This window comes from Triticum urartu, chromosome 7A, assembly GCF_056163025.1.
Source record: "Triticum urartu cultivar PI428250 chromosome 7A, HENAU_Tu73, whole genome shotgun sequence".
NCBI lineage: Eukaryota > Viridiplantae > Streptophyta > Magnoliopsida > Poales > Poaceae > Triticum > Triticum urartu.
In genome coordinates, this window is record NC_141879.1 from 467050837 (window position 1) to 467122925 (window position 72089).

The 72089-nt window shown below is 45.4% G+C and overlaps 1 protein-coding gene across 1 annotated transcript; it reads right to left on the reverse strand.

The window, feature by feature from the left end:
* Window positions 1-17191: 17191 nt before the first annotated feature.
* On the reverse strand, window positions 17192-19664 carry LOC147959981 (uncharacterized). The gene is made up of 2 exons (XM_087533075.1): window positions 19080-19664; window positions 17192-17224 (listed from the first exon to the last, which is right to left on the reverse strand). The coding sequence occupies exons 1-2, from the start codon at window positions 19662-19664 to the stop codon at window positions 17192-17194; spliced, it is 618 nt and encodes a 205-aa protein (XP_087389201.1).
* Between the last annotated feature and the right edge of the window lie 52425 nt (window positions 19665-72089).

Below are 72089 nucleotides of genomic sequence, written 5' to 3' on the forward strand. Positions count from 1 at the left end.
TTAGTGAAATTAACACTTGTCTGGAATTTCAGATCAGGTAGCACTCTTCGGAGCATCAAAACTATATGCTACAGTATCTGAACATGGCAAAGTAAAGCATGGCATGGAGCTACTCAAAGAGCTTAACAAAAGTCCCATAGTGACCTTGAGCCAAAAGGGATCAGGAAATACAATTGCAAGCATGCGAACATAGCAAAAACACAATCAGTTTTCAGACTTGGTGAAAACTGACACATGCTGAAACATAACTCAAGTCGGCATGTTCACGAGCTCGATGCACTCACTACGGAGCAAGTCATGAAAATCTAAGCATACATACATCAAGAATATACAAAATGCAAGCTAGAAAAGGCAAGAACAATAGCATAGCATGCACGGATCAAGTACAACATCATCGGCAAAATTGCAAACAAGTTGACAATCTGCCCAGATTCACAAAGTAGCAAAAGTAGAGCTCGATTGACTCAAGCTAGGGTGCTCCATAATTGCAAACAAAGACATGGATGGATAGAGCACTACAAGAATAACAAAACATCCTTACTGATCATCCTCAAAAGAGGCACGAATCACTAGGAAACAACATGAACATATGGCATCATGAGATAAACAACTCAAGGACTTAGTGGAAATGCTAAGTCCCTGAAATCAGCATTATCAAGTGCCTCACTTGGCAAGCTTGTACTAGTCACCACACACATCACAAAAATACATGGGTTGCACCTCTGGAAAGATGACAAAACCCTTAACAAAACATATGTAGAACTCATTGGCATATCATGCACACAATAATCATGGCAAAAATGACAAAAAGCTAAATGGAGCAGCAGATCTGACAATAATCTCAAGTAGCCCTCTTCTAACAGCATTTCAGGCATCAAGATGAACTCAAAAGAAAATGATGCAATGGAATGAAATGATGTACTCTCTGAGATGAAAATTTTTATATGCTATATGCATGAATCAGAGCTATGGATGCAAAGTTACGAGGCTATGAACATGAGCACTTGGACTAGAAAATTCCGGGGACTTAGAAAAAAACCACCACCAGATCTAGGGTTTTGGTGGCACGCGAACCGAGGTGGCTCCGGCGAGGACTGTAGCTCCGGCGAGGTCGGCTCATCGGCGGGGAGAAGAAGGGGAGGCGAGGCCGGCCTCTCCCCGGCCGGTGCTGACGGCGGCGGGCTTCGAGGAGCGGCGGGGCGGCGACGACCGCGGTGGCCGGAGCGGGCGGAGGGGAGCTCCGGTTGCCGGCGTTGGAGAGGGAGGCGGCGATGCGGCAGCGGGGATCAGGGACGCGCGGGGCGGCGGATGGGCCTCGTGGGCCCGATCTGGGCCTCCCGGGCCGGCGGCGGCGACGAAGTAGGGCGGCGGCACGGACCAGTGAGGAGGCGACACGTGGTGGCGGCGGGGTCGATCCGGACGTGTCCGGCCCGCGGGAAATTGTCCGGCGGCGCGTGGAGACGAAGGAGACTAGGGTTTTGGACGAGGGGGATCCGGATTTCGGAGGAGGACCTATTTATAGGCATAGAGGGAGCTAGGAGAGTCCAAATAAGGTGCAGTTTTCGGACACGCGATCGTGATCGAACGATCTAGATGATGGAGAAGGCTTAGGTGGGTTTTGGGCCAAATTGGAAGGGTGTTGGGCTGCAACACACACGAGGTCTTTTCGGTCCCTCGGTTAACCGTTGGAGTATCAAACGAAGTCCAAATGATACGAAACTTGACAGGCGGTCTACCGGTAGTAAACCAAGGCCGCTTGGCAAGTCTCGGTCCAATCCGGAAATGTTTAATCCCCACACACGAAAGAAAGTTAGAAATGACCACCGGAGGAGAACGAAGCGCCGGAATGCAAAACAGACAACGGGGAAAATGCTCAAATGCATGAGACGAACACGTATGCAAATGCAATGCACATGATGACATGATATGAGATGCATGACAACAACAACAACACACGGAGACAAAAAACCCAAACCCGAGAAAATAAAATAACTTAACGCCGGAAATGGCAAGAGTTGGAGTACAAATTGGGAAAGTTACATCCGGGGTGTTACACGCCCGCGGCGCGCTCTGCTCGCGTCCTGCCACGCGCGCTCTACTCTCACGTCCCTCCGGGTGCTCTGCTCTCATCCCTCCACACGCGCTGCCGGTGTTTGGGGCCGGCGCACGATCACGCACGTTCGTGTGCTAGAGGTTGTGCCGGGCGCGGCACGACGATGGAGTTACCCGCTACAGAAACTGCCATGCGGACGCGCCGAGAATCGACGCCGCCATTTACCTTCATCTCGCGTCTCACACGACACAATAAGCACACCCATGAGGACACATACAGAGAGGACATCCAACGGTTCCAATGGCGCTCCTCGTGGCTCCAATGGCGCTCCCAACGGCCGACAATGACAACGGCGGGCAGTTCACCACGCATCACGTAGTGGACACCCATGTGAGGGGAAAGGCCCTCTCGGTGGTGTACATGAACGATCCGGTCTTGATGGAGAGCTCCATCCAAACTATGGAGCAGTTCCTTGCCGAGGACAAGTACCGAGTGGTCGGCTTCGACCTCGAGTACACCAGCGGTCGTGTCGGGCATGATCAGAAGGTTGTCATCGCCCAATAGTGCATGCGACATGATGTCCTCATCTACCACTACCACCTTGCCACAAGGCCATGCGAGTGTTTCTCCAGGTTTATCAACAGCTCCGACTACAGTTTCGCTACAGTGGACACCACCAACGATCTAAAAGCGCTCAAGGTTTCAGACTTGAAATGCCCAATTATTGTCAACATCCAAAGCCACTACAAGGTCTAGGGCAGCGACAAAAACAAACTAAACTCCCTGGTTGACCTCGCCTCGGCCATCATCAACCCCTACTACATGAAGGTAAAGAATGAGAGCAATAAGGACAGGAATGCCTGGCACGATGGTTGGCATAAGAGACTGGATGAACAACATGTCAAGTACGCGGCCATGGACGCGTACACAAGCTACGAGATGTACAGGCGGATCGTTGACATGAGGAACTGTCTTCTTCTTGACCCAAATGAGGGATCGAGCCACATAGCAGTGGCGGAAGCGTCACAAGAAGTAGATGACTAGACGATCGTTTCTCCTACTTTAGAATGCACATAATTATTTATTGAGGTGTGTGCGAACGATCTGTATAGTCACTTATGTAATTGGATGTTTATTTCAGTTATATATATACATGTTAATCTACTGTAGACAGAGCAAATCACACGGCGTATTAGCAGCAATCATCTGTGTTATTATTGGTCTTCGCACACATTTCTGATTACGGACCTGTTTGCCACGTATCACACACACCTTGATCGGCTGACCGTTTCTTTTGTGTTGCCTAATCACAAACAGTTCATCCGAGTGAACCGTATGCTCTATATCACACACGCCTTCATCAGGCTGCCCGTTTCTTTTGTTCCTCCTCATCGAAATCAGTTCATTGAGCTGAACCGTATGCCCTGCATCGCACACGCAACTAAAATCTGAACCGTGTTTGATAGCTCCGCCATTGCAAACGTTTTGCACCTTTTTTGATGGTTCTTTTACATCATCGTTTGCGATTATGGCATCACACATAGTTTCGTCGAAGGGTCTCTGATCGTCTTGTCATGTTTGGACCATCCCGCAGTAGTGATATAGCTCCTTGAACGAATGCTACTTCAAGATGATCATTTCAGAAAGTTCAATGATTGGCATGGCATGGATTAGGAATGTGGACCCCTCAAAATGCTAAGGATGCATATTGGCTCAAGCTCAAGACTCTAAATTTTCATTTTAGTAACCCAAGATCACATTGAGTCCATAGGAAAAGCCAATACTATTAAAAGGGGATGAGGTGTTGCTTAATGGCTTGCTTGCTCAAAATGCTGAGTGATATGCTCCAAAACCCCTCAACCACTTTCTCATATCATCATATGTCCCAAACCAAAAGTCAAACTCAGCCCTACCGATTTGATCTATCCGGTGCCACCGAGGTCACTTGACATAGCCACTGCCAGAAACCCTAGTCACTTAGGTCTCACCGATAGGGATCTCGATCTCACCAAAATGGGATTGCAAACTCTCTGTTTCCCTTCGTAATGTTTCGGTCCAACCGAGATGAGCGATCAGTCCCACCGAGTTCGCAATGCAAACTCTCTGTTTCCCTTTTGTAACATTTTGATCCAACCGAAATGAGCGAATCGGTCCAACCAAGTTTGCCTGACCAACTCTCTGTCTGCCTATTATAGAAATCGGTCCTACCAAGTTTATGTGATCGGTCTAACCGAGATCACGTTAAGCCCTAACCCTAATGAAATAGGTCCTACCGAGTTTACATGTCGGTCCCACCGAAAATCCTAACGTTCACATTTTGAACTAAATCGGTCTGACCGAGTTTCATGGTTTGGTCCCAACGAGTTTGGTGATTTGTGTGTAACGGCTAGATTTTGTGTGGAGGCTATTTATACCCCTCCATCCTTCCTTAATTAGCAATGAGAGCCATCAGAACGTGCCTACACTTCCAACATACATTTTTTGAGAGAGAACCACCTACTATTGTGTTGAGACCAAGATATTCCATTCCAACCATATGAATCTTGATCTCTAGCCTTCCCCAAGTTGCTTTCCACTCAAATCATATTTCCACCAAATCCAATTCTTTGAGAGAGAGTTGAGTGTTGGGGAGACTATCATTTGAAGCACAAGATCAAGGAGTTCATCATCAACACACCATCTATTACCTTTTGGAGAGTGGTGTCTCCTAGATTGGTTAGGTGTCACTTGGGAGCCTCCGACAAGATTGTGGAGTTGAACCAAGGAGTTTGCACGGGCAAGGAGATCGCCTACTTCGTGAAGATCTACCCTAGTGAGGCAAGTCCTTCATGGGCGATGGCCATGGTTGGATAGACAAGGTTGCTTCTTCGTGGACCCTTCGTGGGTGGAGCCATCCGTGGACTCTCGCAACTGTTACCCTTCATGGGTTGAAGTCTCCATCAACGTGGATGTACGGTAGCACCACTATCGGAACCACACCAAAAATCTCCGTGTCTACATTGCGTTTGCTCCCTCCAAACTCCTCCCTTTACCTTCATATGCAATGTTTTACATTCCGCTGCTATACTCTTAGACTTGCATGTGTAGGTTGATTGATTGACTTGTTCTAATTTGCTAAAATCTGCCAAAACTTAAAATTGGGAAAAGGCTAGATTTTTATTTGGTCAAGTAGTCTAATCACCCCCTTCTAGACATACTTTCGATCCTACAAGTGGTATCAGAGCTTTGGTCTCCATTTTCCTTGATTTCCATAGCTTTTGGTAATCATAGCCTTGGTCTCACAAGCGGAGAGTATGGCGTCTAGTGAGGGAAATTACCACCATAGAGGTCCTTACTTTGATGGTACTAATTTTGCTAGATGGAAGCATAACATGAAAATGCATATTCTTGGACATAACCCCACTGTTTGGGCTATTGTGTGTATTGGCTTGCAAGGTGAATTCTTTGATGGGAGAGAACTGAACCGTGAAGCTAGCGCGGAAGAGTTTAAGATGCTGCAATACAATGCTCAAGCTTGCGATATCCTCTTCAACGGATTGTGCCCCGAAGAATTCAACAAAATCAGCCGTCTTGAGAATGCAAAGGAAATTTGGGATACTTTGATTGATATGCACGATGGTACCGACTCCGTCAAGGAATCCAAATTGGATGTGCTTCAAAGTCAACTTGACAAGTTCAAAATGAAAGATGGTGAAGGTGTCGCTGAAATGTACTCTAGGCTTGCTCTCGTCACAAATAAGATTGTCGGCTTAGGAAGTGAGGAGATGACTGATAGATTCATCATCAAGAAGATCCTAAGAGCCTTGGATGGAAAATATGATACCGTGTGCACATTGATCCAAATGATGCCCAACTACAAAGATCTCAAGCCAACGGAAGTCACTGGAAGAATTGTTGCTCATGAGATGTCACTCAAGGATAAGGAAGAGCTTCACAACAAGTCAAGTGGTGCTTACGAGGCCTCATGTGATGCTCCTACATCATCAAGTGAGAAACAAACCTTCAATGAGTAATTGAGCCTAATGGTGAAGAACTTCAACAAGTTCTACAAGAGTAGAAGCAAGGAAAGAAGTTCCAAGTCAAGGTCCTACAATGACAGAAGATCTTAGAGTCATGAACGTAATTTCTACAATTGTGGAAGACCCGGACACTACTCCAATGAGTGTACGACTCTACAAGTGAAGAGAAGATTCACCAAAAAGGAGAAGTAGAAGAGAAGAATCACCACCAAGAGAGAGAAGGAGTAGAGATGATCGTTATGAACGAAGAACATCTCGGAGAAGCAAGGATTCGGAAAGAAGGACAAGTCATCAAGGATCTACACAAAACGAAGACACCAAGCTCATGTTGGTGAATGGGTATCTGGCTCCGACTCCGACAATCACTCTGAGAGAAGTTATCACTCTGACTCTGAATATACTCAAGATGAAGGTGTTGCTAGTCTAGCACTTGTGTCAACCAACTCCTACGACATATTTGACTCACCAAATGAAGGAATTGGAAGATGCTACATGGCTAAAGGCCGAAAGGTATCACACCCCGAGTATGTTGATTTCAATAGTGATGAAGATGATTTGCTAGGTGATGATGATTTACTTCTTGACAACTCTAGTGATGAAAACTATGATGAAATTGCTATTAATAATGCTAATCAAGATAGAACGAATGATGATGATAAGATGGAGATTAAGTGTCTAACTAAAGAACTAAACATTCTTAAGTTAGCTCATGAAACTACCTTGGAAAATCATCGAGAGCTTTTAAAGACTCATGAGAAGCTATGCTTTGAAAAGCTCAACCTTGAGCAAGAGCATGGGATCATAAAAGCAATCAATGATGATCTTTGTAAGAAAAGTTCTTCTTACATTGCCAAGCGTTTACTCTTGTCTACTTATATGCCACAAGTAAAATCTAGCAACAAGAGTAAGAAAGATTATTCTTCTAGTAGTAACAATAATCATGTTAAATCCAATATTGTTGCTTCTAGTAGTTCTCTTGATTCCACTAATGATTCTCTTAGCCAAGTTACACTTGAGCAAGAAAATAGCTTATTGAAGGGAATTATAGAGAAAGGTGTTTACAAGAGCCTTGCTAGGATTAAGAAATTTGAGGAAATTGTACGCAAGCAAGGAAGGCACCGAAAGAATCAAGATATTGGTTTTGAACGAAAGTTCAATGCCAATGGAGTTGAGTGGGATGAAGATCAATACCCCAAGACGAAGTTTTTTCCTCAACAAGAGAAGTATGATCCTACTTCTTTCCAAGGGACACAAGCTCAAGATGATCTTCTGCCACAAGACCACAAGCAAAAGGGTAAGGACAAGCTCAAGAGGAGATTGATGCATTTGAAGAATCTCCTAAGGCCTTGGTCAAGTGGGTTCCCAAGACTACATCAAGTTCTGCTTCATCAAGTACGACTACAACTCCAAGGATTCCCATCAAGATGATGTGGGTCCCGAAGAAGAAGAACTAGAGAGTTCTTGAGGGTGACTCTGCCAACATACTTCACTCATATTATTTTGGCGAGGACAAGTGCAAACAACTTCCGCATATTGCACTAGTTCAAGGAGTCACAAACCCTCTTGTTGGTAAGACAAGGGACAAGGTAACCTAATGCTTTCATGGACATCATATTGTGTGCATATCACTCTATGTCTATGGATATCCTTGTTTGTTCCTTGTGGGACTAACCCGTGTAGGTATTGAAAGTGCAACTCACTCCAATGGATTGCTCTAGATAATCTAGATTAACATTGAGCATCCACATCTTCAACATCTACATGAAGTCATCATCGACAAAACCCAAGGTTAGTTCATCCCTCTTAGGGGGGATATCACATCTAGGGGAGATTTACTCTAATCAATTGAGCTAAAGCAACTCTAATGGTGTGAAAACAACAATGCTTTATGTAAAAGTGGCAACCCCACATGTGCTTAAATGATGAATATGACCTATGATCAAATGTTCTCATTTGACTCCTAAGTCCATATACTCATATATAGATGACCTAGTCATCGCCAATTGCTTGATAGATGCTAGCGTGTTCGTGCATGATTTGTCACATATTTCATTTGCCATTTTATTGTGTGAGCATGTTGATTGCATATTTTACTCATTCAAGGACATCCACTTGTTGCTTTGATTGTTTGGCTCTTCTGCCAAGTGGATGGACAAGAATGCCTAAGAACCTACTCTAGCTATCTATGCTTTTATCATCTCAAACTCTATTCATGCTACATCACAAAGTTTGATCAAGTCAGATTCGAACCACTCTGTGTGAGAGCACTCGGAGTCCCCGATTTGTCATAGACTTAAACTTCCAAAACCTCTCTGTGCATTTTGGTCTGACCGATCCATCCACTTCGGTCACACCGAGTTCACTGAGTTGATCTAGGTTTTCAATCTCGGTGCAACCGATTTGAACTTTTTGGTCACACCGAGTTGCAGTAACCGATTGCGATTCTGCATCTCGGTGCCACCGAGTTGTTCCACTCGGTCACACCGGCAAGGTTAAGATATATATACCCACAGGTGAGATTTTAGGAAATTTATTAAAAACCCTCCATCCCCCGCGTGTCCTGCTCTACCGTCTCGGGTCTCTGGATCGTCTCCTCATCGCCAGCGACCTCCCGCCGCTGGTTTCCATCGCCGTCAATAGGATTCAACCGCACCGTTGCCGCCGTAGCGAAATCACCGCCAAACTAGGGTATGAGTTTGATCTTTTGTGCTAATTCGTTACTCTGATTCTTAGCACAATGCAATGCCATGTTCTTTACCACGTATGAAATCAATCTATGCATAGAAAATGTTCCTTATATTAGGTTTGATTTGAAAATTCACGATTAAGTTTCCGCCAAAGTCATCTCAGACCGACCGAGTTGTAGAAATCGGTCTCACCGATTTGGCTTAGGCCATTTCACTTGCACTTTTCGGTCTGGTCAAAAGTTGCAAATCGGTGCGATCGAGTTCGACTCTCTATGAAACCCTAGCAATCTCGGAGCCACCGAATTGTGACTCGGTCTGACCGAGTTCACTAGTTTAGACTCCAAAAGTTGCTTCGGTGTCACTGAGTTTAACAAATCAGTAGCTCCGAAATGCTTTCTGTGGAGAACTAAAACTAAGTTTTTGACTCATCTGTTTTGCAAAAACTCTGCACATTGTGATGCTCATCCACTCTACCTCATCTATATCTATTCACAGGGTCTGCTGTCAGTTTGCTTGCCAGAATGTCTGACCAGAGTGATAGCCAAAACAAATCAGAAGAGCAAGTGCACATGAGTGAGGGCACTAGTCCCTCAAGCAGCTATGATGATGGCAGCAGGAGCTCTCCCAGCAATTTGCCCAAGGCAGCCACCAGATCAAGCCTATATAGACACATAGTAATATGATTTTCAAACTTTTTGGTAACTTGTTGCCAAAGGGGGAGAAATTTATAGATCATAGGCTTCGAGACAGAGTGTTGTGTTTTGCTTCTTTGTCTCTCTTGCTATTTGGTTGATACTTTTGTGTGTGCTCGTTTGTTACTCTTTATGTATGTGTGTGAGATACTTGTATGATTATGTGTTTGATCATATTCAACTTTAATGCTTGCTTGGATGATATTATCTTTGCTATCTCATATATGATCATTCACTTTGCTTGGTGATGAGTGCATGTTTTAATTCCCATCATTTTGAGTGCTCCACCAAGATGTATGTGACATGAAAGAGTAACCCATGATCCTAATCGATTGTGCATTTGCATTCAAACGCAAATTTCAAATAATGCACAAAATTAGGGGGAGCTCTTGCTTATCAAATACTTCTCAAAGCGACGATCTACTTTAAATCTTATTATCATTTGTCGAAGCTTTGATCTATATGTTGTCATCAATTACCAAAAGGGGGATATTGAAAGTGCAACTATCTGATATGTCTCCAACGTATCTATAATTTTTTATTGCTCCATGCTATATTATCTACTGCTTTGGACATTATTGGGCTTTATTATCCAGATTTATATTATTTTTGGGACTAACCTATTAACCGGAGGCCCAGCCCAGAATTGCTGTTTTTTGCCTGTTTTAGGGTTTCGAAGAAAAGGAATACCAAACGGAGTCCAAACGGAATGAAACCTTCGGGAACGTGATTTTCTCAATGAATAAGACCCAGGAGACTTGGACCCTATGTCAAGACACAAAAGAGGAGGCCACGAGGTAGGGGGGCGCGCCTACCCCCCTAGGTGCGCCCTCCACCATCGTGGGCCCCCTGTTGCTCCACCGACATACTCCTTCCTCCTATATATACCTACATACCCCCAAACGATCAGATACAGAGCGAAAAACCTAATTCCATCGCCACAACTTTCTGTATCCACGAGATCCCATCTTGGGGCCTGTTCCGGAGCTCCGGCGGAGGGGGCATCGATCACGGAGGGCTTCTACATCAACACCAGAGCCCCTCCGATGAAGTGTGAGTAGTTTACCTCAGACCTACGGGTCCATAGTTATTAGCTAGATGGCTTCTTCTCTCTTTTTGGATCTCAATACAATGTTCTCCCCCTCTCTTGTGGAGAACTATTCGATGTAATCTTCTTTTTGCGGTGTGTTTGTTGAGACCGATGAATTGTGGGTTTATGATCAAGTCTATCTATGAATAATATTTGAATCTTCTCTGAATTCTTTTATGTATGATTGGTTATCTTTGCAAGTCTCATTGAATTATCAGTTTGGTTTGGTCTACTAGATTGATCTTTCTTGCAATGGGAGAAGTGCTTAGCTTTGGGTTCAATCTTGCAGTGTCCTTTCCCAGTGACAGGAGGGGCAGCAAGGCACATATTGTATTGTTGCCATCGAGGATAACAAGATGGGGTTTTCATCATATTGCATGAGTTTATACCTCTACATCATGTCATCTTGCTTAAGGCATTACTCTATTTTTTTACTTAATACTCTAGATGCATGCTGGATAGCGGTCGATGAGTGGAGTAATAGTAGTACATGCAGGCAGGAGTCGGTCTACTTGTCTCGGATGTGATGCCTATATACATGATCATACCTAGATATTCTCATAACTATGCTCAATTCTGTCAATTGCTCAACAGTAATTTGTTCACCCACCGTAGAATACTTATGCTCTCGAGAGAAGCCACTAGTGAAACCTATGGCCCCCGGGTCTATCTTTATCATATTAATCTCCTACTACTTAGTTATTTCCTTTGCTTTTTACTTTGCATCTTTATCACAAAAATACCAAAAATATTATCTTATCATATCTGTCAGATCTCACTCTCGTAAGTAGTTGTGTAGGCATTGACAACCCCTATTCGCGTTGGTTGCGAGGATTCATTTGTTTTCTGCAGGTACGAGGGACTCGCGCATAGCCACCTACTGGATTCATACCTTGGTTCTCAAAAACTGAGGGAAATACTTATGCTACTTTGCTGCATCATCCCTTCCTCTTCGGGGAAAACCAACGCAGTGCTCAAGAGGTAGCAAGAAGGATTTCTGGCGCCGTTGCCGGGGAGGTCTACGCAAAAGTCAACATACCAAGTACCCATCACATGCCCTTATCTCCCGCATTACATTATTTGCCATTTGCCTCTCGTTTTCCTCTCCCCCACTTCACCCTTGCCGTTTTATTCGCCCTCTCTGTCTATCCTTCCTCTCTTTCTCTATTTGCCTCTTTTTCTCGCTTGCTTTTTTGCTTGTGTGTTAGTTCGTTTGCTTGTCGCTATGGCTAGTCCTTTACCTTCTGCCTCTACGTCTGAAATTGGGGAAACTATTGTCAATAATAATATCATGAAAAATTCTGATGCTCCTTCTAAAGAACCACCCATCTTACATACAAAAAAGTTTCGTGTTGGTAGTGGTAATATTATTGGAAAAGGAGTTATTCCAGATTTCTTTACTTGTGCCGGTGCTTTACCTTCTTTGGGTAGTTCTATCCTTCATAGAACTAGTAGTCTTGCGGACGCTATTGCCACGCTTGTAGTTGAACTTGAAAGACAATTCATGCACATGCATCCTTGCACTCAAAGGATTTTCCTGGAATTTTCTAATATTGAGTATTCTTCTGTTAAGCGTGCCGCTACTATCTTTTTGGCTCATGAGTTTAGATTCATAATAAAAGAGTCCAACTAAATCGTCACACATTATAGGGTGGACGCTTGCTGTCCTCCCATAGAGGCTATCCTCTTTGATCAAGAAGAAATAATGTGTTTTCAATCTCTAGACTATGTTGCTTTCAATGAAAATCTTAGAAAAAGGGTTCCTACCAATGTTTTAGTTGGTAGAATTTCTGAAATTAATGATGATTTGGCTATTCGAAATAATGAACTTGGATATTCTCTTGAATATAGGCTCACAAAGTTCTGTCAAAAGAATGCTTATAATGATGAATTGGTTGTGCAATACGAAGGACCAAAGGAGGAACCTATACCTCCCAAGGTTGATCTTGGGGACTTTTGTCCTATTAAATTTAGCCCTTTCGATTACGTTTGCTTGCCTCAAAGAAAACTTGCTGCCGAACGTAGAGAATATGAAATGTGTTTTAATAATCTATCTTACTATTATGGCAATACCTAGATCTATCCTTGCTTGTTATGCCTAGCTAGGGGTGTTAAACGATAGCGCTTGTTGGGAGGCAACCCAATTTTATTTTTATTCCTTACTTTTTGTTCCTTTTTATTAGTAAATAATTATCTAGCCTATGTTTTGGTTGTGTTTTTTGTGTTTAATTAGTGTTTGTGCCAAGTAGAATCTTGGGAAGACTTGGGGAAAGTCTTGTTACACTTGCTGTAAAAAACAGAAACTTTAGCGCTCACGAGAACTGCTGTCATATTTATTTGGAAAGTTATATTTAGTTAATTATTTTTGCAGATGATTAATAGATAAATTCCTCACGTCCAGCAATTTATTTTAGAATTTTTGGGGTTCCATATCTTGCGCTAGCTACAGATTACTACAGACTGTTCTGTTTTTTGACAGATTCTGTTTGTCGTGTGTTGTTTGCTTATTTTGATGAATCTATGGCTAGTAAAATAGTTTATAAACCATAGAGAATTTGCAATACAGTAGGTATAACACCAATATAAATAAAGAATGAGTTCATTACAGTACCTTGAAGTGGTCTTTTGTTTTCTTTCGCTAACGGAGCTCACGAGATTTTCTACTTTAAGTTTTGTGTTGTGAAGTTTTCATGTTTTGGGTAAAGATTTGATGGATTATGGAACAAGGAGTGGCAAGAGCCTAATCTTGGATATGCCCATGGCACCCCCAAGATAATCTAAGGACACCTAAAAGCCAAAGCTTGGGGATGCCCCGGAAGGCATCCCCTCTTTCGTCTACTTCTATCGGTAACTTTATTTGGAGCTATATTTTTATTCGCCACATGATATGTGTTTTTCTTGGAGCATCTTGTATGATTTGAGTCTTTACTTTTTAGTTTACCACAATCATCCTTGCTGTACACACATTTTGATAGAGCCATACATGATTTGGAATTTGTTAGAATACTCTATGTGCTTCGCTTATATCTTTTGAGTTATGTAGTTTTGCTCTAGTACTTCACTTATATCTTTTAGAGCACGGTGGTGGATTTGTTTTATAGAAACTATTGATCTCTCATGCTTCACTTAGATTCTTTTTAGAGTCTTAAATATCATGGTAATTTGCTTAAAATCCTAAATATGCTTGGTATACAAGATTAATAATAAAACTTTCTTATGAGTGTGTTGAATACTATGAGAAGTTTGATGCTTGATAATTGTTTTGAGATATAAAGATGGTGATATTAAAGTTGTGCTAGTTGAGTAGTTGTGAATTTGAGAAATACTTGTGTTAAAGTTTGTGATTCCTGTAGCATGCACATATGGTGAACCGTTATGTGATGAAGTCAGAGCATGATTTATTTTTTGATTGTCTTCCTTATGAGTGGCGGTCGGGGATGAGCGATGGTCTTTTCCTACCAATCTATCCCCCTAGGAGCATGCGCATAATACTTTGCTTTGATAACTTGTAGATTTTTGCAATAAGTATATGAGTTCTTTATGACTAATGTTGAGTCCATGGATTATACGCACTTTTCTCACCCTTCCACCTTTGCTAGCCTCTCTAATATCGCGCACCTTTCGCTGGTATCATACACCCACCATATACCTTCCTCAAAACAGCCACCGTACCTACCTATTATGGCATTTCCATAGCCATTCCGAGATATATTGCCATGCAACTTTCCACCGTTCCGTTTATTATGACACACTCCATCATTGTCATATTTCTTAGCATGATCATGTAGTTGACATCGTATTTGTGGCAAAGCCACCATTCATAATTCTTTCATACGTGTCACTCTTGATTCATTGCATATCCCGGTACACCGCCGGAGGCATTCATATAGAGTCATATTTTGTTCTAAGTATCGAGTTGTAATTGTTGAGTTGTAAGAAAAATAAAAGTGTGATGATCATCATTATTAGAGCATTGTCCCAGTGAGGAAAGGATGATGGAGACTATGATTCCCCCACAAGTCGGGATGAGACTCCGGACGAAAAATAAAAAAAAGAAAGAAAAGAGGCCATAAAAAAAGAGAAAAGGCCCAAATAAAAAATGAAATGAGAGAAAAAGAGAGAAGGGACAATGTTACTATCCTTTTACCACACTTTTGCTTCAAAGTAGCACCATGATATTCATGATAGAGAGTCTCCTATGTTATGAATTTCATATACTAGTGGGAATTTTTCATTATAGAACTTGGCTTGTATATTCCAATCATGGGCTTCCTCAAAATGCCCTAGGTCTTCATGAGCAAGCAAGTTGGATGCACACCCACTTAGTTTCATTTTGAGATTTCATATACTTATAGCTCTAGTGCATCCGTTGCATGGCAATCCCTACCCACTCACATTGATACCTATTGATGGGCATCTCCATAGCCCGTTGATACGCCTAGTTGATGTGAGACTATCTTCTCCCTTTTTGTCTTCTCCACAACCACCATTATGTTCCACCTATAGTGATATGTCCATGGCTCATGCTCATGTATTGCATGAAGATTGAAAAAGTTTTGAGAATGTCAAAAGTATGAAACAAATGATTGGCTTGTCATCGGGGCTGTGAATGATTTAAATATTTTGTGTGGTGAAGATGGAGCATAGCCAGACTATATGATTTTGTAGGGATAACTTTCTTTGACCATGCTATTTTGAGAAGACATAATTGCTTTGTTAGTATGCTTGAAGTATTATTATTTTTATGTCAATATTAAACTTTTGTCTTGAATCTTTCGGATCTGAATATTCATACCACAATTAAGAAGAATTACATTAAAATTATGCCAAGTATCACTCCACATCAAAAATTCCGTTTTTATCATTTACCTACTCGAGGACGAGCAGGAATTAAGCTTGGGGATGCTTGATACGTCTCCAACGTTTCTATAATTTTTATTGCTCCATGTTATATTATCTATTGTTTTGGACATTATTGGGCTTTATTATCCACTTTTATATTATTTTTGGGACTAACCTATTAACTGGAGGCCCAGCCCAGAATTGCTGTTTTTTACCTGTTTTAGGGTTTAGAAGAAAAGGAATACCGAACGGAGTCCAAACGGAATGAAACCTTCGGGAATGTGATTTTCTCAACGAATAACACCCAGGAGACTTGGACCCTACGTCAAGACACAAAAGAGGAGGCCACGAGGTAGGGGGCGCGCCTAACCCCCCCAGGCACGGCCTCCACCATCGTGGGCCCCCTGTTGCTCCATCGACGTACTCCTTCCTCCTATATATACCTACGTACACCCAAACGATCAGATACAGAGCGAAAAACCTAATTCCATCGCCGCAACTTTCTGTATCCACGAGATCCCATCTTGGGGCCTGTTCCAGAGCTCCGCCGGAGGGGGCATCGATCACGAAGGGCTTCTACATCAACACCATAGCCCCTCTGATGAAGTGTGAGTTGTTTACCTCAGGCCTACGGGTCCATAGTTATTATCTAGATGGCTCCTTCTCTCTTTTTGGATCTCAATACAATGTTCTCCCCCTCTCTTGTGGAGAACTATTCGATGTAATCTTCTTTTTGCGGTGTGTTTGTTGAGACCGATGAATTGTGGGTTTCTTATCAAGTCTATCTATGAATAATATTTGAATCTTCTCTGAATTCTTTTATGTATGATTGGTTATCTTTGCAAGTATCTTCAAATTATCAGTTTGGTTTGGTCTACTAGATTGATCTTTCTTGCAATGGGAGAACTGCTTAGCTTTGGGTTCAATCTTGCAGTGTCCTTTCCCAGTGACAGTAGGGGTAGCAAGGCACATATTGTATTGTTGCCATCGAGGATAACAATATGGGGTTTTCATCATATTGCATGAGTTTATCCCTCTACATCATGTCATCTTGCTTAAGGCGTTACTCTGTTTTTAACTTAATACTCTAGATGCATGCTGGATAGCGGTCGATGAGTGGAGTAATAGTAGTACATGCAGGCAGGAGTCGGTCTACTTGTCTCGGACGTGATGCCTATATACATGATCATACCTAGATATTCTCATAACTATGCTCAATTCTGTCAATTGCTCAACAGTAATTTGTTCACCCACTGTAGAATACTTATGCTCTCGAGAAAAGCCACTAGTGAAACCTATGGCCCCCGGTCTATCTTTATCATATTAATCTCCTACTACTTAGTTATTTACTTTTCTTTTTTACTTTGCCTTTATTTTACTTTGCATCTTTATCACAAAAAGACCAAAAATATTATCTTATCATATCTATCAGATCTCACTCTCGTAAGTGGCCGTGTAGGGATTGACAACCCCGATTCGCGTTGGTTGCGAGGATTCATTTGTTTTGTGCAGGTACGACGGACTCGCGCGTAGCCTCCTACTGGATTGATACCTTGGTTCTCAAAAACTAAGGGAAATACTTACGCTACTTTGCTGCGTCATCCCTTCCTCTTCGGGAAAAACCAACGCAGTGCTCAAGAGGTAGCACTATCCCTGGGTGGTTTTGGTAATTACTAACAACATATAGCTCATTGAACTAATGCTATTTCAAGATAATCATTTCAGAAAGTTTGGTGATTGGCATGGCATGGATTAGGAATGTGAACCCCTCAAAATGCTAAGGACACATATTGGCTCAAGCTGAAGACTCAACATTTACATTTCAGTGATCCAACATCACACTGAATCCATAGGAAAAGCCAATACTATTAATAGGGGATGAGGTGTTGCTTAATGGCTTGCTTGCTCAAAATGCTTAGTGATATGCTCCAAAAGCCCTCAACCACTTTCTCATATCATCATATGTCCCAAACCAAAAGTCAAACTCGACCTTACCGATTTGATCTATCCGGCGCCACCGAGTTCACTTGACATAGCCACTGCCAGAAACCCTAGTCACTTAGGTCTCACCGATAGGGATCTCGGTCTCACCGAGATGGGATTGCAAACTCTCCGTTTCCCTTCGTAACGTTTTGGTCCAACAGAGATGAGCGATCAGTCCCACCAAGTTCGCAACGCAAACTCTCTATTTCCCTTTTGTAACATTTCGGTCCAACCGAAATGAGCGAATCGGTCCCACCGAGTTTGCCTGACCAGCTCTCTGTCTGCCTATTATAGAAATCGCTCCTTCCAAGTTTATGTGATCGGTCTCAGCGAGATCACGTTATGCCCTAACCCTAATGAAATCGGTCCTACCGAGTTTACATGTCGGTCCCACCGAAAATCCTAACATTCACATTTCGAACTAAATCGGTCTGACCGAGTTTCATGATTCGGTCCCACCGAGTTTGGTGATTTGTGTGTAACGGTTAGATTTTGTGTGGAGGCTATATATACCCCTCCACCCTTCCTTCATTAGGAAGGAGAGCCATCAGAACGTGCCTACACTTCCAACATACATTTTCTGAGAGAGAACCACCTTCCCATGTGTTGAGACCAAGATATTCCATTCCAACCATATGAATCTTGATCTCTAGCCTTCCCCAAGTTGCTTTCCACTCAAATCATCTTTCCACCAAATCCAATTATTTGAGAGAGAGTTGAGTGTTGGGGAGACTATCATTTGAAGCACAACAGCAAGGAGTTCATCATCAACACACCATCTATTACCTTTTGGAGAGTGGTGTCTCCTAGATTGGTTAGGTGTCACTTGGGAGCCTCCGACAAGATTGTGGAGTTGAACCAAGGAGTTTGTATGGGCAAGGAGATCGCCTACTTCGTGAAGATCTACCCTAGTGAGGCAAGTCCTTCATGGGCGATGGCCATGGTGGGATAGACAAGGTTGCTTCTTCGTGGACCTTTCGTGGGTGGAGCCCTCCGTGGACTCGTGCAACCATTACCCTGCGTGGGTTGAAGTCTCCATCAACATGGATGTACGATAGCACCACCTATCGGAACCACGCCAAAAATCTCCGTGTATACATTGCGTTTGCTCCCTCCAAACTCCTCCCTTTACCTTCATATGCAATGTTTTACATTTCGTTGCTATACTCTTAGACTTGCATGTGTAGGTTGATTGCTTGACTTGTTCTAATTTGCTAAAATCTGCCAAAACTTAAAATTGGGAAAAGGCTAGATTTTTAGTTGGTCAAGTAGTCTAATCACCCCCCCTCTAGACATACTTTCGATCCTACACTGGGCCACAGGCGGGGGCTCCCGAGGTTGGTGCTGGTCGGAGCTCTTCCTGAGGCAGTGCTGGCCCCGCGACTGGAGGGGCCGCCGAAGGCTTGAAGAGCCGCTCCTAGAAGATGCCGAGCTCCTGAGGCAGGCGCCTGGATGCTCTCTTGGCGATGTCATCGGCTTCCTTACTCGTGCTCGGGGCACGCGCTGCAGCTCCAGGCCCAAGAATTGTTTCTCCATCTTGCATACCTCCGCCAAGTATGCCTCCATGTGTTCATCCTTTGGCTTGTACACCTTGTTGGAGAAGTTGACGAGGAGTTGGGAGTCGCCCTTGATGGTGAGGTGCTTCACACCCAGAGCGGTCGCAGCCTTGAGGCCGGCAATCAAGCCTTCGTATTCTACGATGTTGTTGGAGACCTTTTCGACATGCTGGAAGTAGAGCTGCACAACGTAGTAGAGCTTGTCCTGAGTAGGCGAAACGAGCACGGCTCCAGCCCCCGCACCCTGCCATGCGAAGGCGCTATCGAAGTACATGACCCAGCCGTCTGATGCTTCGCTCCCCGGTGAGAGCGATCGGTCCTCGCATGGCTCTGGTCCTGGGGCGTCAGTCCATGCCACCATGAAGTCGGCGAGTGCGGCTCCCTTGATGACCCTGGTGGTGCTGAACTCCAGCTGAAATGCCTGTAGTTCGACGTTCCATTCGGCGACCTTATCTGCAGCATTGGGGCTCTGGAGCACCCTCTCTAGTGGGTAAGCCAAAACGACCTTGATGGGGTGGCCTTGGAAGTAGTGACACAGCTTGCGCGAGGCGACGAGGAGTGCGAGCAAGAGCTTCTGCGGCATGGGGTAGCCTGCTCGTGCATCCCACAGTACTGTTCTGACTAAGTACACCGGGTGCTCGACGAGGGCAGGATTGTCGGTGCAGTCCGAGACCTCCTGGGGCTTAGGCGCCTCCTGATGCTGGTGGACCTCGGGAGCTTGGTCGCCTGTTGGCGCAGCCATGGCCTCAGGAGTGCCGCCTTGATGTTGCGTCGTCTTGACCGAGCACACGGAGTTGTGTGGCAGGCCCTTGGACTAGTGCTCCTCCCTGACAGCCACCAGCGCTGCACTGGCTGAGTGAGGCGTGGCGGCCAGGTAAAGCACCATGGGCTTGAGTGCACGCAGCGCCACCATCACCAGCGGGCTGGTGACATATCTCTTGAGATCTTGGAATGCGGTGTCGGCCTTCGGAGTCCACTCGAACAACCCCTTCTTCTTCATCAACTTAAAGAACGGGAGGGCGCGCTCCCCCAGCTTGGAGATGAAGCGCCCTAGCGCGGTCACACTGCCCACCAGCTTTTGCATTTCCTTAAGGGTCTGTGGCGGACTCATCCTTTCTATCGCCTTGACCTTCTCCGGGTTTGCCTCGATTCCCCTGTGTGACACCAGAAAGCCCAACGGCTTGCTGGAGGGGACGCCAAACACGCATTTCTCTAGGTTGAGCCGCAATTCCACCTTGCAAAGGCTGGCGAATGTCTCCTCTAGGTCCTCGGTGAGGGTCCTTGCCTCTCGAGACTCCACCACTATGTCGTCGACGTAGGCCTCAGCGTTCCTCCCGAGCTGCTGGCCCAGAGTGATGTGCATCAGTTGCTGGAAGGTTGCTCTAGCGTTACGCAGCCCAAAGGGCATGCAGTAGTACACCCCACACGGGGTCAGGAAGGCCGTCTTCTCGACATCATGTACTACCATCTTGATTTGGTGCTACCTTGAGAATGCATCCAAGAAGCACAGCAGACCGCACTCGGCGATGGAGTCGACGATCTGGTCGATGCGTGGCAGATGAAAGGGGTCTTGAGGGCACGCCTTGTTGAGGTTGGTGAAGTCGACGCACATGCGCTCCTCCACCCTTTCTTGGTTACGACGACTGGGTTCACCAACCACTCCGGGTATCGCACCTCGCAGATGACACTAGCTTCTTGCAGTTTGCGGGTCTCCTGGACGATGAAGGACTACTTCTCTATGGAGTGCCGTCGCGCTTTCTGCTTCATTGGGCGTACATTGGGGCACGAGTTCAGGTGATGCTCGATCAGCCCCCTTGGGACTCCAGCCAGGTCCTTGGGCTCCCATGTGAATACCTCCTTGTTCGCACGCAAGAAATCGACTAGCGCCTTTTCTTGGTCTGGGGCGACGTTGGCACCTATGGTGAAGGTGGCTCCCAATGCCCCATCTTGGTCGACTGGCACCTGCTTCATCTCGGCCCGGTCTTGAGAGAACAACTGCTTCTTTTTTGCTGGCGCGGCCCTCGGAGCCCCTGGGGTTCCTCCCATGACTGGCCGCGCGGTAGCTACGGTCCTAAAGGCGAGCTTGAGAGCCGCCAGCGCTTCCTTGGTGTCCCCGGCCACCGTGAGGGCGCCACTGCTTCCTGGCATCTTCATGAGGTTGTAGGCAGGGTGGGTTGCCGCCATGAACTTGGCCAAGGCCGAGTACCCGAGGATGGCGTTGTAAGGGAGGCCGATGCAGGCTATGTCGAAATCGAAGAGCTCGGTGCGGTAGTTGTCATGGGTGTCGAAAGTGACTGGGAGGCGAATTTGTCCCAAAGGGCTGGTGGAGCCGTCGACGACCCCGAAGAACGGCTTGCTGGGGCGGAGCCGGCCATGCGATACATGGAGCAAGCCAAAAGCTTCCATGGAGAGCATGTTGAGTCTGGCCCCGCTGTCGATGTGAGTCTTGGTTAGCGCCATGTTATAGATGGTGGGGGTGGAGAGCATCGGGAGCGCGCCTGCGCCTATGGTGGTCACAGGATGGCCTCTTGACTCGAAGGTGAGGTCGGCATCAGGTGCCGCCCATCCCGGAGGAGCTTCCTATCAAACGCGCGCGACACCTGCTTGATGAAAGAACAGCTTGATATGGCGGTCTGAGGGCGGCGCCTGAGAACCGCCGAGGAGGGCTGCGACGGCGTGGGGCGCCAGTGCCATGAATTGCGCGATGAAGAGGCCGCGCAGCTCCTCCCAGGAGGCCACAGAAGATTCCAGCAGACTAAGAAGCCAGGCGCGCGCTACGCCAGTGAGGGCCATGGGGAACCAGTTTGCCATAACCTTTTCATCGCCGCCTTCCGCCTAGACGGCCTCCTCATACGCCTGGAGGAAGCCCGCCGGGTCCGCCGTGCCAGTGTATCGGGGCGGCAGGTCTGACGTGAACTTGGGCGGCCACCGCACTCACCGCAAAGCAGGGGTGAAGGCTCGGAGGTCCTCGGCACCTCCGCGCGCGTCGGTCGATCCAACCGGAGGGGCGGCGCCTGCCATGGAAGCCAAATGAAGAGACGGAGCGGGTAGAGAGATGGGGCAGACGGAAAGGCGGAGCTTCGACGGACCCCTACCTGGCGCGTCAAATGTTGGATTCGGGGCTTCGCAGACCCTTGAGAGGTTCGAACACTGGGGTGCGTACGAAGAACTCCCTCTTCCCAGCCTGCCGGCCCAAGGATCCCACAGCCTAGCTCGACGAACTCGAGGGACAAGGGACACATCAGTTTATCCTAGTTTGGGCCACCTTGCAGTGTAATACCCTACTCCAGCTTTGTGTTGGATTGCCTCGAGGGGCTGAGGATGAACTAGTACAATGGTTGAACAACCTCAGCATGTGAGGTGTTCTTGAGCTCGATAAGCTGGTGGATGAGAGGAAGATCTGAATGATATGTGCCCTCTATGGTGGTGGCTAAGTCCTATTTATAGTGGCCTTGGTCCTCTTCCCAAATGTAGGCAGGAAGGGATCCCACAACGGCCAAAGTCAAAGGGACACAACTTGTACAAGTTATCCTGACAAAAGTAGTCTTCGCCTGCAAAAGCTCTGGTGGTGACGCTGCAGTGGGCTCCGCGATGACCTCCGTCCTGGCGGTCTTGGTCTTGTTGCACCGATATGGAAACATTTGCTTGATTCCTCGGGACTCCTCGTCCGCGCTTGCCTCCTTGGCACCAAAGGGGAAACTGTTACACTGCGCCCACTAGCGCCCGCCTGGCCTTGGTCGTCATGGCTCACGTCACGTGAACCTCGTGAGGTGCACCTTGCATTGGTATCTCCGCTCCTCGGGAGCCAGCCTAGTGAGGCTGCCCCCTAGGAAGGCCTAGGTGTCGTCCGCCTCGCGAGGCATGGCCCCTCGCGAGGGTCTTGGGTTGTTGTTGCTGAAACTGTGCCGTACCGGGCCGCCGATTGAGCCACGCCGTGGGCCGTAGGTAGGCAAGTCTGGGTACCCTGGTACCCAGAATGCCGACAGCTATGCTGATCATGGAGTCCGAGAAGACCGTCGTTGGAAGGCCGCCATCTCAGCCTTTTATCCTATATTTTATTATAATTGTATGCATATATAGGTTGTGAGTGTTCTGGGCCTTGCTGCATGTGGCATTTTAAATTATCCTTAATATGTAAGACAATTATTAAGAATTATTAACCGTTGCCATTGTAAATTTGCCTCAATGGCGAGCAGAGCGCGCGCAGGGACGCCAGAGCGGAGCGCGCCACGGCCGCCTCAATGGCGCAGACGCGAGCAGAGCGCGCCGCGGCTGCCTCAATGACGAGCAACCATGTGGTCAACCTTCTACATGCCATCAATAAATTTTGACCTTGTTTCTCGTCACATTGTAGATTGCAATGTAATAAGTAATTCCAAATATGTTCACACCTATCAAACTAATATGTGTTCACACTTAGCACCGGGCTATAAAAACTACCCACTTGAAAATAACTTCACAATTCCTCTCCTCATCACCCACAAAGCTGGTCTTTCCTATCAAGTCGTTCCGCCATGACCGGTAGCAGGAGTTTCGGGTGGACATATAACCAGGCAGCAAAGACCAAGGCCGCGGAAACACTAGAAAGGTCCCGCCGTGAAGCTGTAGCTACAGCAGAGATGTCCCGGCGCACCGCGGAGCCCTCAAACGAGATCTCAGGGGCATGCGAGGGCTCTCACAAGTGCACTCGCAGTGTCGGCCATCGCCACAAGCTGGCGTTCCTGAAGTCCTGAGCCGGCGACGATGACATTCTCACTGGTGTCATTAAGCAGCATGAGCCGGTTGACGGCTTGATGAAGCTGCTGAAGATTAGTGATGCCTAAGTTGACAAGGCAACCGACCTCGTCGAGCAACTCATGGGTGAAAATGCAAAGCTCCTCAAGGCGCTTGCCGAGAAGGTGGAAGAGGCCGCCGGCTCGAAGATGCTTCATGAGCAGAGTAGTGCCTCGGGGATGACGCTGACAGCGGTCGTCGAGGAACTGATGGGTGACTTGAGGAAGATCCAGATCGAGCACGAGGAGGAGGTGGAGTAATCTGTGGCTGGTTTCAAGCAAAGACCTGAGGAATTGAAGGGGCTAGAGGATATCGTCGCCCGGTGATCCATCGACGAGTAGAGACAGTAGCGACCCAGATCGTTGTCTGTGATTTCCTTCTTCTCTTGCCCCCATGTCTTCCGAGCTTTTCCACATGTGGCATTTTAAATTATCCGGAATATGTAAGACAATTATTATCTGCGCCATTGTAAATTTTTCGTCGTATTGTCTGTTGCCATTTTATTGTGGTCATATTATCCGTTTCCCTATGTGGCAATTTAAATTAGGCCGGTATACGAGTTGAAAACATGAACAAAGCAAATATTGCCATGGGATCAGAAGCAAACACCCTCCGTCCAGGTGCTTTAATTAACCCATTAATGGAGAAGTTGTGAGCAAGGCGGGTGTCAGTGTCAAAACCAGCGGATCTCGGGTAGGGGGTCCCGAACTGTGCGTCTAGGCCGGATGGTAACAGGAGGCAAGGAACACGATGTTTTACCCAGGTTCGGGCCCTCTTGATGGAGGTAAAACCCTACGTCCTGCTTGATTAATATTGATGATATGGGTAGTACAAGAGTAGATCTACCACGAGATCAAGGAGGCTAAACCCTAGAAGCTAGCCTATGGTATGAATGTTGTATGATGAAGTTGTGCTACGGACTAAAACCCTCCGGTTTATATAGACACCGGAGAGGGTTAGGGTTACACAAAGTCGGTTACAATGGTAGGAGATCTTGAATATCTGCATCGCCAAGCTTGCCTTCCACGCCAAGGAAAGTCCCATCCGGACACGGGACGAAGTCTTCAATCTTGTATCTTCATAGTCCTGGAGTCCGGCTGAAAGTATAGTCCGGCTACCCGGACACCCCCTAATCCAGGACTCCCTCAGCGGGAGGCGGCTGGTGCATGGAGGTCAAAGAGCTCGCTTCCCGGTGAGCATGGGAGGGCTTGCTGCTCGCACGTGTCCCGTCGATTCTGCGAGGTGGACAGGAAGCATGCGTCTCGTCGAGCCTGTGCAGTGGACTACTCGCACGCGTCCCGTCGAGCCTGCACGTCGGACTTCTCGCTCTCGTCCCGTCTAATCAAAAAGATGCACGCATGCCACCGAGTATGGTTAAATTTTGACACGATTCATATAATACAACCGTTTGCGATATTAACGTGTCATCTATTTGTTTCAAAAAGGACTTTGTTGGCAATTAATGTGTGCGCCTCGTCTCAAACTGGATGATTGTTTTACCACGGCATATATGTGCCATGTCATGAAACCATGCCAAGTTTCATGTTTTTTGGATGAGTTTTTGATTTGCTGGGATTTAAAAACCGATATTATCAATGTTTTAGGACGACGAGAAGTTTGTAATTCATTCCCATTCCTTAAATCAGACCTAAACATGCACCCAATGACACATGTATGATTTCCCACCCATTTTCCTTCACTAGAGCATGTGTTTGTGGTTCAAATTTGAATTATGCACTACATTAAATGCCTAGAAAGCTTAATTGATATATACAATGGCCAAATGAACCCTGAACAGTTTCAAATTTCAGCACAACACTCCTGTTATTCTATGTTGTCTGTAGAAAACATAGTTCAAGGCGAGAAGAGGCAGTTATTATCGTTTCGCCCACAAGAGGGGCATGTTTCCCTACCGGAACCACGAGGGTTGCGATAGGCTCCGGTTTGTAAGAGGCTTGTAATATAGCTTCAACCAAATTAGACAATTATATGTACCATGTAGTGACACCATGCCAAGTTTCATGATTTCCTGGCGAGTTTTGGATTTACAAAGATTTAAAAACCGAGATTCGCAATGTTTGTGGCCAAGCCAGGATGGCGAGATGGTTGAATTCATTCCCATTCGTTCCATGGGACCTAAACATGCACCCCAAGGACACATGTACGCTTTTTCTAGCCATATTGGTGCACTGGAGCATGTATTTGTAGTTTGGATTTGAATTATGGACATTAAATGCCTAGAAAACTTAATTAATGAATAAAAAGGTCAAACAAACCATGAATAATTTCAAAGTTCAGCGCGAATTTCACGTTGTTCCGTGTTGCGTGTAGAAGAAAATACGAGGCTAGAAGAGGGAGCGATTATCGTTTGGCCCACAAGGGGATACATTTCCCTATCGAAACCACTAGGGTTCTTGCGATAGGCTCCGGTTTGTAAGAGGTTTGTAATAAAGCTTGACCCAAATTGGCAATGTTTTTACCATGACATATATGTGCCATGACATGACACCATGCCAACTTTGATGACTTTCTGGTGAGTTTAGGATTTATGGGGATTCAAAAACTGAGATTTGAAATGTTTGAGGACGAGCCAGGACGCCGGTACGGTTGTAATTCGTTCCCATTCCTGGCATGGGACCTAAACATGCACCCAAGTACACATGTATAATTTTTCTAGCCATTTTGGTGAACTAGAGAATGTATTTGTAGTCCAGATTTGAATTATGGACATTAAATGCCTAGGAAACTCAATTAGTGTATAAAAAGGCCAAAGGAACCCTGAATAAGTTTAAATTTCAGCACAGATATCCTGTTGTTCCATGTTGCCCGTAGAAGAAAATACAAGGTGAAAAGAGGCAGTGATTACGTTTCTCCCACAAGGGGAACACGTTTCCCTATCGGAACCACGAGGCTTCTTTGAGAGAAGCTCCGGTTTGTAAGAGGTTTATAATAAAGCTTGGCCCAAATTAGACAATGTTTTTACCACGACATATATGTGCCATGACGTGACACCGTGCCACCTTTGATGACTTTCTAGTGAGTTTAGGATTTACGGGGATTTAAAAACCGACTTTCCAAATGTTTGAGGACGAGCCAGGACGCCGGTATGGTTGTAATTCGTTCCCATTCCTAGCATGGGACCTAAACATGCACCCAAGGACACATGTATAAATTTTCTAGCCATTTTGGTGAACTGAAGAAGGTATTTGAAGTTCAGATTTGAATTATGGACATTAAATGCCTAGGAAACTCAATTAGTGTATAAAAAGGCCAAACGAACCATGATTAAGTTTAAATTTCAGCACGGATATCTCGTCGTTCCAAGTTGCCCATAGAAGAAAATACAAGGCGAAAATAGGCAGTGATTACATTTCGCCCACAAGGGGGACATGTTTCCCTACCGGAACAATGAGGCTTCTTTGATAGAAGCTCCGGTTTGTAAGAGGCTTGTAATAAAACTTGCACCAAAATGGACAAAAAATTCCTCGACATATATGTGCCATGTCATGACACCATGCCAGGTTTCACGATTTTTGGGTGAGTTTTGTATTTACGGGGATTTAAAAACTGAGATTCTTCTCACGAAATGTTTTCCGATAGCACACAGTTCATTCACGAAAGTCATGTACCTAGCAAACCGCGTGATCTAAGTCGTGCGTTCTGATTGGCCAAAGCCCAAACCCCATGGATCATACGTGTGCATGGTTGGGTGCTCCCAGATCGAACGGCAACCCTCAACCCTTCCAACAGCACATGCAGTACATGGGTAAGCACTGTGCGCATGCGTCGTGCTAGCTCATGCTTCCTTCTCTACTACGTTTTCTAAACAGGCTACTATTTCCCACCACTCCTCTCATCGGTTTCCCGCCTCTTCTCCCATCGTTTTCCCGCTACCAGTGTCAGTGCTCATTGAAGGCTAGCAGCGACACACCGGCCATGTAAATATCGCACACAGTTTCTAAAAGCACAAATGTGTGTGATAGGAGGGACTAGGTCCCATAGGGTGACCAGCGTGAAACGCCTTAATGGCAAGGAGGAAATTCCTATCAGAAGGGGCGGCTTCCCATCTGCTAGCCTAGTCGAATAGAACGCAGAAGTTAAGCGTGCTTGGGCTGGAGTAGTCCAAGGATGGGTGACCCGGTGGGAAGTTGCATATCTCAAACTTCATTTAAATGCCATGACACAGTCCTTATAGAGATATAATATATCTCTATAGTGACCTATCATGGCAATTATATAAACCTTGGGATCCTTGTTTTGCTAATTTGTAGACTATGTTTTTTGGGTTATTTTTTGCTCTAAAAAATAAAAGATTGATTGACTTGATGTGGGGATTATATAAACCTTTTCCAGGTCGCATGATAGTTTCCTATTAATACTAGTAAGGTACACGTGCATTGCCCGCATGAGATTTGGTAGCCAAATTATGAATTAATACCACACAATAGCATGTAAGCTTTGAGTCATATATGCATGATGTATATGTTCGTTTAATTTTCATAGTTCATCTCATTCAAAATCAATTAGTTTTGTAAAAAACTATTTTAAGATTCATGGAATTGTGGATTGTAAAGCATAAAGTAAAAACAAATAGTGACAATTCATTTAAAGAAAGTTTGGGCAATTAAGATATGGAAGATTCTAGAACAAAGGAGAAGTGCTTGTGTTTTGAGGTTTGTGCATTATGCTTAAGTTCAACCATGGAGTCTTCTAGATTGTATATATGGCAGAATCTGGTGGAATGTAGATGATATCCAACGGCCAGTAGTGCTCAGATTTGCCATCTCTGTACCGTTAGATTGGCCTCATCCAATGACCAACTTTCAAAGTTATTCGCACACTATATAGGGGTATAGATGTGTGCCATGCTAGACCAAATAAAGTTTGAGCGCATGCATGGGATAACCCCCCCCCCCCCCCCCCCCGCCACCTCGAAGTTGAGAAACCGACATCATATGTATTGAACCAAGCTTAGAGTCGCGTACGGTGTTTGGTTTGTAATGTTATTGGTGGCCCATCGAAGTTGTGCATTCGGGATTTAAACACATCACATACCACCGTACCCATACATATTTTCAGGACGCATGCAGTGTATACGGTGTCTTCTGATCGACCACGTCTCCCTTGTGCGGTTTTTTGTGACGGCACACATATCTGTGGGCTCCCTGAGTGTATATATATCATCCCTTTGACCGATAACGAGGGTATGTGTTGGCCATGAATGGATTCCTCCTAGTTTGTGTTAGGGCCAGTCACCATAACATGTCGCTCAACCAAAGTTCGAGCTCATGCGTTGTCAGGATTCCCTCCCACATGCTCGGATTGCTGGGTTCAACCTACATTGTACCCTGTGTATCTCGTCCTTAACTACCTTGCCTTCATGGTTGTTATCTGTACCGAGAGGTAGGCACCACATCTAAATTGTACATTATTATATATTGAAAACACACATTACCCCTTCCCAACGTACATCATTTTTGGCCGCATGCAAGAGGTGCTGGTTTTGTGGTCCCTCTAGTGCGATTTTTATGATGGTTCAATCTATTGGCCCAAGTGGTTTATTGACAACAACAGTTGTCGTTTGACCAGATGATAGATTCATTGGTTCGTCTTATGGTAGTTCATGGCGACATGCATGTATGAGCGAAGTATCACTACGTGCATCCGCCCCGCTGACACGAAGTGGGAGGTGGTGGGCCAAGCATCCTAGCTAGAGCTATGAAATTATGTCATTATAGATATGTCCAAGGCTGCTTTCGGGTTTGTGAGGCAGCTGCCACCAAAGTTATGCATTGTGTATTTAAAGTTTTAAACATCACACCCAATATCCCTACATATATTTGGCCACTTCCAGGTGGTTCTTGAGTTCTGGCCCCACTCATCGATCTTCAACGACGCGCCCAACCGTGGGCCCACGCGGTCAAAGTTGTGCATTGGAATTTTGAACATCACAGACCACCCTTTTCACTCATATATATTTGGGCCACATGCTTGTGTGGATGTCTTCTGACCCTCTCTAACATTTTTTGGCTACAAAGACTCTGATGACGCTCAATGGACACGGGTATAATATCTTAACCGTGTGCGATGCAAGTGCGCTCTGAATCACGTCAAGTGCGAGTGAAGGTGGAGGTACTGGCTCAACCGTGTGCGATGCAAGTGCGTTATAAAATCACCACGACTGCGCAAGCGCGAGCAAAGGGTGGAGGTACTGGCTTAACCGTGTGCGATGCATGTGCATTGTAAAATCACCACCTCCGCAAGCTAAAGGTGGGTAAGTTTATTTGGGAATTAGGACGAACCGTGTGCCATAGCCCAGCTAGCAAGAAATATAAAAACAAACTACCAGCCTTGAGCATTGCAAAAATCGGCGGTTCCGCCACTTTTCCTTGTTATCATACACACATATTCTTATTGGACCATGCGCGATCTTGGGCACTCCGACCCCGCATCAATTCATTGACCCAAATTTTAGTAGCCGTCATACTTCAACCATCGCCCACACTCCTCTAGCACCGACCTTATAGTAAAATTGCAGTAGCAGAGGCATTTGAACCGTCGCCCTCCCTCGTCCACCACCATCTCCACCCACCATTACTAAAATTTTCAGTAGCCGCAGCGTATCCTCAAACACACCCCCTCCACAGTCCCCCACCCTGCCCCCTCCCCCCTTGAACCCTAGTTCGCGGCCGCCGCTGGCACCGCCAACCCCTGCCGGTCTACCCATTCCTCCATGATTAGATAATAAAGTTCAGGTTACCCATCGATTCCCATACCGTCGCCCCACTCCCCTAAGTTTTTAGATGAGGCCTGCAGTGTCCCTCCCTGCTAGATCCACATCCCCTGCTCTAGAATGTCGCGGCCTAAGCTCGACCACGTATCCCGGGGAGCCAGATGAGTGTTCGGATCATGGCCTCTCCGTCAGACATTGACGAGGTGGCCGCCGATCACCCTGACCTGTCGATCCCGGAGCAACACATCGCTGCGGGAGCCGGCGAAGACGTTGACTATGTTTGCCACACCGAAGGCTTCATGTCAGCGAGCTAGCATATTACTGTATCTCGGGAAATCTGGTTACGACATCAAGCTCGTCGACAGTGACGGCTTCACGCGGGACATGTCACACGTTAAGTGGTCCATCCCCAACCCCTCTGGTTCAACCGCCATCAATCTCTTCGATGGACCTTCCGCTGATCTCCTCTGCCAAGCAGTCAAGGATTTACGATCCTTGTATGCCATCGAGCCCACTTTGTCATTTCTGAAGGACACGTTCTACGGCGGCGACTTGGGATCCTCAATTGCCAAGTCAGATCTCATCGACCACGACCACGACAACGAGGAGGCCACCCACGAAGGTTCTTCCAAGGTGAAACAACCCATCTGTGACATCAGAGAGCGCACCATGGGTCTGTGCTCTTCCAACTGGAAGGATCCCGTCCATGAAATGTGAGGCAACATCCTATCAGCAAATCTTACCTTTTCTAGCTTGCCAACCCTTACCCTTTGTTGTAGTAGCATTTGTCGTGCGGTGCTTTAACTATGTTGTGTTTAATTATTTCAGTTATGCAAAAATGTATTGTTCAATAGGACTATGTGAAGTTTAAGTATGAATTGTCCACTTCAGTTTCACGAATGGCTATATTTGGTTGTTTATAGTGAGTAGATGCCTTGTTTATCTGTATTTGGTTGTTAGGCTGGTTGCAGTGAGCATTTTTCCAGTTATCGAGTAGATGCCTTGTTTATATGTATTGGTTCTTAGTTTAGTTGCAGTGAGCATTTGTCCAATTATCAAGCAGATGCCTTGTTTATCTGTATTTGGTTGTTAGGTTGATTTTTTTAGCATTTGTCCAATTTTCAAGTAGATGCCTTGTTTATCTGTATCTGCTTGTTAGGTTGGTTGTAGTGAGCATTTGTCCAGTTTTCAAGCATATGCCTTGTTTATCTATATTTGCTTGTTAGGTTGGTTGCAGTGAGACTCTGTCCAGTTTTCAATGGCTATATTTGGTTGTTATACTGATCATTTGTGCCTTGTTTATTTGAGTCATTCACAATGTGTTGTTCATTATGTGCAAGTCGGAACTGTGACGCTCGACTGCATCAATACCAGTTTGAACGGCTATATTTGGTTCCAGTTATGACTGGTGTAGTTAACACATGCCCTTTATTTCATTTTACACATTTATCCAGTGTGATGTTTCAGCATTACCTACGTTCTATTCATTTTCAACAATACCAGTTTGAATTGCAATATTTGATGGTTGTTAAGCCTGTTATCGATAACATTGCCTTCCATTTTATATCTTCTTTAACAGCATGCTAAAACCAACACATTCAAACTATCATTTGGAGATGATGTTGTTTACCTTTGCTATAGTTGTTTGATGTTAAGGTTGTTGTACTTATTATGCCTTTCCACTACTTATGCAGGACAACAACGGGAGTCGCCACCATTTTCCGCCAAGGTTAGCTTCATCCCTCGGCTTGTACTCCCCACGTCGTTCCATAATGTAGTGCATATAGATCCAGGCCTGGACACTTGTTAGCTTTTGATATTGACTATTTGCTTGTAGGTACATATGCCCTTGGCAAGGATCCGCGCATCGACCCTTCTTGCGTATGGGGCAACGAGATAATCATGAACAAGCATCAAGTGAGGCAACTGATAAGGATTATTAGCAAAAAGATGTGAATGGTGGCAAGAAAATTAATTGTTTATGCTCTATCCAACACAAGAGTGAGTTGTAGGATGGTAACTACAAACTCTGCAGCCTTCTCTTTTTACTGCCCATAATGAGTTGTTAGACAACAATGTCTGAATCTTTTTTGTTCGTAGTGGTTCCCGAAACAGTTCACTCAAGATTACCTTGCAAAGTACATGATTTGTGGACACGCAATCAAGGATAAAATATTTCATCCAGACTACAATGAGCATCGAGAAGTCGTAATGAAGACAGTGAAGGTGGACAAGAAGCCATCACAAGGGGTTGGCCTAGAGTTGTGTGCGCATTACGCATGAGGAGGGCACAATATGGGCATTCCGCTTCACCTTCTATAGCGACCAGAATGTCTTTCGCCTCTCTTTTTACAGTCTTGAGTACAACTATGGTTCATCATTCTTTAGTTGGTGCTTCTGTAGTTCTTCAGTATATGTACATGTGCATCAAATTATGCATTCGTGGTTGAACCTATATTTGTAATAAACATGGTTGGATAAGAAGTAAGTGATTTCCTACTTTCAAATTCAAAACATGTGATTTTAAAATTAGGGATTACACTGCAGACAGTTTGCGAAAGTGAAATGTGTGCGATAGACGTGGAGACCAGACACATTTCGAGGATCCACTATGTGTGCGATAAATCTCCACTGCACACATGACATCCTCTTGAAAACTGTTTGCGTTAGGCCACTGTCGGTGTCAAAATCGGCAGATCTCGGGTAGGGGGCCCCGAACTGTGCGTCTAAGGCGGATGGTAACAGGAGGCAGGGGACACGATGTTTACCCATGTTCGGGCCCTCTTGATGGAGGTAATACCCTACGTCCTGCTTGATTGTTCTTGATAATATGAGTAGTACAAGAGTTGATTTACCACGAGATTGAAGAGGCTAAACCCTATAATCTAGCATATGGTATGATTGCTGTTGTTGGTCCTACGGACTAAACCCTCCGGCTTATATAGACACCGGAGGGGGCTAGGGTTACACAGAGTCGGTTACAAGGAAGGAGATCTACATATCCGTATTGCCAAGCTTTCCTTCCACGCCAAGGAGAGTCCCATCCGGACACGGGACGAAGTCTTCAATCTTGTATCTTCATAGTCCAACAGTCCGGCCAAAGGATATAATCCGGCTATCCGGATACCCCCTAATCCAGGACTCCCTCAGTAGCCCCTGAACCAGGCTTCAATGATGATAAGTCCAGCGCGCACATTGTCTTCGGCAATGCAAGGCGGGTTCCTCCTCTGAATACTTCATAGAAGATTTTGAACATGAGGATCGTGTCCGGCTCTGCAAAACAAGTTCCACATACCACCGTAGGGAGAATAATATTTCCATAAATCTAATCTGCTGACGTACCCCGTAGTGTGACATCACACCACAGCCAGGTCTTTATTCGAATCATTTTTCATAACCAATCTCAGCGTGTTTCGCGAGGCGGTTTCCTTGGCACGTCTTGTCGAAGCAGAGATCGTGTCCCCTTTATTATGGGATTCTCATCAATACGGACGTGGGTAACCCAACCATGCCTATTGGTAGGATTCCTAGATTTTAGGCAACTCCCAAACGGCCACGAGGAGGGCGCTTGATATTCACCCTCTTTATAAAGGGGACAAGGCCTTTTCCTCTCGATCTTAATCGAATCCGCCTCCCGCCTCGAGTTCCAACACCCAAAGCTCAGGTTTAGGCACTTCGGACCTTCAACTATGTCCGAATCCAAACTTCAAGGTCAGTGGATGCCCTCCTCGGTCACGGAGGAGGACATCAAGAAGTTGAGAGAGACCAGATATCTGACCACCGAAATTTCGCATCGGCTGCCTGCCCAAGGGCAAGTCGTCCCTACTCCCGAACCCAATGAGAGCGTCGTGTTCGTCTCCCACTTCCTCCGAGGACTAGGCCTCGCTCTGGATCCCTTTGTTAGGGGTCTTATGTTCTATTACGGGCTAGATTTTCACGATCTGGCCCTGGATTCCCTTATTCACATCTCGACATTTATCGTCGTATGTGAGGCCTTCCTCCGCTTACCCCTCACTTCGGCCTATGGCTCAAGACCTTCGATGTGAAGCCGAAGATGATCGAGGGGCAACACGCAGCGTGCGGAGGCGCTTCAATAAGAAAAATTGCTGACGCTCCATGGCCTGAGGGTTACTTCCCAGAGGTGTCCGGATTGTGGCAGCGGGAGTGGTTCTACATCACAGCTCCCCGAAGTGCCAAGTGGGTAGCTGCCCCCGCCTTTCGCTCAGGCCCCCACCACAACTGATGTCATGGATCAGCAGGGGGTTGAGCTGGGGTCCAGCCAAGGACGTTCCAATACTGCAAAGTCGTATCTGAGATCTCTTTGAGAGAGATTTCAGTCTGGTTATGGTAGTGCAAGTCATGCTAGTTCGTCAAGTCCAGCCTTGCAAACGCCGGCCCCTTCGCATGTGGGAATTCAACCCGGAAGGACCGCGAGCTATTCAACATTTCCTCGGCATGACGCATGAAGAGATGTACAAATTGTTCTTCGGACCACAAATAATGTGTCCGGACATCACTAAGGATGCAGGTCTGAGCTGCAATCGCTCGGATACCCAAGTAAGTAGCCCCGCATCCGAACACACTGTCCGTTTATTTATCGCAACATTGCCCTAAAAAGCCGCTCTTTGACCCAGGATTGGATAGCGAAGGCAAAGTTGATAAGGTGTTCGGCCCCCCTCCCTGAGACCTCACCAAATCCCGTGCTAACCAGGATGTTGGAGATTGCGCCTTATCAAGCGCCCTCAGGAGAAGATAAAGGGGGAACAAGGAGGCTAGTGCCTCCGCAAAGGAGGTTAGCCGGGGGGGGGGGGGGGGAGGAACTGAAACTTCCTCTCCCTAGGGGCGGAAGAGAACCGCCTCTGAGGACCCGGAGACAACGGTCTCCAAACGGGGGAAGAAATCTCCGCCGGAGGGTCCTGCCCTGTGGGATACCCTGGCCGCACTATGCCCTCAAGGGGATCAGCCCTCCACCGAGCTGTAAATAAAAGGGTAAATGAAAATATCTCGCTTTACCTCTGAGGAAAATAAACGAGGCATTTATCTTGCAGTTCGGATCTAAGCCCTTCTCAGCAGAGCTCGTCTTCAGGGGATCTTCTTCCAGAGATGATGGAGAGCGAAACGCCTCCCCCTGCCATACCGCCTCATGAGGCGGGCGACACCGAGATGTCGTCGCGGAGGGTTTCTCTTGATCCGGCAAGGCCAGAAGGTAATCCTATGGCCACCCGAAGTCCTCAATATCCGGCTCTTGAAGAGAGCAATCACAAGAATCCGGCACCGTCTGGTGTGTGGTCGGACGTACTGAGGGATCTGCTAGAGCAAGCGGCTATCTCAGAAGAGCACCGCACATTGATGGGTACGGTGATTGAAAGGATTTCGTCCGCCAAAAGTGGGTTGCATGAAGCCTTTATGAGTCTACTGACGGGTTTTGAGGTACATGAAATGATGTACATTTTTATAGTACCACACATTTTTAGATGTGCCCTGTGTAGATAGTAGCCCCTGAGACTCTGGTTGTCGTCGAAAACGGCGGCAAACAGAGGATCATAGTCCCAGGTAATAACCAGACCGCCTTTATGTGCAGGTGGTTGAAGCTCCCGTGGCTAGCCGGACTGATGGGTTTGCCGAACTAAGGCGGTAACTGGATGCGGCAGATGCCGACATCGTGCTTGTTAACAAGCGGCTTGACGAGGCATAGGGTAGGTGATTTTTCTGGTGATTGTCACATAGTAAGAGTAGCATGATGCCAGTATCTTTAATATGTTGTGACTGCAGATGGAGCTGCCACTGTGGAGACTCTTCGGGCAGAGCTTGCCCGAGCCAAGGAGCAAGCAAGGAGTAGTAATGTGGCCGCTTTAAAGGCGGCCGAAGAGTTAAGAGCTGAACAGGCCGCGCATTGTGAGAGCAAAGAAAAAATAGCCAAGATGGCTGTAGAGTTAAAAGATGCTGCTGACTGTTACCGGCTTCTTGAAGAAGAAAACCGGGTGAAGGTGACGGACCTGGAGAAGGCCCGGGTCGCTGCCAAGGAAGCCCGCTCCAAAATTAGAGCGACGAAGGAGGAGCTGAATCAAGCTGCGGATATCGTTTCTGGGAAGCCCTTCTTGTTGCGGACTAAGTTCGGAGATCCGAAATATGCTCCTCTGGACCAGCTATGGACTTCTGCGGACGAGTACATGGATTTGGCTGTAAGTGCTGCTGATGCGGCCGAGTACTTCAAGGATCAGAAAGGTCCTGAAGTGGAGAAGCTGTTCTGGTCATAGTTTATCCGAACTTCATAGATTATCCGGACTTGCCATGAGGTCCGTTGTGGATCATCTGTGGCCAGGAGGGCCAAGGCCGAATAGCTACTTTAGCTTAGTGCAACAATTCCTTTGTGTTGTGCCACGCATCGATGCTGTAAAGAGGTCGGCGTGCATAGAAGGCTCGCGGATGGCCCTTGCCCGTGTCAAAACATACTGGGCGGAGATGGATGCCACCACTGTTGCGGCACAGGGTTTGGCCATAGGCCGAGTGGCTACCGAGCACTACTTTGAAGAAGTTCTTGAAGGTGCTCGTTTGATAGAGGCTCGGTGCTTAAAGAATATTATGTTTAAGTGACATGTATTCCCATTGTAAAAACAATGTTTTATTGAGTTTATCAAGGCCGTATTTATACTTTTGCCCGAAAGTACTATGATGCCTCCTGTGCGGCCATTTATGTATATATGTATATAACCTGAAAGATGGCAGTCGTCGGCTTCAGCCCCCACGCATATAATGTGGGGGTGTTCGCAGAAGACGCATGTTCACACTTGATCCAACGTCTTGGTCCATTAAGGAGGTGATAGCGCAGCGAACTAGGCAATCGGACTATAATGCTTTAACACTTTCACTTAGCCAGAGGAGTTTGATAGTGGGGCTACTATATAGCCCCTGGTGGCTCCGCGCTCATCCGAATTCGGGGCGCATACATCCCTGACCGGGAAACGTCCCTTTGTTAAGGCGGAGGAATCCCGAAGATTCCGCTAGGTCATCGAGTGGTTGACCAGTCTCACGCTATATCATGACAGTCAGTTTTGGGCTTTCTCTACTAAGGTGCTCATCCGGATGAACCAGGGCACAATCGCAGTAGTTCTCCTGGTGCCGCCTTAGCCGACAGAGCGGAACGTAAGATAGCAAAACACAAGAGCCGGGCAAACCCAACATTTGACCAAAGACATGATTCGGAGCTGATGCATATAAGGCCAAACTCGCGACGCCGAACACTCCCTAAGGTATTCGGTCTTTATGATATAAACCGGGCTTAAACAGTGCCCTTTGTAATAAGCCCCTGGTGTCCAGGTACGTGCAATATTCTGACGTGGCCACATGCCAATGCGTCAGCCTCCTTCTCAATTGTACTGAGAATCCGGGGGATGTGTATCAACAAGAGACAGTAAAAAAGGTTTACGTAGGGTCTTTATCTAAAAAGAATCCTTGAAACGGGTCCCTGCTGCACGTCTGCGCATGTGTCTCTGTTGTGCCGTATCCTGGACGGGTGTAGCACGATGGTCATCTGTAAAAGAGAGGAACTTAGTTGAAAAGTTGTCGTGCAAAAAGGTAGGTTATACTAAATAAACCATGTACAGTTCAAGATGAGTAAAGTTGAGCCTAATTGTCACTTGTTGACACGCGTTGAGCCCCTTGTATTGTTGTAGGGGTATATCCATCAAACCTGTATTAATTATATATAGATGCACTGGACTCGTCTAACCATGTCCGTGGTCTTAACGACCTGTCAGATGCTCTAGTTGGTGAGGTCGTCTAGTGTGCGGCTGCCAAGGCGGCCGCACGGTCTTCCACGCGCAAGTAGCGCTCAATATTTCCATTTACTGTAATGATGCCACGACCGGGCATCTTGAGCATGAGAGAAGCGTAATGCGGTATTGCGTTAAAGCAAGCAAAAGCTTCACGTCCGAGTAGTGCTTGATAGCCACTTTGGAACGGAGCGATGTGGAAGGTTAAATTTTCGCTGCGGAAGTTATAGGGAAAGCCGAATATAACCTCTAGTAGCAGGGAGCTCGTGCAATGGGCTTCTAAGCCTGGCGTTACTCCTTTAAAGGTAGTATTTCTATGGCTGATTTTTGTTGGGTCTATCCCCATTTTGCGGACTGTGTCCTGATATATCAGGTTTAAACTACTACCGCCGTCCATCAGGACTCGTGTGAAGTGGTATCCGTCAATTATCGGGTCTAACACCAAGGCAGCCCATCCTGCATGCCGGATACTTGCCGAGTAATCCCGATGATTAAAGGTGATCGGTTGGGACGACCAGTGGCAGAACTCCATGGGATAGGCCGTGGGGCACGTGTCTCTAGGAGTGCCGCTTTGTTTCTTCCCTTCATCATGTGTAACATGTTTACTGTTTTGATTTCTGGTGGGAATTTCTTCTGCTCCCCAGTGCTTTGCTTGCGAGGCTCGTCCTCGTCTTTGCTTGGTGTATCCTGCCCTTTGTGTTTGGCGTTGAGCTTGCCGTACTGCTTGAAGACCCAACATTCTCTATGGGTATGATTTGCAGGTTTATCGGGGGTGCTGTGGATCTAGCATATTTTGTCCAGAATCTTGTTTAGGCTGGACAGTTCGTCTCTGTTGCCTTTGGAGGGCAGCTTTTGCTGACCTGGCCGAGAGCTTCTGAATCCGGCGTTTACCGCCATGCTCTTCGGGCTGTCTTCTTTATTCCGGCGCTTGTTTTTGCTGCGTCGTGATTTCCCGTTTCTGTCCTGAACTTCGGATGTACTTGGGTCGTTGGTGCTACATCGGGCTAACCAGCTGTCCTCAGCCATGCAAAAGCGGGTCATGAGGCTTGTTAATGCTGTCATTGTTCTCGGCTTTTCTTGGCCGAGGTGTCTGGCAAGCCATTCGTCTCGAACGCTGTGCTTGAAAGCTGCTAAGGCTTCAGCGTACGGACAGTCGACTATTTGGTTCTTTTTAGTGAGAAACCTGTTCCAAAGCTTTCGGGCTGACTCTCCGGGCTGTTGAGTTATATGACTTAAATCATCTGCATCCGGTAGTCGAACATAGATCCCTTGAAAATTTGCCCGAAAAGCGTCTTCGAGCTCTTCCCAGCTTCCAATGGAGTTTTCGGGGAGGCTTTTAAGCCAGTGCCGAGCTGGCCCTTTGAGCTTGAGGGGTAAGTACTTGATGGCATGGAGATCGTCTCCTCGAGCCATGTGGATATGGAGGATGTAGTCCTCAATCCAGACCCAAGGGTCTGTCGTTCCGTCGTACGCCTCTATGTTTACGGGTTTGAATCCCTCTGGAAATTCATGATCCAGCACCTCATCGGTGAAACATAGGGGGTGCGTGGCACCCCTGTATTTGGGTGTATCGTGGTGTTCGGATTTTTGTTGTGTTGCATTGCATGCTGGAGCGCGCTTGCTTGGTCCGTAGATGGATCTGGTTACGCTGTCCTTTTGATGCGAGTCCTTACGTGGATTGCGTACTGGCTTGTGTGCGGCGTCATTCGCTGCTCTATGTTGGCCACGAGGTCGTCTATCCGACCGGATGGCTGTTTTGTTTTTTGATTGCAGGGGATCTAAGGCCTCCTAATCCGGCTGTTTTGTTTTTTAATTGCGGGGGATCTAAGGCCACCTCGTCGAATTCAGGTAGCAGCTTTCGCTTCGGGTAGCTCTTTGTGTGGCGACTACCGCCATACTTTGCTGCAGTGTTGAGTACTTCACTCCATCTAATTCTGAGTGTTTCTTATGCAGCCCTGAGCCTTTGCTTTTGCTTTTTCAGACTCCTCGCAGTGGCAACAAGCCTTTGATGGGTATTCTGTTGCTCCGGGTGCCTCTCCGATGTGATGTCATCCGGACTGTTATCTTCACCGGAGTCGGGTTGTTCGGTTTGATTCTCCGTGTTGCCGTGGTCGGACGGTGGTTCAATGCCGTGTTTGTCGTCTGCTGGCTCACCCTGCTCTATCGCTGGGTCTATATGATCGCTGTTTCTGCCGAGGCGGGATTTGAAGCGGCTCTTACGCCGCCGCTTTGACTGCTTCTCGAGGGAACGATCCTTCGCTGCGTCCTTCCATTCCTCATCGCTGTTTTCTTTGGGTGTATCCACCATGTATACGTCATATGATGAAGTGGGTGTCCAGTGCCCTGTGGGCAGTGGCTCCTGTTCGTCTCCTGCATCATCGTCCATACCGTCGATGTCTTTGGAGTCGAAGTTGAGCATTTCGGTCAAATCGTCGACAGTGGCTACTAAGTGGGTGGTGGGTGGGCGGCGAATTTCTTCGTCATCCGCATCCCAATCCTGCTGGACATAGTTCGGCCAAGACTCTCCTGACAAGGAGAGAGAGTTTAATGAATTCAGTATATCGCCGAAGGGCGAGTGCTGAAAGATATCCGCGGAGGTGAAATCCATGATCGGCGCCCAGTCGGATTCGACAGGCACGGGCGCCGGCGGTTCGGAGTCCTTGGCCGGGGAAGGATCCGGCAGTTCGGCGACACGGCTCTTGTGAAGGGTAAGATCAGTATTAGGCTCGATCGCCACTGAAGATGCGGCCTCCGTGGCGGGGTCTATCCACTCTTCCTTGGATGGCGCAACTGGCTCCGAATTGAGGGTCGGAGCGGTCGCCGGTGCGATCACCCGAACACTGTCTGATGGTAGAGCTAAATCATGCTCATCGTGACCGTGCGGCGCACTCGGCAGGGGCTCGAATCCGTCGAAGATCATGTCTCCGCGGATGTCGACCGTGTAGTTTAAGCTTCCAAACCTGACCTGGTGGCCAGGGGCGTAGCTCTCGATCTGCTCCAAATGGCCAAGCGAGTTGGCCCGCAGTGCGAAGCCGCCGAATACAAAGATTTGTCCGGGGAGAAAAGTCTTACCCTAGACTGCATCGCTATCGATGATCGAAGGAGCCATCAAGCCCAACGATGACGACATAGAGGAACTCTCAATGAAAGCACTAATGTCTGTGTCAAAACCGGCGGATCTCGGGTAGGAGGTCCCAAACTGTGCGTCTAAGGCAGATGGTAACAGGAGGCAAGGGACACGATGTTTACCCAGGTTCAGGTCCTCTTGATGGAGGTAATACCCTACGTCCTGCTTGATTGTTCTTGATAATATGAGTAGTACAAGAGTTGATCTACCACGAGATCGAAGAGGCTAAACCCTAGAAGCTAGCCTATGGTATGATTGTTGTTGTTGGTCCTACGGACTAAACCCTCCGGCTTATATAGACACCGGAGGGGGCTAGGGTTACACAGAGTCGGTTAGAAGGAAGGAGATCTACATATCCGTATTGCCAAGCTTGCCTTCCACGCCAAGGAGAGTCCCATCCGGACACGGGACGAAGTCATCAATCTTGTATCCTCATAGTCCAACAGTACGGCCAAAGGATATAATACGGCTGTCCGGATACCCCCTAATCCAGGACTCCCTCAGCCACCTTGCGCAAACATTTACCACATAAAAACTATGTGCGATGGACAGCCTTTCCCACACAGTTTCTTCTATGCACCGTGTGTGATGCATTAAATAACGCAAATGATAAAATTGTTAATATCGTGTGCAATGGCAATGCTATCACAAACGATTTAACAGGGAAAATTGTGTGTGATGTACCTGCAAAGGGAAACGTTTTCCTTGGAGCGACTGTGTGGGATGTTCATACGAAACAAAACGTCTAGCGGGGACTGACTCTCTGGGATGTACTTACGATCGGAAACAATTTCGCTTGTATATTTGTATTTTTAGCAGTACTATACATATAACCGTATTTCAGCGCTCGCCGGTCGCACACGACCTCATTTTGCCGAGCGTGTGTGCCAGGAGGGCATATCCCCGACAGTTTTCTAGGTCATGTTGGAAGGACCCCCCTATCGCCGTCACTCACTTGGCCACGATTCTGAACGCCGTCGTGGAAAGGGGTTAAAAACCGTTTGTATAGCACCGACGCGTACAAGTGATTAATATGCTATTTTCTATTATTTTTGCGACTAACCTATTAACCTAGAGCCCACTGCCAGTTTCTGTTTTTTTCCCTATTTTTGAGTTTCGCAGAAAGGGAATATCAAACAGATTCCAAACGGAATAAAACTTTCGTGATGATTTTTCTTGGACCAGAAGACAACCAGGACACTTGGAGATGAAGTCAGAAGAGCCACGAGGCGACCACAAGGACGAAGGGTGCGCCCCCACCCTTGTGGGCCCCTCGTGCACTCCCTGGCCTAATTCTTGCGCCTATATATTCTCATATATCCCCAAACCAACAGAGGCATCCACGAAAACACTTTTCCACCGCCGCAACCTTCTGTACCCATGAGATCCCATCTAGGGGTCTTTTCCGGCATCTTGTCGGAGGGGGATTCGATCACGGAGGGCTTCTACATCAACTATATTGCCCTTCTGATGAAGCATGAGTAGTTTACCTTAGACCTACAGATCCATAGCTAGTAGCTAGATGGCTTTTTCTCTCTCTTTGATTCTCAATACCATGTTCTCCTCGATGTTGAGATCTATTCGATGTAATACTATCTTGCGGTGTGTTTGCCGAGATCCGATGAATTGTGGATTTATAATCACCTTATATATGAATATTATTTGAATCTCATCTGAATTCTTTTATGCATGATTTGATATCTTTGTAATTCTCTTCGAACTATCGTTTGGTTTGGCCAACTAGATTGGTTTTTCTTGCAATGGAAGAAGTGCTTAGCTTTGGGTTCATCTTGCGGTGTCCTTTCCCAGTGACAGTAGGGACAACAAGGCATGTATTTTATTGTTGCCATCGAGGATAAAAAGATGGGGTTTTCATCATATTGCTTGAGTTAATTCCTCTACATCATGTCATCTTGCTTAACGCGTTACTCCATCCTTTATGAACTTAATACTCTAGATGCATGCTGGACAGCAGTCGATGTGTGGAGTAATAGTAGTAGATGCAGAATCGTTTCGACCTACTTGACACGTACATGATGCCTATATTCATGATCATTGCCTTAGATATCGTCATAACTTTGTACTTTTCTATCAATTGCTCAGCAGTAATTTGTTCACCCGCCGTATTATTTTCTATCTTGAGAGAAGCCTCTAGTGAAACCTATGGCCCCCGGGTCTATTTTCCATCATGTAAGTTTCCGATCTACTCTTTTTGACACCTTTCACTTTCGTCTATAGAGCAAAAATATTTACTTTATCGTTTATCTATCTCTATCAAATCTCACTTTTGCAAGTAACCGTGAATGGATTGACAACCCCTTCATCGCATTGGGTGCAAATTGTTTGTTTATTTGTGCAGATATTCGGTGACTTTTGCGTTGTCCCCTACTGGATTGATACATTGGTTCTCAAACTGAGGTAAATACTTATCTCTACTTTGCTGCATCAAACTTTCCTCTTCAAGGGAAAAACCAACACAACCAGAAGAAGTAGCAGGAAGAATTTCTGGCGCCGTTGCCAGGGAGATCTACGCCAAGTCAAGCCATACCAAGTACCCATCATAAACTCTCATCTCTTGCATTACATTATTCGACATTCGCCTCTCGTTTTCCGCTCCCCCACTTCTAAAATGATTTTTGAAAAGATTTGGCTTTTCTTGGCCCCTCTTCCGTTCGTCTTCTTCGCTTGCTTCTTGTGTGCCCGTGTGTTGGATTGCTTGCTTTGTCATGATGGCTCAAGAGAATACCAAATTGTGTGACTTTTCCAACACCAATAATAATGATTTTATTAGTACTCCGATTGCTCCCGCTACTATGCGGAATCTTGTGAAATTAATGCCGCTTTGCTGAATCTTGTTATGAAAGATCAATTTTCCGGCCTTCCAAGTGAAGATGTCGCATCCCATCTAAACAATTTCATTGATTTGTGTGATATGAAAAATAAAAATATGTAGATAATGATATTGTTAAATTGAAGCTATTTCCGTTCTCGCTTCGACATCGTGCTAAAACTTGGTTTTCATGTTTGCCTAAAAATAGTATTGATTCATGGAATAAGTGTAAAGATGCTTTTATTTCCAAGTATTTTCCTCCCGCTAAGATCATCTCCCTTAGGAATGATATTATGAATTTTAAGCAACTTGATCATGATCATGCTGCACAATCTTGGGAGAGGATGAAATTGATGATACAAAATTGCCCTACTCATGGTTTGAATTTGTGGATGATTATACAAAAAAATTATGCTAGATTGAATTTTGCTTCTAGAAATCTTTTACATTCAGCGGTGGGAGGTACTATCATGGAAATTACTTTAGGATAAGCTACTAAACTCCTAGATAATATTATGGTTAATTATTCTCAATGCCATACCGAAAGATCTTCCACTAGTAAAAAAGTGCTTGCGATTGAAGAGATTATTGTTTTGAGTGGAAAGATGGATGAGCTTATGAAATTGTTTTCTATCAAGAGTGCTTCTATTGACCCTAATGATATGCCTTTGTCTACATTGATTGAAAATAATAATGAATCTATGGATGTGAATTTTGTTGGTAGGAACAATTTTGGTAATGACGCATATAGAGGTAATTTTAATCCTAGGTTGTTTCCTAGTAATTCCTCTAATAATTATGGTAATTCCTACAATGATTCTTATGGAAATTATAATAAGATGCCCTCTAATTTTGAGAATAGTGTTAAAGAATTTATGAGTTTGCAAAAGAATTTCAATGCTTTGATTGAAGAAAAATTGCTTAAGATTGATGATTTGGCTAGGAACGTGGATAGAATTTATCTTGATGTTGATTCTTTGAAACTTAGATCTATTACTCCTCAGAATGATATCAATGAGTCTCTCAAATCCATGAGAATTTCCATTGATGGGTGCATAGAAAGAACCGCTAAGATGTGTGCTAAAAAAGATTGGTTTATAAAAGTGTGCTTCTAGTTTTCGCTAGAACAATGATGAAGATCTTAAAGTGATTGATGTGACTCCTATTGAATCTTTGTTTTCCAATGTGAATCTTGATAAAGATGGGGCTGGAGATGAGTCAACTTTAGTTAGAAGGCGTCCCAATGATTCAGAGTTTTTAGATCTTGATGCAAAAATTGATAAAAGTGGGATTGGAGAGGCCAAAACTTTAGGTAGCAATGAACCCACTCTTTTGGATTTCAAAGAATTTAATTATGATCATTGTTCTTTAATAGATTGTATTTCCTTGTTACAATCCATGTTTAATTCTCCTCAGGCTTATAATCAAAACAAAGCTTTTACTAAACATACCATTGATGCTATGATGCAATCTTTTGAAGAAAATCTTGAATTGGAAGTTTCTATCCCTAGATAACTTTATGATGCCTGGGAACCTACTATTAAAATTAAAATTAAAGATTATGAGTGCCATGCTTTGTGTCATTTGGGTGCTAGCGTTTCCACTATTCCAAAAACTTCATGTGATATGTTAGGTTTAGTGAATTTGATGATCGTTCTTTAAATTTGCATCTTGTGGATTCCACTATTAAGAAACCTATGGGAAGGATTTGTGATGTTCTTATTGTTGCAAATACGAATTATATGCCCGTATCTTTCATTGTTCTTGATATAGATTGCAATCCTACATGTCCTATTATTCTTGGTAGACCTTTCCTTAGAACGATTGGTGCAATTATTTATATGAAAGAAGGAAACATTAGATTTCAATTTCCATTAAGGAAGCGCATGGAACACTTTCCAAGAAACAAAATTAAATTACTAAATGAATCTATTATGAGATCCAATTATGCATTGCATACCAAAGATGACAGTACCTAGATCTATTCGTGTTTTTATGCCTAGCTACAACATTAAACAATACCGCTTGTTGGGAGGCAACCCAATTTTATTTTTTGTTCTTGATTTTAGGTCCTGTTTTTCATTAAATAATTTATCTAGCCTCTGGTTAGATGTGGTTTTGTGTTTTAATTAGTGTTTGTGCAAAGTAAGACCTTTGGGATAGCTTATGGTGATAGTTGATTTGATCTTCCTAAAAAACGGAAACTTTTGCACCCAGGAAATTAATTTTCGTTTTTGAAGAAGCGCGATAAAATACATATTCTTTTTGAATAAGATTAATAAACAAATTGCTTAGGTTTTCCTAATTTTTCAGAATTTTTGGATTTACGGAAGTATTCAAGAGTTACATATTTCTAAAGACCGTTTTGTTTTTAATAGATTCTATTTTCTATGTGTTGTTTGCTTATTTTGATGAATCTATGGGTAGTATCAGGGGTATGAACCATGGAAAAGTTGGAATACAATAGATATTACACCAATATAAATAAATAATGAGTTCACAACAGTACCAAAAGTGGTGATTTATTTTCTTATACTAACGGAGATTATGAGATTTTCTGTTGAGTTTTGTGTTGTGAAGTTTTCAAGTTTTGGGTAAGGATTTGATGGACTATGGAATAAGGAGTGGCAAGAGCCTAAGCTTGAGGATGCCCAAGGCACCCCAATGTAATATTCAAGGACAACCAAGAGCCTAAGCTTGGGGATGCCCAAGGCACCCCAAGGTAATATTCAAGGACAACCAAGAGCCTAAGCTTGGGGATGCCCCGGAAGGCATCCCCTCTTTCGTCTTCGTCTATTGGTAACTTTACTTGAGGCTATATTTTTATTCACCACATGATATGTGTTTTGCTTGGAGCATCTTGTATGATTTGAGTCTTTACATTTTAGTTTGCCACAATCATCCTTGTTGTACACACCTTTTGGGAGAGACACGCATGAATCGTGATTTATTAGAATACTCTATGTGCTTCACTTATATCTTTTGAGCTAGGAAATTTTCCTCTAGTGCTTCACCTATATATTTTTAGAGATTCTCATGATCAGATAGGAGAGTGTTATGATGACCTTGAAGATTTCAAACTTGGACTGAAGTCTCTGAAGATTTCCAGTCAAAATTTTAGTGCGATCCACTTCCTCGCGCAACATATCATCGCTTTTATCTAGCATGTTTTGAACCCTTTCCAGAGCCTTTTGCAGTTTCACATCAATCTTAGCAAGTTTAGAATAGCTGGGTTTAAGGTTTTCATCAGATTCATCCTCACTTGATTTGGAGGAGGGATATTTGAGTACCTTTGCACCTTTTGCCATGAAGCAATAGGTGGGAGCGTAGTCATCGTCGTTGTCATCAGTGGTGTTGGAGAGGTCCTTTTCCTCAGAGTTGAAGATGGACTTGCTGATGAATGCAGTAGCGAGGGCTAGGCTTGCCACACCAGAGTCTGACTCCTCAGATTCCTCCTCTTCCTCATTTTCCTCAGATTCAGCCTCAGAGTCCGTTTCCTTGCCAATGAATGATCGAGCATTCTTGGAGCCGCTCTTCTTGTTAGATGAAGACCTTGAAGGTCTTGATGAAGAGGACTTTGAATATTTCTTCTTCTTTGAATCCTCAGAACTATAATCCTTGTACTTCTTCTTCTTTGATTCCTTTTCCCACTGGGGACAATCTTGAATGTAGTGACCGGGTTTCTTGCATTTGTGACAGAGTCTCTTCTTGTACTCATGGAATGAGGAATCTGATCTTAAGTCACCACTTATTGAGGATTTTCCAAAGTGACCATGTCTTGAGAACTTCTGGAATTTCCTCACAAGCATTGCTAGCTCCTGGCTCAGTTCTTCAGGGTCACCAAGGCTGCTACCAGAATCTTCACCTTCTGATTCAGACACTGCCTTGGCCTTTAGAGCTCGTGATCTGCCATAGCTTGGTCCATAGAGATCTCTCTTCTCAGCAAGCTGGAACTCATGAGTGTTTATGAAAGCACAAGTGCTCCCTAGGTGGTTTTGATAATTGATGACAACATATCTCTTGTTGGACTAACATTTCTATCTAGCATGTTTTAGGTAAGTTCAACAATGGAGTGGCATGGACTAAAGGTTGTGGGAACTCCTTCAAGATGCTAAGGACAAAGGATTGGCTCAAGCTCAAAAGCTCAAGACTCTTCATTTTATATTTTAGTGATCCAAGATCACATTGAGTCTTTAGGAAAAGCCAATACTATTAAGGAGGGATGAGGTGTTGCTTAATGAGCCTCTTGCTTCATGTGCTTAGTGATATGCTCCAAAATCCTCAACTACTTTCCCATATCCACATATGACCTAAACCCTAAGCCAAACTCGGTCCTACCGATTCTTCCTATCCGGCGCCACCGAGTTTCACTTGTCATTAGCCACTGCCAAACCCTAGCAATTCGGTTCTACCGATAAGGATCTCGGTCTCACCGAGATAGGATTGCAAACTCTCTGTTACCCATTGCAATATTCTCGGTCCCACCGAGATATGCAATCGGTCCCACCAAGATTGCAATGTAAACTTAGTGTTTCCCCTTTGTAACTTTTCGGTCTCACCGAGTTCCACTCGGTCTCACCGAAAGAGCAAATCGGTCCCACCGAGTTTGCCTGACCAACTCTCTGGTTAGCTAGTTACCAAATTCGGTCTCACCGAGTTTGTGTAATCGGTCTCACCGAGATTACGTTATGCCCAAACCCTAACCGAATCGGTCCTACCGAGTTGCACGTCAGTCCCACCGAAATTCCTAACGGTCACTAGGTTTACTATTTCGGTCAGACCGAGTTTTTTGATTCGGTCCCACCGAGATTGGTAAATCGTGTGTAACGGTCGGATTTTGTGTGGAGGCTATATATACCCCTCCACCTCCTTCTCATTAAGTGAGAGAGCCATTAGAACACACATATCATTCCAACTCATATGTTCTGAGAGAGAACCACCTACTCATGTGTTGAGACCAAGAAATTCCATTCCTACCATATGAATATTGATCTCTAGCCTTCCCAAGTTGCTTTCCACTCAAATTTCTTTCCACCAAATCCAAATCCTATGAGAGAGAGTTGAGTGTTGGGGAGACTATCATTTGAAGCACAAGAGCAAGGAGTTCATTACCTACACACCATTTGTTACTTCTTGGAGAGTGGTGTCTCCTAGATTGGCTAGGTGTCACTTGGGAGCCTCCGTCAAGATTGTGGAGTTGAACCAAGGAGTTTGTAAGGGCAAGGAGATCGCCTACTTCGTGAAGATCTACCGCTAGTGAGGCAAGTCCTTCATGGGCGATGGCCATGGTGGGATAGACAAGGTTGCTTCTTCGTGGACCCTTTGTGGGTGGTTGCTTCTTCGTGGACCCTTCGTGGGTGGAGCCCTTCGTGGACTCGCGCAACCGTTGCCCTTGGGTGGAGCCCTGTGTGGACTCGCGCAACCGTTACCCTTCGTGGGTTGAAGTCTCCATCAACATGGATGTAGGATAGCACCACCTATCCGAACCACGGGAAAAACATCCGTGTCTCCAATTGCGTTTGATCTCTTCAAACCCTTCCCTTAAATTCTCGCAAGTTGCATGCTTTACTTTCCGCTGCTCATATACTCTTTGCATGCTTGCTTGATATGTATTGTGTGTGTTGAAATTGTGCCTAAACTCCACTTAAACCGAAAAAGATTAAAAATTGCAACTTTAGCACTAAGTGTCTAATCCCCCCCTCTAGACACATCTACTTCTAGATCCTACAAGTGGTATCAGAGCTTTGGTCTCCATTTCCTTGGTTTAATCACCATTGGAGGAAGATGGATGTGTCTACTCTAGGGAGTCTTAGACATAGAGTGCCCATTCTTGATGGAAAGTATTTTCATGAGTGGAAAAATGAGATGCTTGTAATCTTCAAGCAATATCATTTGAACAAGTATATTGCTAGCCCTTGTGCACCCCATATTGATCCCTTGCATCCTACCCTAGACGAAGATATTGACATGATTCGCAATCTTAGAACTATTGAGCTCATCATTAGAGGATTGCCCAAAGATTTGATTGCTAGTTTGCCTACTCAAAATTGCGCCTATACTATATGGAAATTTCTTGAGGAACGGTTTCCCAATCACTCCTTGAAAACTTTGGATGAAATTCTCCATAAATCTATTGCCTTGAGTAAGATGAACTCTAGTGATCCTAGTTTTGGTAAATGTCTTCTTGAACTTGCCAATCTTAAGCATGCTAAAGGAGATGTTGGAATCATTAATGATATCATACTCAAAGCTATAAGAATTCATAAAAGTAACCACTTTGATCATTTATCTAATGAATTACCCTCTCTAGGAAATGATGAGTCACAAGATCATGATGAACATGAATATTATGATGATGATGATGATAGTGACTCCGATCTTGATAATGCAATGAGACATTTTGGTCTTATGGCAAATCTTCGGGGATATGAATCAGGAGGAAAGGAATGGGTTCTTGATAGTGGATGCACTGATCATATGACCGGAGATGAAGAGATGTTCCATGAGCTTGCTGAAAACAATGGCCCTCGAAAATATGTCACCTTTGGTGATAATTCAAAGGGTAAAGTGGTTGGCCTCGGTAAGGTGGCCATCTCACATGATAGTTCCATCAAAATGTCATGCTCGTTGAATCTCTTGGCTACAACTTACTTTCAGTATCTAGACTTGCTGATTTCGGTTTGAATGTCCTATTTACTGAGGTAGATTGCCAAGTATTTCGTCGAGACAATCATAAAATGGTCTTTACGGGTATGCGTAGAGGTGATCTTTACATTGTCGATTTCTCTAAAAAGGCACAACCTAAAACTTGCTTTGTTGCTAAATCCTCAAAAGGCTGGTTGTGGCATAGACGACTAGGTCACGTTGGCATGAGAAACCTTGACAAGCTTATTAAAGAAAATCATATCCTTGGAGTTAACGATGTCATATTTGATAAGGATAGACTTTGCAGTGCTTGTCAAGCAGGTAAACAGGTTGGAGGAAGACATCCCGTGAAGAACATCATGACCACAAGGAGGCCACTCGAGCTGCTTCACATGGATCTTTTTGGTCCCAATGCCTACAAGAGTCTCGGTGGAAATTCTTTTGGTCTAGTTATAGTTGATGATTTTTCAAGATTTACGTGGGTGTTCTTTCTTAATGACAAATCGCAGGTCCAGAAGATCTTCAGAAACTTCGCTAGGAAAGCCCAAAATCAGTTTGATGTGAAGATCAAGAAGGTTCGGAGTGACAACGGAACGGAGTTCAAGAACGCAAATGTGGACACCTTTCTTGACGAAGAAGGGATTTCACACGAGTTCTCGGCTACATACACACCTCAACAAAATGGAGTTTTTGAGAGGAAGAACCGGACGCTCATCGAAATGGTAAGAACAATGCTTGATGAATACAAGACGCCAAAGCACTTTTGGGCAGAAGCGGTTGAGACAGCTTGTCACACAACAAATCGCTTATATCTTCACAAGCTACTCGGCAAGATGGCATACGAGCTCCTCACCGGTAACAAGCCTCAAGTTGGATACTTTCGAGTATTCGGCTCAAAGTGCTACATTCTTGATAAGCATCATCGTTCAAAGTTTGCACCCAAATCTCATGAAGGTTTTCTACTTGGTTATGGATCAAACTCTCACACTTGCCGTGTCTACAACAATTTCACCCGAAAGGTTGAAGAGACGGTAGATGTGAAGTTTGATGAATCTAATGGCTTGCAAGTAGAGCAATTGCCAATTGATGTAGGAGACAAAGACCCCTCAGAAGCAATTCAAGACTTGTCTATTGGCAAAATTCGTCCAACAGAGGTGAAGGAGAGTACTTCATCCGTCCAAGTGAAAGCTTCTACTTCACGTCAAGGTGAACCAAGAATCGACACGGAAGCATCCACAAGTGGGCCACACCAAGATGAAGAAAACGAGGAAGTACGTCAAGATGAACATCAACAACCTCCTTCTCCACCACGACAAGAGAACGGCGACGTCAACAATGAAGAAGGCCAAGAAGAAGAACAAGATGAAGAAGATGCTCAACAAAGACTCAAGCAAAAGCTCTCACGAGTTCGAGCAAGAATTGCCAAAGATCATCCCGTCGAGCAAATACTCAATGATATACAAACCGGGAGAATCACTCGCTCAAAAACTCGTTTAGCTAACTTTTGTGAAAATTATTCATTCATCTCTAGCATTGAACCAATGAAGGTTGAAGAAGCATTGGAAGATCCGGATTGGATAAACGCTATGCATGAAGAGCTACATAATTTTGAGAGAAACCAAGATTGGACATTGGTTGAGAAGCCCGACAACAACCACAACATCATTGGTACCAAATGGGTGTTTCGCAACAAGCAAGATGAAGATGGACAAGTGGTCCGCAACAAAGCACGTCTCTTCGCCCAAGGATACACACAAGTCGAAGGTATGGACTATGGTGAGACGTATGCTCCCGTTGCTAGACTTGAGTCCATTCGCATCTTACTTGCCTATGCTAATCACCATAATATCACCTTGTACCAAATGGACATTAAAAGTGCTTTTCTAAATGGTGAAATAGAGGAGGAAGTTTATGTCAAACAACCTCCCGGCTTTGTCAATCCTAAGAAATCAAATCATGTTTACAAACTTCACAAAGCTCTTTATGGTCTTAAACAAGCTCCTAGAGCATGGTATAAATGCTTGACCAAGTTCCTTACTACAAGTGGTTTTGAAATTGGTAAAATTGATTCTACTCTTTTTATTGAAAGGGTTAATGGAGAACTATTTGTATGCCAAATTTATGTTGATGACATCATATTTGGTTCAACTAACCCTCTCTTTAGTGAAAAGTTTGGAAAGCTAATGTCAGAGAAGTTTGAGATGTCTATGATGAGTGAACTCAAATTCTTTCTCGGGTTGCAAATCAAGCAAACTAAGGAAGGTACATTTGTCTCTCAAACAAAGTACACCAAGGACTTATTCAAGAAGTTCAATATGCAAGAATGCAAAGGTATGTCTACACCCATGCCTACTAGTGGACATAATGATTTGACCAAAGATGGTGAACCTGTTGATCAAAAGGTTTATCGCTCTATGATTGGTTCATTGTTATACCTATGCGCTTCACGTCCCGACATTATGCTAAGTGTGTGCATGTGTGCTCGATATCAAGCTGCTCCTAAAGATTGTCATCTTAAGGCTGTGAAAAGGATAGTGAGATATTTAATCCATACACCAAATTTTGGCATTTGGTATCCTAAGAGGTCTTCCTTTGATCTTGTTGGCTATTCCGACTCGGATTATGCCGGAGACAAGGTTGATAGAAAGTCCACTTCGGGTACTTGTCAATTTCTTGGTAGATCCCTTGTGTCTTGGTCTTCCAAGAAACAAAACTCGGTATCCTTATCCACCGCCGAAGCGGAATACATTGCCGCTGGTTCATGTTGCGCTCAATTACTTTGGATGACCCAAACTCTTAAAGATTATGGGATTTATGTGAAACATGTTCCACTGCTTTGTGACAATGAAAGTGCTATCAAAATTGGTCATAATCCTGTACAACATTCTCGAACTAAGCATATTGAAGTTCGTCATCATTTCATTCGAGATCATGTTGCTAAGGGTGACATTAATCTTAAGCATGTTCGCACCAATAAGCAATTAGTGGATATATTCACTAAACCACTTGATGAGAAAGTGTTTTGCAGGTTGAGAGGTGAATTGAACATCATTGATGCTTCGAACTTGGAGTAGAAACTCCATTGGATACATGCAAGACATGAGCTTATGACTAATCCATGATATATCTCTTATGATGACTACCTTATGACTTGGATATATTTGTACCTTGCATGTTGTCTAACCCATGTAGGTGCTTGGTTGAATCTAATTCCATGAGATTGCGACTCACTCACATCTTGAGCAATCTCTACATCACCAAGACTCTACACAATGGTGGTTGAAGACAAGGAAGCACAAAACCATTCAAACATATCCTTTGACAAATTCTATGTTAAGCTTCATGATTGTCATTTTTGGATACACAAGTGCTCCTCCTTGCAAGAACTAACCCATGTAGGTAGATGAACTCAAACTCCAAGTGGTGCTCCCAACTCTTGATAAGCTACATCAACCTTGAGCACCCACACAAGTTCAACTACATGAGCAAGAACCACACCACCACCCAAGGTATGTTATTCCATCTTAGAGAAGCTTTACTCCAAGACATGAGTCAAAGCAACTCAACAAGATGTGAATACATCAAGATGCTTAAATGGAAAATGGTAACCCCATTTTGAGCTTAAACTATGAGTATGACCTATGATCAAGTGTTCTCACTTGACTCCTAAGTCAATATACTCTAACATAGGTGACTGTGTCACCGCCCAACTCTAGATGAAGTTCTCTTGTGTTCTCTTCTGTGTTATTGCATTTGTCTCATGCATGTTTAGTTTCCTTATCCTTTTTTCAAAAAAAAACTTCATCTAGATCTTTCAGTTTCTTCTCTTTTCTCTTTGTTTTTGTTTTGCATTTTCTGCATTTAATTCCTTGCAAATCCTTCAGGTAATTCATTGCAAATTTTTGTGAGATCTTACTTGACTAGTGAGCTGAGGTGACAAGTGTTTTTCTCTGTGTAAACTCGGTCTCACCGACTTGAAAATTTCGGTCCAACCGAATCTTTTCGGTACCATCAAAATATTCCACTCGGTGCCACCGACTTTGCAGTCAGAAAACTAGTTTGCCACTTGTTCTACATTTCTTCTGATCCAGCTCCACTCAATGAATCTTGTCCTCTACAAGCATCACAATTTTATCCTCTGCTTTGTGCTGAATCTCAAGGACCAAACCTATTCGACGGATTCCAGGAAAAACCTTCTTGGAAATTGATGTCAAAGGGGGAGAGAGAGATCACATCAAAGCTTATCATCAGGGAGAGAGAGATCACATCAAAAGCTTATCACCTACAAAGGAGATAAAGTACTAAGGGGGAGAGAATACTCAAGGATCCCATATATTAAGGGGGAGAAAGAAAATCTCAAAGGGGGAGAGAATACTCAAGGATCCCAGATGCTTGATGTTCAAGAGGAGAGATGCCACATGTCTTTTTGGGGGAAAGACATGTTCATATGAACTCATTTGAATTAAGTTCTATTCATGTCTTTCAGCTCTGATTTTCTGTTTCCTATCTTCTCCCAATATCCCATGTACGATTCAGGGGGAGCAAGACACCTAAGGAAAAGAAATCAGTCAAATTCATTGCATATCTTTATTCTTGGGGACATGTTGAATTCAATGTGGTACCCTGTACTCACTCTCTACATGTCATCCCAGTCTTGGTATTCTTGTGGTTTATTTTGTTTGCTCTGGCTAGTGGACGTACCTGTGTTATCTAACTTTGTTTGTGCAGGTTCATTCCATCCTAAGCCAACTCAAGACCACAAGGTAAGTATATGCATCAAAATCATGAGTATGAGGAGTTCTTGCTTATGTACATACTGTTTGCAAGAAGGACTCATGAGCATGAAGGTATTTTCCTTGATAATATTTTGCTCTGATGCATATGGCCAAGATACATGTAACACATTGACTACTCTGTCATGATTATGTTCTCACATGCCTCTATATTTCATATTTACATGAGTGCATACATGTAGGGGGAGCCTATGCTTGCTACATGTTCTTCCAAAGCTTTACTTGCTATTCTGTATATCTTTATCTAAAGCTTAGATGTATGTTGCCATCAATTACCAAAAAGGGGGAGATTGAAAGCACAAGTGCTCCCTAGGTGGTTTTGATAATTGATGACAACATATCTCTTGTTGGACTAACATTTCTATCTAGCATGTTTTAGGTAAGTTCAACAATGGAGTGGCATGGACTAAAGGTTGTGGGAACTCCTTCAAGATGCTAAGGACAAAGGATTGGCTCAAGCTCAAAAGCTCAAGACTCTTCATTTTATATTTTAGTGATCCAAGATCACATTGAGTCTTTAGGAAAAGCCAATACTATTAAGGAGGGATGAGGTGTTGCTTAATGAGCCTCTTGCTTCATGTGCTTAGTGATATGCTCCAAAATCCTCAACTACTTTCCCATATCCACATATGACCTAAACCCTAAGCCAAACTCGGTCCTACCGATTCTTCCTATCCGGCGCCACCGAGTTTCACTTGTCATTAGCCACTGCCAAACCCTAGCAATTCGGTTCTACCGATAAGGATCTCGGTCTCACCGAGATGGGATTGCAAACTCTCTGTTACCCATTGCAATATTCTCGGTCCCACCAAGATATGCAATCGGTCCCACCGAGATTGCAATGTAAACTCAATGTTTCCCCTTTGTAACTTTTCGATCTCACCGAGTTCCACTCGGTCTCACCGAAAGAGCAAATCGGTCCCACCGAGTTTGCCTGACCAACTCTCTGGTTAGCTAGTTACCAAATTCGGTCTCACCGAGTTTGTGTAATCGGTCTCACCGAGATTACGTTATGCCCAAACCCTAACCGAATCGGTCCTACCGAGTTGCACGTCAGTCCCACCGAAATTCCTAACGGTCACTAGGTTTACTATTTCGGTCAGACCGAGTTTTTTGATTCGGTCCCACCGAGATTGGTAAATCGTGTGTAACGGTCGGATTTTGTGTGGAGGCTATATATACCCCTCCACCTCCTTCTCATTAAGTGAGAGAGCCATCAGAACACACATATCATTCCAACTCATATGTTCTGAGAGAGAACCACCTACTCATGTGTTGAGACCAAGACATTCCATTCCTACCATATGAATATTGATCTCTAGCCTTCCCAAGTTGCTTTCCACTCAAATCTTCTTTCCACCAAATCCAAATCCTATGAGAGAGAGTTGAGTGTTGGGGAGACTATCATTTGAAGCACAAGAGCAAGGAGTTCATTACCTACACACCATTTGTTACTTCTTGGAGAGTGGTGTCTCCTAGATTGGCTAGGTGTCACTTGGGAGCCTCCGTCAAGATTGTGGAGTTGAACCAAGGAGTTTGTAAGGGCAAGGAGATCGCCTACTTCGTGAAGATCTACCGCTAGTGAGGCAAGTCCTTCGTGGGCGATGGCCATGGTGGGATAGACAAGGTTGCTTCTTCGTGGACCCTTTGTGGGTGGTTGCTTCTTCGCGGATCCTTCGTGGGTGGAGCCCTTCGTGGACTCGCGCAACCGTTGCCCTTGGGTGGAGCCCTGTGTGGACTCGCGCAACCGTTACCCTTCGTGGGTTGAAGTCTCCATCAACGTGGATGTAGGATAGCACCACCTATCCGAACCACGGGAAAAACATCCGTGTCTCCAATTGTGTTTGATCTCTTCAAACCCTTCCCTTACATTCTCGCAAGTTGCATGCTTTACTTTCCGCTGCTCATATACTCTTTGCATGCTTGCTTGATATGTATTGTGTGTGTTGAAATTGTGCCTAAACTCCACTTAAACCGAAAAAGATTAAAAATTGCAACTTTAGCACTAAGTGTCTAATCCCCCCCTCTAGACACATCTACTTCTAGATCCTACAGTTTAGCCTCTCCAGGATATCAGCGGGATCAAGTGACTTATAGTCTCCATGTTCTTGTATCATCAATGCCAAAGTATCAAATGAGGAATCAAGCGATCTTAGCAATTTCTTCACCACCTCATGGTCGATGATGTCAGTGGCACCAAGTGCTTGAAGCTCATTTGAGATGTCAGTGAGGCGATCGAAGGTTTGTGGAACATTTTCATTGTCGAGTCTTTTGAAGCGGTTGAAGAGATTTCGAAGAACGTCAACTCGAGAGTCACGCTGTGTTGAGACGCCTTCATTGACCTTGGGCGGCCTGTCCCAAATAAGCTTTGTTGTTTCCGAGACACTCACTCTGCCATACTGCCCTTTGCTCAAATGGCCACATATGATGTTCTTCACTTGAGAGTTGAGTTGCTTGAATTTCTTCACATCAGTAGCATTGATGGTGGGAGTGACAGAGGGAACACTATTCTCCACAACGTACCAGAGATCGTTATCAATTGCCTCAAGATGCATGCGCATCTTGTTCTTCTAGTAGGGTTAGTCTGTCCCATCGAAGGTAGGACACCCAGCAGAAACCTTGATCATACCTGCAGTCGACATAACTAAAACTCCAGGCGGTTAAACCAAAATCACACAGAACAAGGCAGTACCTGGCTCTGATACCAATTGAAAGTGCGTTAAGTCAACTAGAGGGGGGTGAATAGGCGATTTTTATGAATTCTTCACTGAGGATTTTCAGGGTGAGTAAATTCCTAAGAGAAGAACTATTTGCAGCAGAATAAGTACTTAGAAGTAAACATAACATAACATGAGCATGGTCTTGATGATGAAATGAAAACAAGCACAGAGTACAGAAAGCGTAACCACATGATAAACAGACTGAAGAAATTGAGCTGAGCAAATAGAGAAAGTCTTCAGTCAAAGTCTTCAAATAGATATGAACAAGCACACAACACAGAAATGTGGAAATGGAAGGGTTGAGGAAGTGGAACCAGTTAGCTCGGTGAAGACAATGATTTGGTAGACCAGTTCCAACTGTTGTGACAGTTGTACGTCTGGTTAGGGCGGCTAGGTATTTAAACCTGAGGACACCCAGTCCTGAACACGCAGCTCAGGACACTTGGTCCTCACCGTATTCCCCTTGATCTAAGGTCACACAGACCTCGCCCAATCACTGGTGGTAAGTCTTCATGTGACTTCGGAACCTTCACAGACTCGGTCACTCGGCGATCCACAATTTCCTCTTGGATGATCTAGACCATGACGCCTAACCATCTGGAAGATGCACAGTCTTCAAAGGTAACAAGCATCGGATCCTCGCAGGATCAATCTCTTTAGTGATGCTCAATCACTTTGGGTTTGAAGGTGTTTGGATTTGGGTTTTCCTCACTTGACGATTTTCTCTCAAAGTCCTCGTAGGATGGGAAGCTCTCAAATGACAAGTGTTAGTTTCTCTCGGAGCAGCCAACCAGCTAGTGGTTGTAGGGGGCGGCTATTTATAGCCTAGGGAGCAGCCCAACATGATAAGACATAAATGCCCTTCAATGATATGACCGTTAGGTGGAAGGATATTTTGGGACAGCTGGTGTCGGTGTCAAAACCGGCGGATCTCGGGTAGGGGGTCCCGAACTGTGCGTCTAGGCCGGATGCTAACAGGAGGCAAGGAACACGATGTTTTACCCAGGTTCGGGCCCTCTTGATGGAGGTAAAACCCTACGTCCTGCTTGATTAATATTGATGATATGGGTAGTACAAGAGTAGATCTACCACGAGATCAAGGAGGCTAAACCCTAGAAGCTAGCCTATGGTATGATTGTTGTATGATGAAGTTGTCCTACGGACTAAAACCCTCCGGTTTATATAGACACCGGAGAGGGTTAGGGTTACACAAAGTCGGTTACAATGGTAGAAGATCTTGAATATCCGCATTGCCAAGCTTGCCTTCCACGCCAAGGAAAGTCCCATCCGGACACGGGACGAAGTCTTCAATCTTGTATCTTCATAGTCCTGGAGTCCGGCTGAAGGTATAGTCCGGCTACCCGGACACCCCCTAATCCAGGACTCCCTCAGTAGCCCCCGAACCAGGCTTCAATGACGACGAGTCCGGCGCGCAGATTGTCTTCGGCATTGCAAGGCGGGTTCTTCTCCAAATTCCGTGTACCTGCTGAATAACGTCCGATTTTCGTAATGTAGCGCACCTTGTCTTCCACGCCCAATAATGGCCGTCTTCCACGTGTCAAACGAATGCGAAAAGTCGGAGTGTTTTTACATTCACACCCCTAGCCGCATAAACGAGCCGCCTATTTAATGGGATGGGGATTCAGATCCAAACCACACCTTCTCCTCCCGCGAGTAATCATCAGAGCGCCTCCAGCAAAGGTGCATTCCAACATGGCCAGCCGTCACAGCTCCTCCTCTCGCCCTTCCAGTCCTAAACCTGGAGACTGGGAGAGGTGCTCCATCCCGCACAGCAAGCTAGTGTCGCTTCAGGCCAAGGGATTTCTCCCTCAGGCCTACATGGTCCCGGTTCGAGCCGGACTCGCCACCTATAGTGGTGGAGAGCAAGCGGAGAGCACCCCCAATCCCTCCAAAGGAGAGCGGGTGTGCCTCGTCCCTTATCTAATAAGAGGACTTGGATTTCCAATTCATCCATTTCTCCGTGGGCTTCTGGAGTTCTACGGCCTCCAGCTGCACAATCTCACGCCCGGCTCTATATTGCATATCGCGGGCTTCGTCGCCCTTTGCGAGCTATTCTTGGGTGTTGAGGCTCATTTCACGCTGTGGAAGAGGTTATTATGCCTGGTGCTCTGCTCTAAGGAGGGGTCAATGTATTAAGTGGGCGGAGCCGAAGTGTGGCGCATCACCGGGACCGGATATCTATCCGGAACCCCAAAGAAGGCGTCCAAAGACTGGCCTTCGGAATGGTTTTATATAGAGGACGTCCCGCTGCCGGATCCTGTTCGGATCGGCCTCCCTGAGTTCAACAGTGCTCCTTTAAAGAAGTGCCTGAGCTGGCGTCCACGGAGCCCTCAGGGGGAAAGTGACAGGGACATCATTTACCTGATGGGCCGAATAATATTGTTAGCCCATTCCGGACTGACCATGATCGGGGTTATGGCCGAATGCATTATGCGGGGGGTGCAACCACTTCAGTATAGAAGCCACCCCATGTGGGACTTCAACGGGGAGGACGACGCCACCCACTACGGCCGTAAGGGGCCGGATTCGGCTGCCGCTCTACTAAAGATCTTGTCCACTTTGTATAAGGGAGAAGAGGAGGAATTTCTCCGCGTCAACCCGCAGGGTGGATTCTCTATGCATAACCCACCAAGCTGGGTAAGCGGCCGCATTTACTTGCCCGTCCGTTTTGTATTCCCATTGTTAAATATTTAGTCTAACGAATTCAACGCAGGAACTGCGCCGGGCTGTTAAGGAAATAAACAGCCCTCCTCCACAACCCGAGGACCCAGGAAGGTCCCTCGACCCGGCCTCTCAAGAGGATCCGGACATATCTGTGGAGCTGATTGATGGAGTGTTCCATCAATTGAGCAAGGACAACGCCTTGGTGGTCATTACGGCTGATTACCCAGGGCTAATCCCGGGCTCCCAGGTAACTGAGATCGAAGTCCCAGTACCTCGAATAGGTGTCCGCCCTCTCGTGTTTGCAGTTTTCTGATTACAACCGAGCTTTGCAGGGAAGGTTTTTGAGACGGTAGGCCGAACCTGCGGCGGCAAGCCAACGAGGGGCCGCAGGGCCCCGTGGGCAGAAAAGAGGTGTAGTCCGGACCGAGGCGTCAGCGCAAAGGTATGGCGCGCCCCCTTATCCCAGGTGTTACACCTGCGAGGCATATTAACACTCGTGCTCTCTTCAGGACAAAGAGACCTCGCCGGACTATACCCGGAGAGGCTGCCAACCGCGCCTCCACCAGCCAGGCTCCAAAGCCTGGTCCGGAGGCGGAGGCGAACACCAGGCGCGCACCGGACGCTCCTCCGATGGAGGATGTGGATAGGTTGTCTGCCACCAACTCTGAGGTGGAGAGTGCCATGAACCACAGGCGTCGCCGGACAATTCTTCACGACGCTTGTTTCTCCCAAGAGGCATTAGATGCCTTTAATTCAGGAGATGCATACCTCCGTACCACTCAAAATGGTCTAGCCAGAGCCACGGAGCAATATGTAAAAGACATACGGGTAAGAAAATTTTGGTAATTATATATATATACCAGTAGCCCCCGAGACTTGAAACAGTTAGAGTAACTGATTTAAGGATCATTTGTTATGCAGGTTCTTACAGAGAAGAATACTGTACTGTCCCAGGAGCTGGAAGAGTGCAAAGCCCAACTGGAGGCCGCACTAGCCGCGGCAGGGGAGCCCAAAGAGACCCCCTCTGGTAAGATACACTTCGAAAGATTAGTATCTTGCGAAGTGCGGTGTGGGTGTAAATCTGACAAATCATATTGCAGATGGCGCCGGACTGGATCCGGAGAGGCAACAACTCTTACGCCGGCTAAAGGCTAGTGAGAGTATGCTGACAAGGGTGAGGCGGGAGAAGAATGATCTTCAGGACGCCAACACCAAGCTAGATGTTGAACTTAAAGATGTTCGTGGCCAGTTGTCGGACTCCACTAAGGAGAATCAGCGGCTTCGACGCGGCATATTTAGTAAGTGCTTAAGCGAATCTTTGAAAGAAAAGAGTTCGGCGAGGAAGTCGACTAACAGAGTAATGTCTGTAGGTATGCTAACAGGTCGTCCTGTAGAGGAGATGCCCGGATCTACGGGTGACCTTCTTCCCGAGCTCTCGCAACTGCACGAGCGAGTTCGGCAGGCGATGCGAGGCGTTGCCCAAGCCTTATGGCCTTCCCACTCCATGCCCGAGAGCCTTGGAGAGCTTTCGGAGAAGCTTAAGGGAGCTCGGTGGCGCTTCTGGTTGTGGAAGATATCGGCCTGCCGACAAGGCGCTAGGGAGGCCTGGGCCATGGTGAAGACGCGGTACACGAAGTCTAACCCAAACCACATGGCCGAGGTCGGACCTGTGGGGCCTGACGGGAAGGAGATCCCTGTAAGCTTAGTGTACGGCCAGGTAGAATTGGCCGCAAAGTATTCCCAGCAGGACTATAAGTTAGACAGCCTGTTAGATGGTATTGAAGAGGAATACAATCAGTCAGAGTGACTATGTAATTTTTAATTGACATGTGTAATGCCTTCTAGCCGGATTGTAGATCGTTTGTCGTTGCCGACCTTTTCGCTTCAACCTCAGGACCTGACGGTCCGGAGTGTGTCTGAATACCCTACCGGTTATGTAAGAACCGGGGTATGCATGGAGACCAGGTGTAGGGGTCATTAGTGCTTTATCAGACAAGTGCCCAACTAGTTATGTTATATTACATGGTTAGTAAGAAACATCTTCCAGAGAGAATAGTTCTGTTAGGGGTTCCTTTCTCTGGGAGGCATGCCCTAAAGTGCATGTTCGGACTGCAAACGCAGGAAAATCATCTGGGGGCATATATAAATAAGTAAAAAAGGTCATCTTTTAGTTCACCGACCGAATATTCCCTTAAGAACGCTAGCTTTCGGCTTCACCCAGTCTGAGGTACACATCCGGCTGATCCGGCAGTAACAATCGCAGAGGTGCTCCCTTTACCACCTAGCCGAACAATCGGGAACGTAGGGGTAAGCACAGGAGCCAGGCAACCTAGCTTGGCCAAAACTTAAGTCATATCGATGCATATAATGGTGAAGAAAAGGTACATGCAGAAGTTTGACACATGTGGTGGGCGTGAAGCCCGAGTAAATAAGCTTCTGTTAAAGAAGCCCCCAGGTTTAGTAAGCGCAAGTAGCACGTCACTTGAGGAGCCTTTAAGGGCTATAAAAGAAAAGAGGGGAATGAGAGAAATGTAAGACAGAAAATGTAAAAAATGGACAGAGGAAGGAGACAAACAAAGAGTCCGGTGCTAGGCATAGAATCTTCGGAGACGGGCTGCGTTCCATGGGTTCGGCTCGAGTCGGTTATCTGACGCATCTCACAGGCAGTATGCTCCACCAGTCAGGACTTGGTTGATTATGAAGGGACCTTCCCACTTGGGCTTCAGCTTGTCCTTTTTCTTGTCTGGTAGGCGTAGAACTAATTCGCTAATGTTGTAGTTTTTGGCCCGCACTTCTCTGCTTTGATATCTTCGAGCCTGCTGTTGATAGAATGCGGAACGGGCTTTTGCCACGTCGCGCTCCTCCTCTAAGGCGTCCAAACTGTCCTACTGATCGAGCTCGGCTTCCCTTTCTTCGTACATGCGCACTCGAGGTGAGTCATGAATTGTGTCGCAGGGCAAGACTGCCTCTGCGCCGTACACCATAAAAATGGTGTGTATCCGGTGGTGCGATTCGGCGTGGTCCGCGGCCCCCAGAGTACGGAGTCGAGCTCCTCTACCCAGTGCGTGTTAGATTCCTTGAGGGACCGCACTAATCTGGGTTTGATGCCGCTCATGATGAGACCATTTGCACGTTCCACCTGACCGTTAGTTTGTGGGTGATAGACGGAAGCATAATCGAGCTTGATGCCCATGTTTTTGCACCAGAGTTTTACCTCATCGGCCGTAAAGTTCGTGCCGTTATCGGTGATGATGCTGTGGGGGATGCCATAACGGTGTACAACCCCGGATATAAAGTCTATCACAGGTCCGGATTCGGCCGTCTTAACAGGCTTGGCTTCTATCCATTTGGTGAACTTATCCACCATGACCAGTAAGTATTTTTTCTTGTGGGTTCCGCCTTTAAGGGGTCCCACCATGTTAAGCCCCCAGACCGCGAAAGGCCAAGTGATGGGGATAGTTTGGAGGGCGGTGGGTGGCATATGGCTTTGGTTTGCAAAAAGCTGGCAACCGACGCATTTTTGGACCAAGTCCTGAGCGTCCGCCCGGGCCGTTGGCCAATAAAAGCCTGTACGGAAAGCCTTGCTTACAAGGGACCGGGCTGCAGTGTGATGGCCACCGAGTCCGGCATGAATTTCATCCAGCAAGTTCCGCCCTTCCTCTTTGGAGATACACCTTTGAAGGACTCCAGTAGTGCTTTTCTTATAAAGTTCTCCCTCATGGACTTTATGGGCTTTAGATCGCCACACTATACAGCGTGCCTCGTTTTGGTCCTCTGGGAGTTCCTTCCTAGTAAGGTAGGCTAGGAATGGTTCTTTCCACGGGGCGATAACGACCATTAGTACGCGGGCTGAGGTTGTAATTTCATTGGCAGAGCCTCCGATTATGTCAGATTGTTCGGCGTCGGACAGTGCGGTTGGGTCCGGGCTAATATTGCCATGTTCCCCTTCCCATACTATGGATGGCTTGAACAACCTTTCCAGGAAGATGTTGGGGGGACCGCATCGCATTTTGCGCCGATGCGTGCCAGGACGTCTGCCACCTGATTGTTTTCTCGGGCTATATGGTGAAATTCGAGCCCCTCAAACCGAGCTGACATTTTTAGGACGGCGTTGCGGTAAGCTGCCATTTTTGGATCCTTGGCATCAAAGTCTCCATTTATTTGGGATATCACGAGGTTCGAATCCCCGCGCACCTCTAGGCGTTGAATGCCCATGGATACTGCCATCCGGAGACCATGTAAAAGGGCCTCATATTCGGCTGCATTGTTGGAGTCCGTGTACATAATTTGGAGTACATATTGAACTGTGTCTCCTGTGGGGGACGTCAAAATGACGCCGGCCCCTAGTCCGGCCAACATTTTGGAACTGTCGAAGTGCATGATCCAGTTTGAATATGTGCCATACTCTTTAGGGAGTTCGGCCTCCGTCCATTTTGCGACGAAGTCGGCCAAAACATGCGACTTGATAGCTCGCCGTGGCCTATAAGTTATGTCGAACGGGAGGAGCTCAATGACCCATTTTGCAATCCGGCCTGTTGCGTCACGGTTGTTTATAATATCGTTGAGTGGTACTTCCGATGCTACTGTGATTGAACACTCTTGAAAGTAGTGTCGTAGCTTCCGGGATTCCATGAATACCGCATATGCAATCATTTGATAATGTGGGTACCGTGATTTGCATGGGGTGAGGATAGTGGACACATAGTAAACCGGCTTCAGTGAATTGCTGTGGCGTCCTCTGTACTATGAATTTTACAGGGTCCATTAAGCCATCCCTCCAGTACGGTTCCATGCCCTGTAGAGGGTTTTGGTTTTTTGGTTTTTAACCCGGGTGTCTGATGATAATGCACCCTTTTATTTCGGACGAGGTTTCTATTCAGGGCCGGATTGTCCCAAAATTTAGTTTCGGTTTTCCGGACGCTTTCCATAGCACAGTACTTTTGTACTATGGTCGCCAAGTCAGCGAAGTGTATAAGATCACGACGACCTGTGGCGTTGAGGATTCCCTTGTCCGTGCAATTATTGCAGAAGATTGAGATTGCGTCTTCCTCGCGGCAGTCCTTTATCCTGTTCATGACCAGGAGGAACCTTGCCCAGTAATGATGTACCGTTTCTTTGGGCTTTTGCCTGATTTGGGACAGATCGCTTATGTTCAGGTGGGTGGGTGGAATTAAATCCGGAACTTCACCCTATCTCAGACTCAGAGGCCAAGGAGTTTCCGAACTCTGAAGTTTGGATTCTTGGATGTTGTGCAGTGAATCTAGCCCGTTGCATGATTCTAAGTTCAGGTCTTGAGTTACATCCTCCCCTCCGCGGGTATCCGGCTTGGAGGGATCGGGAATCCGGACGTAGCTAGTCCTTAAGATAGATGAAGAGTCACCGCACTGTGCCTCTACCCTGGCAACGTGATGGGTGACTTGGGGAGAATTAATTTCTCTTAGATCGGGTTTAAGCCCAACCTGGTCATAATCCGTAGTGACCCCTAAGGCGGCGATGCAATCCAAGAGCTCATTTACGGAAGAGAGCTCCATTGGATCTAATTGCTCGACGAGTTCCGGGCTGACGTGAAGATTGCTTTTGATGACCCGAGAGGTCACCGTCGGCGCAACGGCCGAACAGGCGGTCATGAGAAAACCGCCTAGCCGGAGAGTTTGGCCAAAAACCAAGGCTCCCTTAGTAATGGCACCGTCTTTAAAGATGGGAAGAGGCATCCTTCCTGATTGCGACGGCACAGAGGAACTCTCAATGAAAGCACCAATGTCGGTGTCAAAACCGGCGGATCTCGGGTAGGGGGTCCCGAACTGTGCGTCTAGGCCGGATGGTAACAGGAGGCAAGGAACATGATGTTTTACCCAGGTTTAGGCCCTCTTGATGGAGGTAAAACCCTACGTCCTGCTTGATTAATATTGATGATATGGGTAGTACAAGAGTAGATCTACCACGAGATCAAGGAGGCTAAACCCTAGAAGCTAGCCTATGGTATGATTGTTGTATGATGAAGTTGTCCTACGGACTAAAACCCTCCGGTTTATATAGACACCGGAGAGGGTTAGGGTTACACAAAGTCGGTTACAATGGTAGGAGATCTTGAATATCCGCATCGCCAAGCTTGCCTTCCACGCCAAGGAAAGTCCCATCCGGACACGGGACGAAGTCTTCAATCTTGTATCTTCATAGTCCTCGAGTCCGGCTGAAGGTATAGTCCGGCTACCTGGACACCCCCTAATCCAGGACTCCCTCAGCTGGCGCGTAGCATAGCAACGGTCGGAAATTTGACTAACAAATTCCTCAGGGCTATCATGTTCCTCACTTGTAGGCAATTTGCACTGGTGAATTCCTAACTCCTCAGTTAGAACAAATTCCTCAGAGACCAGAAGAGCTTTGTCTCTGTCACTTAAGAAATTTGACTGAACTGTATGAGATTTCCAATGGCTTCACTCGAAGGGATTGGTAGGTGTAGGATTTTGAGTTGAGCATCACTTGGAAATTTTTCATTAGTATTTCCTGGACCCCCTTTAACAGTACGGTGTTTCCTATGACTCAAGAAAGAGAAAAAAGAAACTACGAAAACAAAAGTCTTCACGCTTCATGTTCCTCGAATGAATACCAAGTCTTCAGGATCACACCAATTTCTTCAGTTTCAAAGTCTTCAGAAAGTCTTCAGTAATCCAAAGTCTTCAGTCGAAGAACTTCAATTTAGGGGTCGACTTTCTTTGTAAATATCAAACTCCTCTTAAACTTATAGACCTATGTATACTCACAAACGCATCAGTCCCTTAACCTATAAGTCTTCTATAAACCAAAATAACTAAGGGGTACTAGATGCACTTACACTATGATTGTTTTGAGATATGAATATGGTGATATTAGAGTCATGCTAGTGAGCAGTTGTGAATTTGAGAAATACTTTTGTTGAGGTTTGTGAGTTCTGTAGAATGCTAGTATGTTGAACCGTTATGTAACGAAGTTGGAGCATGAGATATTTTTTTGATTGTCTTCCTTATGAGTGGCGGTCGGGGACGAGCAATGGTCTTTTCCTACCAATCTATCCCCCTAGGAGCATGCCTGTAGTATTTTGTTTCGATGAGTAATATATTTTTGCAATAAGTGTGTGAGTTCTTCATGAATAATGTTGAGTCCATGGATTATACGCACTCTCACCCTTCCACCATTGCTAGCCTCTCTAGTACCGTGCAACTTTCGCCGGTACCATAAACCCACCATATACCTTCCTCAAAACAGCCACCATACCTACCTGTTATGGCATTTCCATAGCCATTCCGAGATATATTGCCATGCAACTTTCCACCGTTCCATTTATTATGACACACATCATCATTGTCATATTGCTTTGTATGATCATGTAGTTGACAACGTATTTGTGGCAACGCCACCTTCATCTTTTTTCAAACATGTCGCTCTTGATTCATTGCACATCTCGGTACATCGCCGGAGGCATTCATATAGAGTCATATTTTGTTCTATTATCGAGTTGTAATTTTTGAGTTGTAAGTAAATAAAAGTGTGATGATCTTCATTATTAGAGCATTGTCCCATGTGAGGAAAAAAAAGAGAAAGGCCAAATAAAAAAAGAGAAGGTCCAAAAAAAGAGAAAATAAAAAATGAGAGAAAAAGAGAGAAGGGGCAATGTTACTATCCTTTTTACACACTTGTGCTTCAAAGTAGCACCATGATCTTCATGATAGAGAGTCTCCTATTTTGTCACTTTCATATATTAGAGGGAATTTTTCATTATAGAACTTGGTTGTATATTCCAACGATGGGCTTCCTCAACTTGCCCTGGGTCTTCATGAGCAAGCAAGTTGGATGCACACTCACTTAGTTTTCTTTTTGAGCTTCCGTAAACTTATATCTCTCGTGCATCCATTGATGGGCATCTACATAGCTCGTTGATATGCCAATTGATGTGAGACTATCTCTCTCTTTTTGTCTTCTCCACAACCACCTTCTATTTCACCTATAGTGATATGTCCATGGCTCAGGCTCATGTATTGCATGAAAGTTGAAAAGGTTCGAGAACATCAAAAGTAGGAAACAATTGCTTTGCTTGCCATCGGGGTTGTGCATGATTTGAATATTTTGTGTGATGAAGATGGAGCATAGCCAGACTATATGATTTTCTAGGGATAAGCTTTGTTTGGCCATGTTATTTTGGAAAGACATAATTGCCTTGTTAATATGCTTGAAGTATTATTGTTTTTATGTCAATATTAAACTTTTGTTTTGAATCATACGGATCTGAACATTTGTAAGGGCATATTTCTCCCTAACTGGTTTGGTTGATTGATGACACTGCATTTGCGGACTAATCGTGTGTGTTGAGTATTTCAGATATCTGATGTCTAGGCAGAAGATGATTCGGTGCCCCTCGGAGCCTATCAAAGATGGCAGTTCTCTATGTTTATTTTCGATGGATTTGAGCCGTAGGAAAGTCATACTATTAAGAGGGGGTCCACTTCGGAAAGGTTAGGGTGGGATCAACACGTACACATCTATTCCTTTGCACCACTTTTCCTTCACTTCGATGGAGCACCTTCCGTTTATCCATGTCTCTGCGTTATGAAGACCACCAAATGCTAAAGCCTCTGTAGCGTGCGGTAGTACTGCTCAAGGGAGCAGTAGTTATAACACCCATGATGCGGCTATATCTCCCACGTGTCGGAGCACGACTTAGAGACATAACCTCATGGTAGGCATGTCGCAAGAGGGGTAATCTTTACACATCCCATGTACTGAATAAGAAAGGGGTAAAGAGTCGGCTTACAATCGCCACTTCACACAATACATAAATATATCATACATCATCCAGAATACAATCAAGGTCCGACTACCGTACCAAAATAAAGAAAGACAACCCCAAATGCTAGATCCCCGATCGCCCCAACAGGGCTCCTCTACTGATCATCCGGAAAAGACACATAGTAACGGCCCGAATCCTCGTCGAACTCCCATTTGAGTTCGGTAGCGTCCCCTGCACTGGCATCATCGGCACCTGCATCAGTTTTTGGAAGTATCTATGAGTCACGGGGATTCAGCAATCTCACACCCTCGCGATCAAGACTATTTAAGCTTAAAGGTAGGAAAAGGGTAGTGAGGTGGAGCTGCAGCAAGCACTAGCGCTAACTTATGCAAAATAGAGCGAGAAGAGAAGCAAAGCACGGTCGAGAAGCTAATAGTGATCAAGAAGTGAACCTGAATCTACTTACGTTCAAGCATAACACAAGAACCATGTTCACTTCCCGGACCCCGCTGAGAAGAGACCATCACGGCAACACATGCGGTTGATTCATTTTAATTAAGTTAAGTGTCAAGTTTTCTACAACCGGATATTAACAAATTCCCATCTTCCCATAACCGCGGGCACGGCTTTCGAAACTTCAAAACCTTGCAGGGGTGTCCCAACTTAGCCCATCACAAGCTTCCACGGTCAACGAAGGATATTCCTTCTCCCGGGAAGACCCGATCAATCTCGGAATCCCGGTTACAAGACATTTCGACAATGGTAAAACAAGACCAGCAAAGCCGCTCGGATGTGCCGACAAATCCCTATAGGAGCTGCACATATCTCGTTCTCAGGGAACACCGGATGAGCCAGACGTCGGGTTGGCATAGACCCTGGTTGCCCAAGGGGCGCCGGACATCGCTCAGGTTGGACCAACACTTTGAGAAGCACTGGCCCGGGGGTTTAAAATAAAGATGACCCTTGAGTCTGCAGAACCCAAGGGAAAATGGCTTAGGTGGCAAATGGTAAAACCATGGTTGGGCCTTGCTGGAGGAGTTTTATTCAAAGCGTCAAGGGGTTCCCATAACACCCAACCGCGTAAGGAACACAAGATCAAGCAACATAACACCGGTATGACGGAAACTAGGGCGGCAAGAGTGGAACAAAACACCAGGCATAAGGCCAAGCCTTCCACCCTTTACCAAGTATATAGATGCATTAATTAAAATAAGAGATATTGTGATATCCCAACAATATCCATGTTCCAACGTGGAACAAACTTCATCTTCACCTGCAAGTAGAAACGCTATAAGAGGGGCTGAGCAAAAGCAGTAACATAGCCAAACAACGGTTTGCTAGGAAAGGTGGGTTAGAGGCTTGACATGGCAATATGGGAGGCATGATATAGTAAGTGGTAGGTAGCGCGGCATAGCAATAGAGCTAACAACTAGCAAGCAAAGATAGAAGTGATTTCGAGGGTATGGTCATCTTGCCTGAGATCCCGCAAGGAAGAAGAACGAGTCCATGAAGGAGACAAACGGACGTAGTCGAACGAATCCTCACAACTCCGGAACGGAACCGAAGCTAACGAGGGAAGCAAACCAGAAAGAAGCAAGCAACATAGTAAACAACCACCACATAAACATGGCATGATGCACAACCAAGTATGATGCATGTCCGGTTTAATGAGGCATGGCATGGCAAAGTGCACAAACAAAACTACAAGTTCAGTGGAGTTCAATATGCAACGAGTTGCATATTGATGAAACACCACAATCAAGTTGTTTAGTTCGATCTTGTTTATGTACCCAACAATATTAAATGTTGTTAAGCATGGCAAAGGGGTTAAGCATCTAAAAACAACCTACCTAGGCAAGTTTAAATGAGGCCGGAACAACAAGCAACAAGTCTGGAAAAATCGTCATATGCATATTATGAATTTGGTTCTGTTATGTCCTAAACCATATTTTAGAGTTGTTAAACATGCAAAGTAATGCTACCATGATAACCTATGCATTTTTCTGCCCCATTTACATATAAAGTTTATTGAAAATGGAGTTATGGTTATTTAGTTATGAAATAAATCATTTTAACATGGCATTTAAGCAAATTAATGTAAACAGCAAGTGAAATATTTTTAACATGCATGAAACTAGCATATTATGAAACTAGATGAAATTCTAGTCAAGTTACATATATGAAATGTTTTATTTGGATGCATGGTTCAAAAGTTATTAGCAGTTTAAAAGAGGGGCAATACTGTAATTATGCAATGCTCTGAGAAATTAACAAATCGCTGATAACAGAAAAAAAACAAATGGGCCGAAAGAGAGGCCGGCCCAACAA

Excerpts from the sequence above, each read along its gene's own strand:
- LOC147959981 (XM_087533075.1), bottom strand. The coding sequence starts at position 19,664 with ATGGCTGCGCCAACAGGCGACCAAGCTCCCGAGGTCCACCAGCATCAG. Across the intron at positions 17,225-19,079 it reads ACTTCCAGCATGTCGAAAAG|TGTGATGTTGGATCACTGAA; the intron begins GTCTCCAACAAC and ends CTATGGATTCAG.